Source organism: Prunus avium, chromosome 7, assembly GCF_965620075.1.
Source record: "Prunus avium chromosome 7, drPruAviu1.hap1.1, whole genome shotgun sequence".
Lineage (NCBI taxonomy): Eukaryota > Viridiplantae > Streptophyta > Magnoliopsida > Rosales > Rosaceae > Prunus > Prunus avium.
This window is the reverse complement of record NC_142290.1, coordinates 19,405,748-19,459,753: the sequence shown is the minus strand read 5'-3', so window position 1 is coordinate 19,459,753 and position 54,006 is coordinate 19,405,748. Positions and strand designations below refer to the sequence as shown.

General features: G+C 40.4%; 2 protein-coding genes, 1 long non-coding RNA gene and 2 pseudogenes across 3 annotated transcripts; 3 read left to right on the top strand and 2 right to left on the bottom strand.

The window, feature by feature from the left end:
• Nucleotides 1-28,138: 28,138 nt before the first annotated feature.
• On the bottom strand, nt 28,139-29,174 carry LOC110752191 (uncharacterized). Its single transcript, XR_002525962.2, has 2 exons — nt 28,748-29,174; nt 28,139-28,463 (listed from the first exon to the last, which is right to left on the bottom strand). It is a non-coding gene; the product is annotated as an uncharacterized LOC110752191 (long non-coding RNA).
• A 1,474-nt stretch (nt 29,175-30,648) lies between these two features.
• On the top strand, nt 30,649-34,004 carry LOC110752174 (uncharacterized). Its single transcript, XM_021952777.2, has 2 exons — nt 30,649-33,342; nt 33,434-34,004. The coding sequence occupies exons 1-2, from the start codon at nt 30,651-30,653 to the stop codon at nt 33,787-33,789; spliced, it is 3,048 nt and encodes a 1,015-aa protein (XP_021808469.1). The 5' UTR covers nt 30,649-30,650; the 3' UTR covers nt 33,790-34,004.
• A 1,138-nt stretch (nt 34,005-35,142) lies between these two features.
• Nucleotides 35,143-46,730, top strand: LOC110752180 (MDIS1-interacting receptor like kinase 2 pseudogene; annotated as a pseudogene).
• Nucleotides 42,073-44,979, bottom strand: LOC148293076 (uncharacterized; annotated as a pseudogene).
• Nucleotides 46,731-50,738: 4,008 nt separating the features above from the next.
• LOC110752179 (protein FAR1-RELATED SEQUENCE 5-like) lies at nt 50,739-52,834 on the top strand. The gene is made up of 3 exons (XM_088244569.1): nt 50,739-51,497; nt 52,097-52,354; nt 52,826-52,834. Exons 1-3 carry the CDS (start codon nt 50,739-50,741, stop codon nt 52,832-52,834), a joined length of 1,026 nt encoding a protein of 341 aa, XP_088100695.1.
• Nucleotides 52,835-54,006: the final 1,172 nt, after the last annotated feature.

Genomic DNA, 54,006 nt, shown 5'->3' with positions numbered 1-54,006 from the left:
GAGGCAGCATGAATAGTTCTAGCTGGTGAAAGGGAGAAGTGTTCCAACACCACTTTGCACCGATCCTTCCAAATCTGCCAGCAGAGGTATGCGATAACAGTTAGGCATCGTGATCGCTCCTGTAGGGTCTTCCCTTTCTCAATAACATTCCATAACCACTGGCGAAAAGATGTCACAGCCTGACGATTTATACGCAGGTTGAGGGAGCAACCGAACCAGACAGGCTCCACCCAAGGGCAAAGGAGAAGGATGTGTTCAGCCGTTTTCGGTTGATCATTACATAGAGGACACATAGGCGATCTGGCAATTTTCTTTTTGTGCAAGTTTGCCGATGTAGCAAGGCAGTTTCTGAGAGCACGCCACAAAAAGTTTCGAATTTTTGGTGGGACATCCGCTTTCCAAACCTGTTTCCAAAGCCTTGGATCAATCGCCATTGAAGAGGAAGGGCGCGGATTTCTTCGCCTCAAATCAGAATTGTGGAGCCAATGGTAACCGGAGCGCACAGAATAGGATCCATTCCTTTCCATTGGCCAAATCAGTCGGTCTGGCAGTCTGCTGCTACCAAACTTGATCCTCGTAATTGCATAGGCATCACTAGCAGAAATGGCATGCCTAATTGGGTCCAAATTCCATTCATTGAGCTCCCTGTTAATAATAGCTTGAACTCGTAAGTTTCGATCAAGAGTTTCAGTAGAAAGTAGGTGAGGACATGCGTTTGGAGAAGTCGGTAGCCATCGATCAACCCACAGTCTAATATGAGCCCCGTTCATAACTTGCCAATGAGCACCACGAAGCAAGATATCCCTGCCCTCGAGCAAGCTTGCCCACGCCCACGAAGCACGACCACTCTTCTTTGCTTCCAAGAAATTGACATTTGGGAAATATCTACCTTTTAGAACTTTAACCCACAGAGATTGAGGCTCCATCAAAATTCTCCAGCATTGCTTGAAGAGCTAAGTTGAACTCGTGGAGGTTGCGAAAACCCATTCCCCCCTCTTGCTTCGGTTGCCCAAGGGTGTCCCAGTTGATCCAATGGAGCTTCCGGTTGTCTCCTTTTTGGCCCCACCAGAAGCTAGCCAAAATAGAATCAATTTCTTTACAGAGGGTGGTAGGGAATTTGAAGATATTCATGGGATAAGCTGGTACGGCAAGTGCCACTGATTTAATTAAGATTTCACGGCCTACTTGTGAAAGGCAATGTTGATTCCAGCCATGCACCTTCCGAAGAATTCGATCTTTCACATACACAAGCGCTTCTTTCTTTGCTTTGCCCCAAGAAGTGGGAAGGCCCAGGTATTTCCCTACATCAGTAACATCAGGCATGCCTAGGATCTCACACATTGAAGCACGGACAGAGGAAGGGGTGTTGGAGCTGAAAACCACATTGGACTTGGTCAAGCTCACTTGTTGTCCAGACGCCGTGCAATATGCTTGAAGGAGGTGAGAGAGATTCTGACAATTTTGTGTGGTGGCCTTCCGGAATATGAGAGTATCATATGCAAATAAGAGGTGGGATAGGGTAAGACCTCCAGAATTCAACTTAATACCTTGTAACAAATTTGTCTCACATGCATTTTTTATTAGCAGTGACAAAACTTCACCAATAAAAAGAAATAAGTAAGAGGAGATTGGGTCACCCTGTCAGATACCACGGGATGGGGAGAAGGCGCCACCCGATTGGCCATTGATCACCACAGTGAAGTTTACTGTTGTAACACAACTCATGACTAACTGAATCCAACCTGCATTAAACCCCATTTTTTGCATAACCCTCTCAAGAAAATCCCATTCCACGTGGTCATAAGCCTTATTCATATCGAGTTTCACTCCCATTTCAAAACTCTTCTTTGATTTCTTGAGTTTCAGAGCATGGAAAACTTCATGGGCTACCAGGATGTTATCCTGGATCTGTCGCTCAGGTACAAATGCATTTTGAGTTGGGGAGATAATGCTGGGTAGGTGAGGTTTAAGACGATTGGCCAAAATTTTGGAAAGGATCTTGTAGGAGAAGTTGCATAGGCTAATTGGCCTAAATTGGGAGACGGTTTCAGGATTGGGAACCTTTGGGATAAGGACTATTTGTGTGGAGTTCAAAGGCTTTGGGATGGCTTGGCCGGTGAAAAAATCAGCAGTGAAGGCCTGAATATCATTGTGAATAATTCCCCAGTATTTGTGATAGAAAGTCCCATGGAAGCCATCAGGACCCGGAGCATTAGTTGCCCCCATCTGAAAAGCAGCATCTTTAATCTCCTCGAGTGTAATTGGCCTGGTCAGGTCTCTGTTTATTTCTTCAGTTACCACTGGTTCAACACAATTGAGGATGGAATTCCAGTCTTTGCTTCCACTTGAAGTAAACAGCTCTTTGAAATATGCCTCAAAAGCCCTGCGAAACCCCTTCTGCGATTGCTCCCAATAGCCGTTCTCCCCTTTTATTCTTGTGATCCTGTTTTGTCTCCTTCTTTGGATAGTCGCCTGGTGAAAGTAAGAGGTATTGGAGTCTCCATTCTGCAACCATTTGATTCTGGAACGCTGCTGCCAGTAACACTCCTCTTTTCTCCATAGATCAACCAACTTGGGTTTTATACGAGAGATATTCTCGCTATTTTCCTCCCAGCTGTGTTGCATGAAGTTTAGTTGGTCCATCAGACAATCAATTTCGATCTTGTTATTCTTGAATTTCCTTTTACTCCATTCCGTAAGAAGGTTTCGACATGTATGCAAATTCTTCCGCCATTGCGACATCCATGGACCGTTGAGGCTACTACTCCACGCCCTCTCAATGACATCTCTACATTCTGGATCATCCGCCCATGAGGGTTCGAACTTAAATTGTCTTTTACCAAACTTTCCATTTTGAGTCGTTGAGATAAAAATAGGGCAATGATTTGAACCAATTACTGGACAGTGTAAAATCGTGGTGTCTGGCCATCGAGTTTGCCAAGCTGCATTTACTAGTCCCCGGTCTATTCTTTCTTGCACAAAGTTTGTGCTCCTTGTGCCTCTCCAAGTGAAACTTGGACCACTAAACCCCAAGTCAACAAGCTCGGCCTTCGTAGCAAACTCAAGAAGATATCGAGGTCTTGAATGGGCAACAGTAGCCCCCCCCCCCCCCCCCCCAGCCTTTTCAAAATGCCATATGAACTCATTCATATCCCCCCCCCCCCCCAGAGCCAAGGATCACTTGTTGCACAGAGCTGCGATCCCATCCACCCCAAAAAGGCTGGTTTTTGCTCTCTGTATGGCGTGCCGTAAATCCAAGACGCACGGAAGCAAGAACCATCGCTTAGAGCATGCATCTTAGTGTCAATCAGGTTTTCAAAACTAAAGACAACATACACATTTACAGACTCATCCCACCAAAGGCTAAGCCCACCTACTAAACCATTTGGGGGGACATTATAACTATTTTGGAAGCCCATTCTGGGTCTAACGCGGTCAATTATGTTGTTCTGCATTTTCGTTTCCATTAAAAATACCGCGGAGGGTCTGTATTTTTTTATAAACCCATGAAGGGCTCGAACTTTCAGGTCAGACCCTAGGCCCTAACAGTTCCAGAGGAGGTAACTCATGGCTCTCGTGCGGCTGTTTCAGGCCAGCCACCGCCCTGGGAGTCTCCTCCCACTTCATCCGTTGTTTGTTCTCTCACCCTCCTCCAATCTTCAGTTTCTGTAACCTTGACCTCCTGAAGGCTTTCCTCCGAAAATAGAGTTCTTCTCAAGGCCTAACCTCTCCTACACTTTGTTTTTCCATAGGGCTTAACTGTCGTTCTTTTTGACGACCCCAAGCTTTCTTCATGCTAGGAACATTTTGCCTTCTTATCAGGAGATTTGAAATTGCCAACCTCTTCCATTTCAGCACTTCTTTTAAGCCCCATGCTAGTAAACATATTGTTTATCTGGCCCACTAGTATGGGGGAATTTTGCTTTAGCCGTGGTTCAAAAGGATTTGAGAACACAGGTTCTAGTTGCAACTCTCTTCCAAAAGGCCCATCATCAATCCTGTCTTCTCTGTGGCTTGGGCCTGGTCTAGTCCAGTCAGTTATAAAAGAGGCTCCCTTTGTGATTTGGGCCTTCAGTAATTCCATTCTCTCTTCTTCCGAAATGGGCCCCTTCCTGCCTGCAGGCCTAATAAATTCTGAGGGCAAGTTAATTTCTTCTAAAGTTATCGTGCTATTGTATCTTCTTTCTATTGCATTTCCCAACATCTGATTTGTTGCTCCTTGATTCTCACCTGCCATGAATGTGTGGCTCGAGGGATTTACAGAGTTGCTCAGGACGAGCTGATTTGTTGTGTCTCCATCGGCCTGAGTTACCTCGTGAGTCCCATATGTTAGCAACGGCTGGATTCTTGGGCCGTGTGTCCTGAGAGGACATGTCATCTCGTTGGTTTGGTCTCGGCTTTCAAAGGCTATTTCCTCCCTGATCTCACGCGCTTGGTGCACGCGCCGCCCCCTTCCATTGGTTCGTCTCTGATTTGGTGTTGTTGCCGCCCTTCGCTCACCTTGCGGCGCCGATATGGGTTTGGGTTGTTCATACAGCTCTCTGATAACTCTGGCTCTCGTCCAGGTACCATATCCCACAGCTCCCTCCTCCGCTTTCTCTTATGGGCATTCGGTGTTGCAGTGCCCAAGTCTGCCACAGTTATAGCATAAATCAGATAGACGCTCGTACTGCAGTTCTGCCCAGGTTTCGGAGCCATCGCTATGAGGGAGCCAGAAGCCTGCTGGAAGGGGCTGGGTGGTGTCTATTTCAACTCTGAGGTGGAGGAAACCTCTGGCTTGGCTGGGGTTCTCATATTCCCCTAGATCTCCAATTTTCCTCCCAATCTTCACAGCATTATCCTCGGTGCATAGATTCAAGGGAATTCCTCGAACCTGTACCCAAAAAGGGACCAGATGGGTATCAATTTCTTCCACCACCAAATCCAATGGCCATCTTCTAACCGAGAAGCAGTGACGCATGACAGACCATGGGCCACGCTCCAAGATCTTCCTTGCCATGTCCTCATCCTGGACAGAGATGGCAAACAGGTTCTCACATATCCAGGTGATCTTTGCTTCTCTGAACTCTTGCCATGCTGTTTTCAGGATGTTTTTGATAGCCCCACGATTGGGCATCTTGTTTGCTATTACCGCACCAATCAGCTTTGGACCATTTTCCAGTGAGGAGATGCCCAGGGATTCCTCAAGTTGGATTGTCAATTCCTCTGTGTTGTGTCGTGCCATGTTTGAGTGGGAAAAGTGCTCTAGTGGGTTCAAGATGAAAAGAAGTAGCTTGATTGCTCTTAGATGGGCATGTGATTTGAAAATATTGATTGTTATAGCGATGGAAATAGCTATGAGGTAAAGCGAGGGATTTAAGGAACTGATGGGATTGGCTAATAATGAGTTTGGTATGGTAGTTGGCAAGGAGTTAATGGTGTATCCTGGTATGCAGTTTAAAGAACCTAGGATCCGAGGTTGCTGCCTTGCATTCATGATTGTAGGCCTTCAATTGCCAAGGAAATAACTCTGACCAGGGCTCAAGAAGTGCAGAACCATTAAGTACTTTGACTGACACAATTTCATAGGTATTGAGTCCTGGTACAAGGTGGGGGAGCAGGACTAAATGTCAAGGGATGGATTAATTAGAACTGTGGGTGGGTGTAAAGAGTAAATGAAACAGACAAATGCAGATTTGTTTGAGATTTGAGGGACTAAATGCGATGGAGATGGGTCAGGATCTAGGGAACTTGAATGCAATGGAGGTGGGATGAGATTTGGTAAATTAATGGCGTTGGAGCTGGGTTAGGATTTGAGGAACTGATACGATGGAGATGGGTTGACAAGCAACAGCTAAGACCAAGCTTAGTGTGGATCACCAGGGACGGTGAGGGAGCTCTCACAGAGGAGAGAGGATTGAAAGCACAGCGATAACATTGGTTGGAGATTTGGTGGGAATTCTTTGGAAGGAGTGATTTCAGAAATCCATTTCTCGAAACTCTTCAAATTTAAGGAGTTGGATTTATCCTCTAACTCTCTAGTTTTAAACTTCCATTTTGATTGGGTTCCTCCCTTCCAATTGGAATCGATATTTCTGATAATGGAATTACTGATACCATTCCGAGTTGGCTTTGGGATTTGTCACATAAATTAATTTTTATGGATCTCTCTCAGAATCAAATTAGAGGAACAATTGGAAATTTGAGATCGGAGTTTCCACCTCAGCTAAATGTGAGTTGGAACCAATTGGAGGGTCCAATCCCTTCAACTCTATCAAAAGTGTTACTTCTAGATCTCTCCAATAATAATTTTCCAGTGGTAGTAGCTTCTTTTTTTAGCACAACCAAGGATAGTAATTTAACTTTTCTTGATATCTCAAGCAACCATATATTCAGAGAACTTCCGGATTGTTGGATCCATTTTAAAAAATTAGTCTTTCTTGATTTGAGCTATAACTCTTTATCTGGAAAAATTCCTACCACAATGGGGTACTTGTTTAGCATCGAGACACTAAGACTAAATAACAATAGATTTGTGGGTTGCCTTCGCAATTCAAGAATTGCAGAAACTTGACACTTTTTAATCTTGCGGAAAATAAATTATCGGGATCAATACCTGAATGGTTAGGGGCAAGTCTCCCGAATTTGACTATCCTTATCCTTCAATCTAATAACTTCTATGGAAGCATCGCACCACAATTATGCCATCTCACTCGTATTCAACTTTTGGATTTGTCAAGGAACAACATCTCTGGAACTATACCCAAATGTCTCAACAGTTTGACTACTTTGACTCAAAAAGGAAGTTCAAGTCAAACTATCCAACATTCCTTTCTAGGTGATTATCTAGGAGGATACATTTCAGGGCGTCATGATGATGACGCATCTTTAACATGGAAAGGATTCAGAGCTAAATTTAAAAGTAATCTAGGACTTCTAAAGAGTATTGATCTCTCAAGCAATAAGTTGATTTGGGAGATTCCTAGTGAAATCACTTATCTTGTTGGTTTGATTTCTTTAAACCTGTCGAGAAACCAATTAACAGGTCAAATACCTTCAAGGATTGGAAATTTGCAGGAGTTAGAGTCTCTTGATTTTATCAAGAAACCAGATAAATGGCAGAATTCCAACAAGTCTTTCTCGGATAGCTAGTCTTGGTAAGTTGGACTTGTCAGAAAACAACTTGTTTGGAAAATTTCAATAGGCACTCAGCTCCAAAGCTTTGACTATGCTTATGGTGGAAATCCTCTGCTTTGTGGAGCACCACTCCCAAGGACATGCCTTGAGGAGGAAAAAGGTCCAGGACAACCTGTGTTGGTGAACCAAGACGGCCAGGATGGGCTCATAACACAAGGATATTACATCATCATGGGGCTTGGGTTTGTTGTTGGATTTTGGGGAGTTTGTGGCACTCTTCTGCTCAACAGGTCATGCAAATATACATACTTCAATTTCTTGACCCTTTTGAATGATTGGCTGTACGCGAAGGCAGCAGTTACCAGGCAAAGGATACTTAATAGATAAATGGTAATTCCTACTATCTTTCTCACATACTATTTATGAAATTCAATGATATATGAGTTAGTTGTTCTTGACCCAGAATATGCATGCATATTTTACAAAATCAAAACAATACATGACTTCGTTGCCCTCCAAAACTAAGGATTCTCTCCTTTTGTAATATAAAAGGAACATGCGTTATTTTGTTCACTTGTTATCGTCATTAGACTCATATGGTTTATGTGATTTATCTTTCTCAATCTTATGGGCTGTTTACCTTCGTCTTTAGCGCAGGCAGACACCTTTGAGACGACATGCTTCCTTTCAATTGAAGATGCTCGGGACGAAGGACTGCTCCTATATTTGTACTAGCTTTCGAGTATTTGAGTGATGATAAAGGGTCTCTTTGAAATATAAACCATCTTCAGTACATAACTTGTACCATTATTTTTAATTGGAACTTCTACCATGAACTATTTGGTATGTTCTGATGCACCTCATGGTTTCTCTCTGATTCAAGCAAGTTTTTTTTCTTTTTCAATGTAGATGTTGAATTGCCTTTTACTGTATTGTTCTTATGAATAAACCAATGGAATTTGAGTTCAATCCCAGAAATGAAGGATTGCTAGTTTGGGAAATGTTTCATCATGACTTGTTTGCACCTGAGCGTGTGCTTTTATTTTTTTTTGGGGTCGTAATTAGAGAAATGCATTAAAAACCCCAAAACCTGAGGAACAGATTATAGGGAGAAGCAAACTAAATTAGAAAACAAATTCAGGAAAATTCTAGCTAATACAACCCAACATATGTTTAGCAAAAAGAATCTTCCCGACCAAATAGGTGCAATTAGAAAGGTGGGCACGGTAGCCCATCCGACTCCAGAACGTGAACTAAGGAGGGTGGTGGCTGACTAGCCCAACTTTGTAGCTCTGCCGCTCCCAAACCAATCTTTGCCGCTACATGAGCCGCACGATTCAAATTTCTAGGAATCCAGGCTCCGTTGCTAACTTTTCCACCGAGTCCATCCAATAAAACTTTACAGTCGGTCTCTATAATGGCCCTACCGTGGCCCCCGTGTATAGCCAAATTAAGCGTGGGTTGAGTGTCTCACCTTTACAAGGAACCTGGACCCCAATTTCGATGGGTCACTCAAGTATATATTTAGGAGGTTTTGAAAAATATGTGGTCTTCGATAATTATTTTATAGGTTAAGGGGACTTTAATGATGATTTCAAATACCTCTTTACACTAGCCAATTTTGAATCATGGTATATATACAAACAAAAAAGAAAGCACAAGAAAAACATTAAATAAAACCTTAAGACAGTCCAATGATTCAAGTGAGAATTGTAAAGTTGGGGGGCCGGAATAGAAAATACAAGTATACAAAACACTTAAGTATTCAATAGTTACATGCCTATAGCTAAATATATTTCTAATTTAGCCATGTCTAATTTGTTTTAGAGGGAATTTAACTTAAATTATAAGTTGTTTAGTGCTAGTTCTATATGTTATATATATAATATAATAGTTGAGAGATAAAAAATATGGGGGGAATGGGGGCCAGGGCCACTCCAAGCCTAGGAGTGGCTCCGCCACTGCTTGAATTGTTTGGGGTTAGCCTTTCAAATTTGGCTATCCTGCTGTCTAATCACTTCTATGGAAGCATACCATAACAATTATGCCATATAACGTTCAAATTTTAGATTTTTTCGATGAACAACATCTCTAGAACTATACCTAAATGCCTAAACAATTGAACTACTCTAGCTCAAAAAGGAAATTCAAGTTTAACCATCACTTATAACTATACAAGTGATTATGGAGATGAATACAACCCCTAAGTGACTAAATGGGTTCCCATTTGGATGAAATTTTGAGACATAATCTTTGCCTAACAATTTAATGTTTCTCACCGTTCAAGACTACTTGTCATGTGCTCATTGGGTCGACTAAAACCCATGTCAATAAGCCATTGAAACTTTTGAAATGGTGTCGTCGTGACCCTAATCAATGCATGATGAGGTGCGGATCCCATTCCCGCGTTGTGCAGGGGTGCTTTCATATGACTACTTTGAGTCTTGTCCACGTGTAATTATGTGATTGGCTGGAGTTGTTCTTACTCCAAATAACAGATATTGTACTAACTTGAATGCGTTGGTCAATTTGTGTTCCAGACTGATTTCTTGTGGCCCTAACAAAATTCTTGTATAGCAAATATGTCCTTGCATTTGACACAAAGTGACTAATTAGCTTTACAAGTGTTGAGGCCCAAAAAATCCATGGTTGGGCTCGAATAAATCCCTGGCCCAAAACGATATATTATTGGAAAAAAGACCCGATTTGGAGTACACAAAAGTCTGCCATGCGCAAGCCACACCCTGCACGCCATGCCAAATAAAAATCTGTCACGCTAGAAATTGAGATTAAAATTATGAAAATGCATTTTAGCTCTGCAAATTCATGCCAATTATCCTATCAAGCGTCATAATTAAGAGCATGCCAAGCGACATGCCATGCTAAGCGGGAAATTATTATTTCACACCCAATCGCACTACAAGCTTAAGTGGGCCCAAGCCACTCAAATGCCCGGGGCTTGCTTGAGTGGGTTGTGGTATGGATGGTAACGAGTTGTCATGGGGCCCATTGATGGGTCGAGAAATGGAAGTCTCGGGTCACTTGGGGGCCTCGGGACTCAAGCCCATTTTCTTAGGCCCAAACGTGGGTAAGCACAAGAGAGAAAATAGCTCATTGCTTCAACTAGAGTAGCCCAACCAAAATAGCCCATTGCTTCAACTAGAATAGCCCAACCAAAATCGCCCATTGCTCCAATTAGAATAAGCCAACCAAAAAGCCCAACATTTGATAAAGCCATCTCATCCATTGGATAGATCATGTGGTTGTCTTAAAAGGCCCATACAATTAGAGTAAAAGGCAGCACAAGCCTTGGCACTCAGCTGGAAGACAAAATCACGAAGGGGCTTGGGGAATCCACATGTGAGGGGCTGTTGGGAGGCTAAGGAACAAGTTCCATGTGCAAGCATTCAAGAGACCAAGGGGTATTGGCACGCAGGGAAGGATGCTATCCCTTAAACCAGCAGGCGCACCCATTTTCTTTCCTTCATCAGATTTGGCCATGGAAAGAGGAAGAAAGAAGAGAAAGAAGATGGGTGAAAATGGAAGCTCCCCTCTGAAGCAGCCGTGGGAAGAAGCATTGAGCTCCCAAAAGTCTCTGATTTTGTGGGATTGGGCAGAGCTGATTTTGCCACCATGAGGTAAGTCAAGAAGGAGGAGAAGAAAGGGAGAGGAAAGCTTAGCTAGATTGGGAAGAAACCATTAGGGTTTCTTGGAGAAGAACCATCCCCAGCAGCTATAAATAGGACCCATTCTACCCAACACAACACAACCCACAATCTTCAGAGAGCAAGCTTTGACAGAGTCACTGTCAAGCTGCCGGAAACTGCTAAGATCACCCATAATTCTTCACCACCCTTCTCCCTCTTCAGCAAATCTCCTTAGAACCCATTTCTCTTTCCATTAGAATCTCTGTCCCTCATAGGAACCCACAGCTCTCTCTCCTCAAGTGCTAAACCCATGATAATTTTGCTCCCATGCCATAATCTTCTCATGCAAAGCTAGAAAATTTATCTGCAATTTATTGTTATTTTCATTGGTGAAGGTAACCAAGGAGTTTCCTAAGGCGTCATCACCTTTTCGAGACATCTTTGGAGCTTAATCTTTGAACTCAGATACAAGGGGACACTTGTATCAGATTGCTCCTTACAGCAGCCCAGCCCACTTGCTGCCGGAAGAAAAAGGCCCCTACAACAAGCATATAAAATTGGTTAGGAACCAAGCTCTGAATTCAGAGAAATCACAATTCAAAGTACCAAGAAACATGTCATCACATAGTGCTATATTTTTTGTCATTAATAAAGTTGGGGCCAAGTTTTCCCACCAAATAAATTATATTTTCAACGATCATAGAGACTTTTTTTCAAGGGCCGTTCCTTTGTCGGAATAAATTCCAACCCTGTGACATATTTCCAACAGACAACATTTTTTCGTCAGAAAAAACACTTTTATCGAGGAAAGTTGGGGGCCCTCGGCAAAAGTTGGTCGGTAATGAATCTTTTTTTTTGTAGTGTTTCATTGAAGCAAACCTTAACAACAACAAAAAACTTTCACGCGACTTCATCTTTTTCCTTGCGCTGCGGCTTGCAGATCACACAACAACACCATTTTATGTCGACACGTGTCACCCCGTCTCGCCACACTAAACATGCAGCAAGTTAAACAAACGAACGCACGAGGCGATTTCCATTTGCCTCGCTCCAAGGCAAGCTTGGTCATGCCTTTGAAAACACTGATTTTCATAAGCAATATGATCTCAATAGTTAAATATATCAACAATAAGAATCATGATTAACATTTTTTTTTTGGTCAGAATCGAGTTTCATTAAATAGAAGGTCAAAGCCAGATTACATCAAAATGAACTCAAATAATTGGGTTCAGACAAAATGCAATACAAACAGATATAGAGCCCACTACAAATAAAACTAACAAATGCATAAAGCACACATAAAGACAATAAACCCACATAAAGGCAAAGAGCCCACATAATGGCAAAAAGCCCACAAAAGGCAAAAGCCCACAAAACACAACACAACATTAGGAAACCCTAACACCAATAACAGGTATGTGCCGCACAATCCAACAACCACAAGCTGCGACACCAAAGCAAGCCGACAACCACTAAAAAGAAACCAATAACGAACATAAAATGGTGGTGAGCAAGCCACCCAAGCTACACCTAGTAGGAGTAGCGCTACCATAATCCAAGCAATAAGTGCTATTTGCACTTTAAGGGCATCCCAAACTCCATAAGTTCCACTGAGGATAAACAACGGAAGAAACATCCGTGGAGTCAAAAAGCCGATGATAGTGGTTAAGACCAAACGATGTGACGCAACCTTCAACATTGAGGAGAGAAAATGCATTGCAGAAACCTGTAAAGAGCACAGAAAGCTCAAAGACTCCAGGAAATGCACAGATCCAACAAAACCACCCAGAACGACCAAAACCAATGGGCAATCCCTGGAGACGAAAAGAGCTCTCAGCATCAGCCACCACTACAAGACCACATAGCAACTAATAGATTGGGCAGACAACTGAATCCACTAAGACCAACCCCAGATCCCAGCGCAGGCTGGGAAGGGGAGGGAACTGGGTCAAAACAGGGGATTCAAATCCCAGATCTGCAAAAGAAACAAAACCAAATACAAAGGGACAAAACCCAATTAAACCACCAAAACCCAACCACAAAACGCCCATCCAAATCAAAAGAAAAGGAAAAGAGAAATAGGAACAGGACAAAAAAGCAGAGGGGGGAGGAGTGGACTGGAAACTAGGAAGGATAATAAAATTTTAAATAAAATTCTGCTAGATGATGTGCCACAACATCTTTTGATTTAGGGGCGCAAGTAGGAATGGAAATTCTAATTCTGACTGATTTTAATTAGAAAATTTCCGATTTTGGTGCGTCCAAATTAATTCCAACATCCAAAAGTTTCGAAATCCGAAAATTGCAAAAAAAAAAAGGATTAGAACTGGAATGTATTTCAAGATTCCGAAAATTCTGAATTTTGAAATGTATTGAGGATTCAAGCTTAGACTACACATAATGACTAGTTTCATGTTGAATTTGATATGACATAGACGAGCTATTTCATAAAGGATAACAACACATAAGTGATAGCACATAATAGTTTTTCGAGCTTCTTCGTATGATTTTTCAATTTTGAGCCAATTTTAACCTTTCAAATTGTTAGACATGTTTAAAATTGTCAATGATTTTCCTAAAATTCCCAAAAAAAATTTCGAAACATGTACCGAAATTTTCCTATAATTCAGAGTTTTTTTTATTTATTTTTATTTTTTATTTTTATAATTAGAATGGATGTTGAAATTTCAAATTTTTTTGGAATGGAATTGGAAAAGAATTGTCATTCCAAATTTTTTTGGAATGAATTTGGAATCCCCTAATTCCGATTCGATTAGCCCAAAAATCAGCCCTAATTGGATTAATAAGGATCCATATTTTAGAAAAACACAGGGTTTGGGTCACACTCTCGTTCACGCGAGGAGAGCCTTAACAGCTAAGGTTAGGGTTTCTCCAGTTTTCTTTACTCATTCTCTACGCCGTCTCTCTCAATCTTCTTTGATTGTCTCTTTGGGTTCTTCTTGATGAATTGGGTATAACGGTTTTTTTTTGCTCTTTTATTCTCCTTGGGGTGGCTATGTTGGCTTCCTTTTTGGGTTCCCAAGGAGCCAGTCGATGGTGAGGGTCTCCATCTTAATGCTATGGAGATGGCCACCACCTCTTCTACTTAAGGGGATAACAAGTATGTGGCACCAAGCGGGAATCAAAAGCGTGCGAAAAATGGTGTTGGGTAGTGGCATGGATTTTTCTGGTAAGTATAGTTTTTGTATCGAGGATTTTGTTGACAAGGCGGAGGAGACCAACCTCGAGGGGTTTCCAAGATCTCCCTAATAATTCTCCTATAGAACGTTCGTGGGCTTGGCAACCGATGAACGTTCCTACTATGAAGATATTTTTTCGGAATTTTCTTCAAGTTAAGAGGCCAATCTTGGTTTCCCTTGCTTGTCAGCTGGGGTTTTGGATCAAGAAAATTGGAGGTGGCGGCTGGTGTTTGGTTGGATCTGTTATGATGCTCACAATACGTTTTTTACTCTGTACGAAGAACTATGATGCTTTCTTTAGATCATAGGAGGCTTTCTTTGACAGTATCTGCGTAGTGATAGGATGTGTTTCAATGGTTTTGCGGTTGGGTGATTGGCTGGATCTATTTTGATACCCATAGTACGTTTTTTACTATGTACGAATAACTATGATGCTTTTTCTAGATCATAGGGGGACTTCTTTGACAGTACCTACGTAGTGATGAGATGTTGTTTTAAGGGTTTTGTGGTTGGGGTTTGTTTCGTATAAGTTATTTGACTCTTATGTTTAGTCAATAGCATGAGTGGTACTCTTTTCTACTCCGGGATTTTGTTTCTCTAGGAAACGAGGCCGCTGTTAACATGCTAGTTTTTACCATGTAATGTTTCTTTCGGTTTAATGAAATACCATCTTTTCTAAAAAAGGATCTAGATTTTAGAAATGTACCACCTCTTCTATATTAGTTAAATATAGCTAAAGAAAAATATTTAAAAAAATTTGGTGCCTAAAATTGTTGATGTTAAATTATAGATTGGGAATTTGGAGCAAACCACATTATACTAAAATGTAATTCACACACACACAATACATACATACATATATATATATATATATATATATATATAAGAGCAAAATTTTTCTCAATCAATTTTAAGCTTTCGAGCGGAAGGTAGTGTAGAGACGTAGAGAATAAACATAATTATTATGAGGAATTCAAACATACAAAGCCAAAACCAAGGATAATAATATAGAGAAATTAAATACGATATCAAACGTAGTATCATTAATATTCAACAAACTTACATAGAAGCAGGGAAGGCAGTAGTGCTTAACAGAAGCTTCGCAGAAGCAGCACTTGAAAACACTCAAAACACTCAAAACACTCCAAAACACTCAAAACACAAAGTTTATTTTCTGCTTGAGAGGCGATCTTTTTCGGTGCTTCGCAAAGGAGGAGAAGCCCTTCATTTAAAGCCTCCTGGCTGTTGACGTGTCAATTAGAGGCAGAAGATCACAAAGCAGCCTACAGTAGAGCGGCATCTTCACTTTAATGATTCTGTCCGAACGTTCACGCAAGCGGCCAAAAAAGGAAAAAGGCAGACTCTTACAAAAGGCAAATAAAAACAGAGTAAAAGCAGGAACGTTGCTTTTACCAGAAAAACGTAAAAGTAAAAAGCTTTATCACAAATTACAGTAAACACAAATTGTCTTCTTATCAGACATAATATTACTTGGGCCCACCATAAAGATCCGAATGGAGATCTGGATGAAAGTGGTCAAGCATGTCTTCATTAGCAAAAGGGTCCACCTCATCTTCAGGTTGAGTGGCGGAAGCTGATGCCATCGACTCGTCATCTAAATCCAGGATCTCGAGGACTTTCTTTTTCAAATCTTCTTTTGATGAAGAAGAGCCTGGCTGATCTATCAGCATCTGTAGCCTTTGCGAAACACTTAGACTGGCAGGAGAAGTGGCCAAAGGCTGAGCAGCAACAGGATCAAAGGAGGGAATAATTGCTGGGGTGATCTTGACAGGAACTAAGTGGTCTCTTGTGAATTTATCCCACCAACGAATTAAGATGCTGCGGACTAAGTTAGGAATATAGGTCCATTCTTCATCAATGTCTTCCGAGATGACATATTCCCACTTTAATATCCAAGGTAGCTCATACATTATCATGAACCACATGAACAAAGTCCTTTGATCAGGATGATTTTTATTCCATTTACAAAATTTCATTTGAAAAGACTCCTTAATTTCAGGAGGAAGGTATTCCATAGTAGGACCCCAGATAAGGAAAAAGCTCTTGAACCAATTTGGGAGTTCTTTCAGAGCCCGAAGCTTAAATTGGATGAACCAAGTATGAGAATAGTTTTGATTTTGAAAACATAAGACATATTCCCATGCTTTTTTATAATCCCAGAAATTATATGAATATGGCCTAATTTCAGGATGGATAAATCTTTTAGCCCTTTCAGGGCTAGGACCCCATTCTTCCAAGGAAATAACATTTAGAATTTGGATTTTGGAAAAGGCTATTGTGTTGGTATTTTCACCCCTATGACGATGAACTATATTAACAGATTTAGTTTCAATTAGGAGAGTTTCATAGAATAGACGGGGCTTATTTAAGGGAGGAAGGTTATCCCTTAAATATTTTTCAGCTAGAAAATTCGGATGTTTGTCCAGATCATTCATTTCAATAATTGCTACAGACATATTCATATATTCACGGAATGGATTTTCAGCAATCTGCTTCTCCTTACCCTTATTATATGGAGAAGAAGTCATCAAGGGCTTTGGATCAGTCGGGGAAGACCTAGCAAGAGCTCCTGAAGAGCTCCTACTTGGAGTCATTTGTCCGGAACTCCTGGTTCGCACCCTGCAAAAATTCTCGAGTTAAGAAATCAGGGAGCGCATTAGTTTCACCTTTAATAAATTCAATATCAAAATCGAAAGCAGATAGTATTCCTTGCCATCTTGCGAAAATTTGTTTTGATGCTAAATTTTTTACATCTTTAAACAGAATGTCTTTTGCAGCCTTGCAATCCACTCTTATCAGGAATTTTTTATTTAAAAGATCACTTTCGAATTTAGAAACAGCATGGACTATGGCTAGCATTTCTTTCTTAACAGTAGAATAATTCTTTTGAGCTGGTTTCCAAACTCCAGAAGTGAATCTAACCAGTTGTTCTGAATTATTGACCTTCTGTTTTAGGATTCCTCCATACCCGATTTCTGAAGCATCTGTTTCTACTATTTTAAAGGCTTCGGGGTTGGCTAAGGCTAAGCAAGGAAGTTCTTTGACTTTAATTTTCAACCTTCTTACCGCTTTAGTGTGTTCTTCTGACCAGGGAGTTGGGTTCTTTTTCAACCTTTGGTATAACAATTTTGAATCTTGAGCCAAATCTTTATAAAAATCTTTTATATAATTAAGACTTCCTAAGAACCTTTGTAACTGTTGCTTGTCCCTTATCTCATCAGGGAATTTTTCAGCAAAGGATATTGCTCGATCAATAGGAACTATCAGTCCCTTATTAATATTGTGTCCCAAAAAACGAATCTTTGAAGAAAATAATTTCATTTTCTTTGCCGAAACCACTAATCCTGCATGCTTCACAACTTTCAAAAAGATATTCAGATGTTTAAAGTGTTGTTCTAAAGAATTAGAATAAACCAAAACATCATCAATATAAACAATGGTGAAAGCTGTGTAAGGATTAAATATATCATTCATAATATTTTGAAACTCAGAGGGAGCATTTTTTAGACCAAACGGTAAAACATTCCATTCGTAATGTCCGAAGGGGACATTAAAGGCTGTTTTGTACCTGTCTTTTTCTGCAATTTGAATCTGCCAATATCCCGATTTCATATCAAATTTAGAAAAAATTACTGCCTTATTCAATCTATCCAAAAGGTCCTTTTTATTAGGAATTGGATATCTAACCCATTTTAAGGCTTTATTAAGAGGTTTGTAGTTTATCACCAATCTAGGTACCCCTCTTTCTAATTCTGCTGCGTTTTCTACATAGAAGGCAGAACAGCTCCAGGGAGATGAGCTTTTCCTAATTAACTTTTTCCCTAATAAATCTTGAATTTCAGATTTACAAATTTCCATTAGCCTAGCATTCATTTGAATTGGCCTAGCTTTGGTTGGGATTTTCTTTTCATCAAAATCAGGCTCATACGGCAATTCCACTATGTGTCTTTTCCTATTCCAAAAAGCATTGGGTATTTCGGCACAAACTTGATTTTCAAACATCTTTTGGACTTCTTCTACCTTTTCTTTTACCCTATTGTCTTGCAGTTGTTCCTCTATTCTTTTGTTCTGCAATTCTTCTTTCAGGTGATATAGATAACTTTCTTTCTTCTTTATCTTTTCTTGAATTTCATTAATATACTTATGCTTGGGTGGTTGAGAGAACCTAAAGACTATAGGTTGACCCTTTACCTCAGTTCTTATTCCCTCTTCAGAAACAGAGAAAGGATAAAGCATATTAATGAAAGGGGTTCCTAATATCAGGGACTGGTTTAATCCTTTCACCAAGACAAAAGGGGTTTCAAAGCAAATTCCTTGATTAAGTACAGCAGCGTCAGATAATTTAAACTGAATCCCCATCCTTTGACTATTGACTGCTGTGTGTAGGACTTGGGTAGTTTTCTGAAAATACCTCGTTGGTACAACACCTTCATTTATACAATTAAGATCGGCTCCAGTGTCTATCAGCCCTTCAACAGTAAACTTGTAGGTTTTATTAATAACAATAGTTATCATAGCATACCATTTTTGTGATATTACCTTATCTATGCTATTAATGAATCTCATAGTATTAACTTGTTCTTCCTGTAGGGTTTCTCTTGTTACAGGTTCTATTTTTTCTTGAAATTCTTCCATTAGGTTTTCGAATTCTAATTGCTCAGATTTTTCTTCTGTATCTTTTTCTGAAAAAGGACGATAGAGTTCTAAAACTCTAACCCTATTTTTTAACTCTCTAAGTTCTTCTTTCACCTCATGGACCTCGCACTGAAGGTCGTTGAGCGTAGGTTCCTTTTTATGAATTTTATCATTCATTCTGTTTAACTATAGTCTTAAAACTATAGTTTTCAACTGGTTGTCTTACATTAGCTATGGCCGGTTGGGGATTATTTGGTCCGGTTCTAGCTAACGAGATATAACTTTCCAAAGCTTCTCTCTTCTTTTCTGGATCTTCTATTTTATCAATTAAGTCTACTATTAGACTTTCTTCTTTTGTTAAGACACATATTCTCAGATCTTTAAATTGTCAGGCGCACTCTTCCTCGCTACCTGAGCTAGTCTCAGCATCTGATTCAAACAATTCTTCATTTTCTAGTTGGGCTAGTTCGTCATCACTATCTTGTTCAGAACTAGATGAATTAAGCATTATTTGGCAAAGCTGTTGTTTAAGGTCTTCACTTATGCTTAGGTTACTGATTTTATCCTTCATTTTGCACTCAGATTTATAATGTCCTACTTTTCCACACTTATAGCATGTAGGGACAGCTCCTTTCTTTCCTTTACTAGCCTTTTTGCTAGTATCTCCTGTGTATTTCCTTTTTCTGAAAGTTCTATATGGCTTCTTGGGTTCAGACTTATATTTCTCGTATTTTTTAGTCTTACGCCCCCCAAATTTCTTTCCCTTTTTGTATGTTTTATGTGAATATGATTTTATTGGTTCAAAACCAAATTGTTCACAAAAGTCACCTAATTCCTTTTTTCCTAGGGCCTTTTGCTTATCAAGCTGTTTTCTTAATTTCATATCTGTGCAAAGAGCTAATCCTTCTGCGCAGATTTCAGAGGACAATTCCCCATAGGTGTAAGACCCATAAGGAATGACACCACCATTTTTCTCTTTAATTCTATTCCTAACCTTTTCAGCGAATAGAAGTGGCAATCCTGAAAGAAATTTCTCTTTCCAAAAGTCAGCATTACAGTCTTGCCTAGTGAACACCTTGGAGTAAAACACGTCCTTATACCACCTAAAATGGGACAAGGTAGGACACTTAAGGTTCATTAAGAGTTCTCTAGACCTGTCGTGCTGTAATTCTGTAGTTCCTACAAAATGTAGAGTAATTGTGTAAATTAGTGAATTTACCGCATCTTCCTGGTAAATGTTTTCACTTTTGATTAATCCAGTTACTGGGTCTTGTACATTCTGCTGACCAATAGCCACCTGGGCGTTCCGGATTTGGGCTCTTGCTGAGTCGCTTAGGTGGAAATCCCACCATCCTTTTAATTGACCTACAAAGCCTGCGATGATAGCTTCAGCCACCCTCTTATCTCCATTTCCTTTTATCTTAGAGGCTGTAGCGTACATCATCATATGTTTCATTGCATTAATGATCTGATATTCCGTTAGACCATCAATATTCCATTCTACTATGGAGCTTCCATCATACTGAGCGGAATTCCACATTCCATCTTCCTCAAACTGTAAATCTACTGGAGTGGGTCTGGGGTAGTAATTTCTTGTTTTAGCAGTTTGAGTGAATTTCTTTTCATTTGTTAACTTATTAATTTCAGGTCGTTCTTCCTTAAACATCGTTTCAAGGTCCTCTATTTCTCCTTCAGTGAGAACCGACACTTGAGGTCCTTTTCCTTTATCTGACAATTTTACTTCTGATAATTTCTTTGCCAGGATATCAACAAAATTTTCATCTTCTGACAATGTTCTTCCCATCTTAAAGTTTTTATTATCTAAAGGGGGAGGTGGTTTGAAGAACACCTGACTACTCATTTCCTTGATCCTTTTAGTTTCTGAGGGACCGGGGTCGGATTTCTGCTCCTTTACAGAAACAGACGTTTCAATCCTAGTGACTTGCTTTCCTAGAGACTGCAGAAACAGGTTGGTGTAATTATTCTGCTGAATAACTGCGCCTATATCCTCTTTACTCGCTGTGCGAAAATTATTGGCGCTATCATCAAGGAAAGTGGTTTCTTTGTAGGGAGCCGCTATCATATCTTTCTGTTTAATTACCATCTCGGGTGGATGTACGGCTTTTACTGATTTCCCATCTTTGGAAGTGTAAGTCGAGAATGGGCTTCCTATCATCTCTATATGGCTCCTATATTCAGGAATGTCATATTTCTGAGCACACCAATCTAACCACGTAAAAAAGAAACAATTGAATTTCTTTTCTTTCATAAAGGCGGTATGGGCTTTCCAGAGATGATTTTGCCTATGCTCCTGAAAGGCTGTTTCAAACCAGATTCTTTTATTAATATTTTCAATACTCAAATAATTCCTTTTTATCTTTTCGTGTTCTATTTCGAAGGATTTTAACATATTTATTTCAAATTCTACATCCGAGAAGGAAGGCTCGGGTTGAGGTGGATTCATCCTAATTCCTGGGTTTGGAAGGGTTTGCTCAAACCTGTAGGCTGGCCTTTGTGTCTGTTCCTGGGTTCTCCTAAGACCTGCCAAGATCATTCTGTCATGGTCTAGATCGTAAGCTATATCAGAGGAGGTGCTCGACCTATGGGGTTCTAGGTTGGATCTAGAGGGTGCTAGATCAATCCTAGAGGTACTCGACCTATGTGGTTCTAGGTTAGATCCAAAGGGCGCTAGATCAATCCTAGTTTTTCTAGCGTTGGAGAATTGTATTTCTACCTCTCCATCAGCGAATTGGGAGATCCGAGTAGGTTCTTGATTTTCAAGGGGCTTCTTTGGGACTATTTCATCCAAAATCCACTTTTCTGGTAGGGTTATATCACTCCACTTTATCATTTTTGGGACTGCCACGTTTGATTTTTCAAGGTTGGTTTGGAACAAGGTAGTTTCACCTTTGCTGTCTAAATCTTTAGCTTTGGGACAGACAGTGTTCATAACCTTATATGAAACCCTATAAATGATCGCTAGATTTTGGGATCCTGGGTCCATATCATAACCCTGAGTTTGAATATTTAATGTTAAAGCTTTTAAGACATTTACGTCGGAAAGTGCAACAGAAAAGTTTGGGAAACAGTTAAAGTATATCGGACCTTCCCCTAAGGTTGACTCAACTATTCCTAACAAGGAATCCGTGAACTTTCTATGTCTTCCATCTCTTACACAAAGCAAGATTGAACTGGGCAATCCTGTTCTGGTAAGTGGTTTCACCGCTACCTGCACCAATCCTATGTGCAAATAGTTATAATTTCTCTCCAGATGCTGGTCGATTTGACTCTGGGTGAATAGCTGAAAACTATCTTTTTTATCAATGACAGATATCGTTTTTTCAACAGTTTTTATTGCGTAATCAGATCTGAACTTGAAAGATCCTTTATAGTATATATCAGTGATGGGTACTCTGGGTATATCCCAGTTGCACAACTCCTTTTCTACGTCCCGCATGATTATTTCTTGAGAGTTTTTAACTCGTAGGGTTCTATGGCTAGGACTGTTACTAGAGCTTGCTTCTCCAGAAGAACGGATAGACAACATTCTCCTAAGGCTTGCCATTTTAAAATTCTGGATTTTATGCTTTCCTTCTGTTCTCCTCCTAATTCAAGGTTGCTAGTCCCTGCCTAGGTCTCTCAACGCCTTAGCTTAACGGGCAACGGCTAATGAGCCTATCTGACAGCTAGACAACTCGATGACTAGTGAGTAAAGGAAACTTGACAGAAAAACCAGAAGATTAAACCAACAACTTAGTTTGAACCTTAAACTTAACCACTCTTCTAGGGACTTTTGGCTCTGATACCAGGTACTGGCCCAGACTCTTAAGAGCAAAATTTTTCTCAATCAATTTTAAGCTTTCGAGCGGAAGGTAGTGTAGAGACGTAGAGAATAAACATAATTATTATGAGGAATTCAAACATACAAAGCCAAAACCAAGGATAATAATATAGAGAAATTAAATACGATATCAAACGTAGTATCATTAATATTCAACAAACTTACATAGAAGCAGGGAAGGCAGTAGTGCTTAACAGAAGCTTCGCAGAAGCAGCACTTGAAAACACTCAAAACACTCAAAACACTCCAAAACACTCAAAACACAAAGTTTATTTTCTGCTTGAGAGGCGATCTTTTTCGGTGCTTCGCAAAGGAGGAGAAGCCCTTCATTTAAAGCCTCCTGGCTGTTGACGTGTCAATTAGAGGCAGAAGATCACAAAGCAGCCTACAGTAGAGCGGCATCTTTATATATATATATATATATATATATATTGTTAGTGAAGCAATCACAGCCAGCCAACTCTCCTTGAATGTCTTTGGAAAATCTCCATCTTCATTGCCTTAGCTGTGATTGGTTGTAATTCCTAATTAGTTGTAATTTGATTGTAATTCCTAATTAGTTATAATTGATTGTAATCTCCGATTCTCACCTTCTGTAACCCACACAGATTGTATATAATCTGCATCAATGATATTGAAATATTCACTGGGAAGATTTTCCTTATATATATTGTTGCTATTGCTTTAAGCAACAAACACAATTCAATACCCCTTCACTCTACTCAAAACTATAGATTTATATACATATATATATATATATATATAAAAAGAACAAACCAAGCTTAGACGGATAGAAATCTACCAAAAAGATAGAAAACAATCCCCGCATTGGATTGTGTTCCCCTGGTACATATCTATGGATGTGGTTACATTTATTTGTATAAAAAGGGATTTTTTGAGATCAAACAGGTTTTTAAATAAAGCACGGGTTAAAAGGTTTTACATACATGGTTTTCGAGCTAATGTTTTCGAAAAGGCAGGGTTAGTATGTTTGTTTTACTTATGTTTAGACTTACTTTTCGTCCACTCACATCTTTTATGGTTTTGCGCCCTCCCCAAGCCGTGACTTGAGGAGCTTAACAACCAAGATCAGAAACTCCTTCTCCGCACGACTGCCATTGTAGGATTTTCTTTTTGTGACTTTTCTACTGTTTTTGACTTGTAAACTAACAAAATTCTTAGTATGCTCTGAATACCCCCATGTAGGGTTGGATTTGCGGCCTAAGGCCATTTGTAAACTGTGTGTGTTTTAAATTGTGTGTGCTGGCGGTACTTTATTTGTGCTTTTACTGCATGTGTAAATTTTTGGGCATGTTTGTTTTATAGGGGAGACTCTACCTAAATTTCGGTAGAAGTCTTGACCCTTTTATGCTTCTATAATGGAAAAAAGGTTATTTTTAGTAATTGGGCGCGGCATCCTATGGGTATCGGAAGGAAGTAGGATTTGACACGAATTTCAAGGGGAATTTGGGTTTGGTCCTGTCAGTCTGAGTAGAGAAAATCCTACAACTTCGGAAGCTTTGTGGGATGAGTTCTTTGGTAGAATTGACACGAATAACACGCTTTATGGGATGAGTTCAAAAGTTGTTAATAATCCCAAGTTGACTCAGGATAAAGTTCATGCGTTGCTCATCCGCTTAAGTGTTAAAGCTGTTAATGGACCGTTGTAATCTAATGGCAAGATAAAAATATCACCAAATGGGAAAAATGTTTTTGGTGCCGTTGAATGTACTAAGGACCTTTTTGAAGTAAATTGTAAGGAGTGTCTTGATGTTGCAATAACCGAACTTCAAGATCGTAGTTATAGAATGAGACGTGGACATATTATTTATGGTAGTTGCTACGTAAGATTTGAATTTCATCAATTTTACTATTAATGCGTTTGTTTTGTAGGATGAACTCTTTAAGAATGTCATTCCTAGGGTATGAGATGAGAATTAATGCATACAATCCTAGAGTTTGGAAATACTTGTTCTGAAAGTAGTGTTGAGCTAGCTGTTGGTCATCATATAAACTCATATAGGGGTTGTTTTGAGCTCAGGCACCATTGAGACAACATGGTTCCTTTCGGTTTAAGATGGCCCACACGATGGTTAATTGCTACTATAGTATTGGAGTGGTTACTAAAGAGATCGCTGAATCCGGACCCTTGTTTAGTAGTGGCTATTTTTATAGGAACTTCTGCTATCAACTGTTTGGCATAACGTTCTTGTTTCATTTGCATTTGTGCAGATTTTAATTGAAATGATAATATCTACCGCATAAACCCTAGTTATGTAATATGAATTTATTGCATCGCATGGTTTCCCTATGATTCTTGCATGCTATCTCAATGTTGGTTGAATGGATAATCCTTTGCCTTTAGTTACTTGATTTTTAATTTGAGGGAAGCCAATAATGAGAAGATAAATTTTTGCATTTGATAATTGAGCATATATAACCACTGGCGGACTCAGGAATTTTTCGACAGATATGCAATTTTTAAAGGCACAAGACTTGATCGATGAATAAGTTTTTATAAAGATAATTCTCTCCCAAAAAAAAAAAGAAAAAAAAAAAGAGACCTGGGGTGGAGGGGACGTTAAAAAAAAGATATGAATTTGATGTTTTATAAAGACTTTTTTTTATTTAGCTAAGATGTTTTATAAGGACTTGAAACGACTCCAAGGAAGACATGCATTATGCGAAGACAAATGACTACTTAGACTTCCACCTGATGGAGAAATTTTAAAGTCCAGAGACATACATTTAACCAAACGACTTGCATCTAGATCAACATCATTTTCCCAGCAAAACGACTTGACATACTTTGGATTCAAGAGTCATGTTGTCTTGTCTTAGAACTTGGTATGCCAATTAATATCAGTAGCGTTAAACCATATTTCAATTTGCAAGCCTAATTGGCAATTCTTACAAGGAAACATCAATTACGTCCAACATCCGACATTGAAAAAATTACACACGTCAATTACATTTGTTCACCATGAAGAATCTCAGCTAGTGACACGGTAAGAATTTGTATTGTTTGCAAATAATCAACTCAGTTTTTCATTTATGTTTACATTACATGATAAGACAATTTTAGCTATCGTGTCACGTGATGAGTGATATAGGCACAAATGTGGATTACTAAGCAGATTCTTTCTTACAAGGGTTTCCATCGAATTCAATGGTTCCAAGATTTGAAAGACGACAATTATCAAGACAAGTTAACATTTTGGTATCCCCACTATGAAAATTCAAGTTGCGAATTAGTCAAGTTTGGTTAAGACAAAATGAAAAGCTTAGGTCCACGTTGTAAAGAAGTCGACAATGCAAGTCAAAATACTTGGCTACTTGTGAGATCATCATGGACAGGTTTTCTCCTTTGACGCTATAACGGGTGACGAAATGTAGTGGCATAAGTTTCCCACAATGAAAATTATTCTTTCTTTAATTTTTTGGGGTTCTTAGATCTAGGTCCAAAACGATTAGCTGTCATTGGGTCTAGTCCTCGTGTTTTTGGTTTTAGATGTAGGTCCTTTGACATTTATTACTTTTTTGTTGTGTCGATTTTACCCTTTAAGGTAAATAAGGAAAACACATTGAAAATCTAAATTTAATGCATTGTTTCCTTGAAATTGAATTCCAAATTTTGAATTTTGAATTTTTTTTCCTTGATAATATTCCTAATATATAGATAAAATACAATTTAATCAATAAAAAGTAAAGACTCACATATTATACCAATCGATTAGACAAGCACCCACATTAAATTATGTACCTGACATACAGGTAAATAATGTTAATACATATAGGTATATATGTACTCGCCTTATAGGTAAGTGTTTTTTTCTTGAGTTTTCTTAAGTAGTTTTTTCTGGAGGTTCTATTTATATACATACGTACATGTCTTCCATGTAATAGTTTTTTTTTTTTTTTCCAAAGAAATTTTGTATGGATTTTTATCTCAATTGAGTTTAAAGATCCATACCAAGATATTATATGAGTTCAATTAGCTGGGTTAGAGGGTATAACTACCTAGAGTAGAGATAATTTATGGATTTAATTACCTGGACCAGAGGTAATTTATGGGTTTAATTAACTGCATACTGCATACGAGGTGTATGCATAGGTACCTTACCTATTGTTAAGGTATGAAGTTTGTTTGTACCATATCTGACCATCCACTCATTCAGTGACACGTGGGTTGATGAAACTACCCAAGCACCCAAGGCTCCGAACAATCTGTATCGGCTACCGATGATATTGCTTCAAAGCAGCGAACGGTCGATACCACCTACCAGAGTCCACAATCGGTACCCCCTACCGATTCTGCAGAATCAACCTCGAAGGGCCCGCTCGAAATATCTAAAGACTCGTGTCAACCTCGTAGGGCCCTCCCACGAGTCCCACATCGAAATTAAGTACTAAGAGCACACCAAATGCCCTCTATAAAAAGGCCCCTTCACTACAATACAGGGGTAAGACTTTTCAGCTTGACTTTTATGCTAAATACATTGTCAGTAGCAAAAGCTCTTAGAAACAAACTTACTTTGGCATCGGAGGGTCTTAGGCTGGTTCCACACCGGTTCCATGGACCTTACGAATCTCGGCTTCTTTCCATTCAGGATCAGCATCCAAGGACAGGAAGAATCTGCGTCTAACACTCAATCGATCTCTAGATCATCCACATCACTTGTAAGTTGCACTCATCTCTATCTGTTCAGTTTTTAGTGCCAACAAAGTTTTTATGAACTCTTATTACAAATTTTGATGTCGGTATACCTTGGGAAAATTTCAATTAAAAAAATAGATTTGCAATTAAATTAAATTCAAATATGATAATTAATATCCTACAAATCAATAACTTACCAGTTTTAGGAATTCATAATTTACCTTATTTATGTTTTAGGTGCATAACTCGAACAAAAAATAAAAAATAAAAAAAAGTAAATATCAATAAATTGAAATAGGCATGTAATCTTATGTGGCGCAAAAGTCAAAGGACTTGGATCAACAACAATTTCTGCGTGGATTGCACCCAAAATCTCTCCTCATAATTGGACTTATGCCAAATTTTCTATAGTTTTTTTTGGGTGGTGGGAATGGCTTGTGGTGGGTTTAGGGGGATATGGATGATGGTGGGTGGTGGTTGGTTGCAAAGGAAGGAGGAAGGATGATGGGGGCATGGCTTGTGGTGGGTTTGGGTGCTTATGGATGATGTTGGGGTGGTGGTTAGTTGCAGAGGGAGGAAGAAGGATGATGGTGATGCACACGTTTCACGTCCATATTCTGTTTTTTTTTTTTTTTTTTTTTTCTATAGAAGCGATATTTATTAAATTAGACTAAATTAGTCTAATACATGGAGGAGATTCGAATTTGAATGCAAAGGGAGCGGCTCATTGCCACACTTTGTTTTTATTTGCAATGATCTTTACTCAAGTTTAATTTTTGCCATCTAATTTAATTTTTAATTTCTAATTTCCTCCAATTGGTTACGTGCTAGTGCTTTTAAGTTAATATTTGTTTTAAAAAAAATTAATATTTGTTAAGTTATTGATAAATAAAAAACAAAATAAAAATGTAAGTTGCATAACTTTAAAGCGAATCCGTGATACTATGTTTTTAACCCAAATTTTGACACAAGCTTTAGGCATGCTTTTTATTCATTTTTAAATAAAAGTTATTCCAAAAACTTGATCAACCACACCATATTTCCATATTATTTTGACTGGTAAATATAAAAACCAAATACAATATATTCCAAATATGAGAAGGGTCAGCTGACCACTCTAATTGTTCATTGACACCGCCCCTCGGCTGTAGTATTGTACCGCTAGCTGAGTCCGGGCCGGCCAGCAAATGTTTCCGATCCAGAAACGTACGGGTCCTCTTCTCCTATGCCTGGAGATGGTGCTGGGGCGTTTGAAGAATGCAAGACACCATGGCCTGAATTTCCGCTTATTTTCTTTGCCAGGTTAATATTATTCATCTCCAGAAGCTCGCTACCTTCGTTGTCTTCTGCAACGACAATAAAAAACTTGATTAATAATAAACAATTGATAAATGTATAAATACATAAACATGGCCCTTCAAGAGAGAGATTTCTATTGTTTGCCAGAAAAATGAGGATCCCTTTAATGTGAGGCCCCACTTGGCATTGTAATTCAATAATATCTGAACTCTATTAACATATTCTCCTTGCAAAAAGTTTTTCGGTAAAACACTGAAGTTTCGTTGAATATGAACATACATAGTATGTGTTTGTGTATATATATATATATATATTTGGGAAAGAGACTAACTGGTTCTGAAAAGTGGGAAACTCTGGCAAACGCTGCTTCGGATGAGAACAATAGCACTAGGATGAAGAGACTCATCACGTAGTGAGCCCTGGGAACCATTATTCTGATAGACAGTCTGGTACAAGTTTCGCTCCTCCTTTCCCAATCCCACACCACCTTCCTTCCATTATATATAATACGCCAGTAAACACCACACAAGTTGTAGGAGTACTAGTTTCCACTGATTAGCCTAAAAGATTTGTTTTGGGAGTAATTTTGAAAGGGCTAAAAGTACTTTTGACACGGTTGATAGAAAAATTTAAAAGAACGTTTGGATCGTAGAAGCACTTTTTGGAAAAACATTTTTAGTGAGCACAATCCTAAGTACTTTTTAATGAAGTACTTGGATTTCTTATGGAAAATTTTCAACTTTTTTATGATAAATGCGCTTTTGTTACAAACGCGTCCCAAAAGAGTCCTAAAGTTAAGGTATAAAAGACGCTTTTGTCAAAAGCGAGTCCCAAACGAACCCTAAAGTCAAGGTCTTTGCGTGTTTCACAACGACCTTCCTTTATGTCAACCACCTTCCTTTACGTCAACCATAAACTAAAACTAATTCATCAATGTTTTTGTCCGTACAGACAAGCTATAAAATCAATGTACTGTATCATAAATATACTATGACTATTATAAAATCAATATACTGCAGCCCACCTAAATGTGTGAGGCTTTTATTCTACACTTACGATGGGGTACATTCAAGTTGCTAGCTATCAATTTCTTCCAACAAAAAAAAAAAAGTATCAATTTCATCAAAATTCAACAAGAAAATTCATTTGAATTTAAATGCATGAATAAATGCAAGACATTCACTTCAACTGAGGTGTAGAAAATCGATCTTTCCCCAAATCGTTTAGTCGGGGTAGACCCAAAGGACTTTGGGAGATCGACATTTTTTGGTGAATTTGAAGTTGAATGGCAATCAACTTTGGCATCCTATACCCTATGAATTTGGATATCATTAACTGATATTGAATATCTTGATCTTTCCACCGACGAATTCGATGAGTCAATTCCAGACTTTTTTATCTTTTCAGTATCTAATTTTGACTGAAGAAAAATGTATGGAGAAATCATGAAATCAACCAATGGTTTCGATGTCCTCTATATTGCATCGCCAAGGGAGGACAGGGAAGTGTGTACAAGGTAAATCTACCATCCTTTCATACAAGAAAACTGAGTTCTGGTTTGTAACATATGCTTCAGTTACTGCATTGACCGTCTTCAGCATATCGTAGTGTGCCGTGAGTCCATAATTTTTTGCATAAAATACTGCAGCCCGTTGTTCATCTTACAAAACATATCCTTACAATCTCATATAAAAATCAAATACAATCACATACAATAAATAAAGGAGAGTTATTTTTGTCCGTGTAGTTTACTGATTTTACCACTTTGGTCCCCAATTTTATTAATTTTAACCCCGTAGTTGTAAATCCCTCACAATCCCTTACATGCTGAGAGTAATCATGTAAACAACGTTAGCCAGGTATAAGTTTCTCTCCTCCTTTGCAACATGAATTATGCCTAATCTATAATATGAGTAAGAAAACCTTCTATACTATTAGTTGTTGAACCATGCACTTAAACAATATTGTATTTTATTTCGTTAAGTTTTCGATCATATTTAACATTATTCAACAGCCAAAATGCAAAGAATGAACATCGCATTTATAAGACGATGACTAATTAACATACCACCTTACCTCTTAGAAAGAAAAGTGAAAGAGATGTCTCAAGCCATCTCAATCACAAAAACTTGTCGATCGCTGGATATATTGTGGAAAACGGAATCAGTGCATGTAGAATAATAGCTATAAATAAAGCCATCAAATACACGATTGTATACAGAGACAAAAATACAATGACATATTTATTATGCTGTCTAGCTTTCCTTATCTCGTATGTCCAGCTGTTCTCATCACCAAACATTGCTTTTGCTTCTTCTCTTGAAGCAGAGGCTCTTCTCAAATGGAAAGCTAGCTTTCAAAATCAAACCAGGAATAATCTGACCTCATGGGCTTACTATCCAAAAGTAAATACAATCCCATGCAACGTTTGGACTGGTATTTCATGCAACACTGCTGCAAGTGTCAACAGGATCAACCTCACCAATTCTGGGATGCAAGGTACGCTATATGAATTTCCATTCCTGTCCCTCCCTAATCTCGAATACATTGACCTCAGCTTGAACCAACTCTTTGGTGCCATCCCATCTCAGATAAGTTCCCTCTCCAAACTCATCTATTTTGACCTTTCTTATAATAAGTTGTCTGGGAAAATCCCACCAGAAATTGGTCTTCTCAATAATCTTCAAGTCCTGCACCTAATTGGGAACCAATTAAATGGCTCAATCCCTCAAGAAATCGGTCAGCTTAAGTTTCTTAATGAGCTTGCTCTGCAAACAAACAGTCTAGAAGGTCCAATTCCGGCTTCTCTTGGTAACCTTTCCAATTTAGCTGTACTGTACATGCAGGACAACTATTTAACAGGTCCCATTCCTTCAGATTTTGGAAATTTAAAACACCTAACCATGATGAACTTGTTCAACAATACACTTTCTGGTTCTATCCCTTCAGAATTAGGAAATTTGAAGTCTCTAGTGGAATTATGCATTCAAGACAACAATCTATCTGGTTCAATCCCGACATCTTTAGGTGATCTGAAAAACCTTACCATTCTCTATCTCTTTGAAAATAAGCTTTCCGGCGTAATTCCAAAAGAGATAGGGAACTTGAAATCTATTGTGGAACTAGTGTTGAACCAGAATCAACTCAATGGTTCCATCCCCACTTCACTTGGTGACTTGAGCAACCTAGAAAAGTTATACCTCAGTGATAACCAACTTTCTGGCACCATCCCCCAAGAGATGGAGAATCTCATGAAGTTGACTGTGCTGGAACTCGACAATAACAATTTTTCTGGTTATTTGCCCCAAAATATTGGCCGACCTGGATCACTACAAAACTTTACGGCACATAACAACCATTTCATAGGTCCAATCCCCAAAAGCTTGAAAACTTGCAAGAGCTTAGTGAGAGTTCGTCTTGAAGGGAACCAACTGACAGGCAATATATCTGAAGGCTTTGGTGCCTATCCAAACCTTCAATTTATTGACCTAAGCCACAATAACTTGCACGGAGAAATCTCACTTCTCTGGGGACAGTGTCCGCAGTTAGCAGCCCTTCGCGCTGCGGGGAACAATCTTACTGGTATCATACCACCTGAGATCAGCCATGCAACCCAAATTCAAGTACTCGATCTTTCTTCCAATAGTTTAGTCGGGGTGATCCCAAAGAACTTTGGGAGATTGACTTCTTTGGTGAATTTGATGTTGAATGGAAATCAACTTTGGGGTCCTATACCCTCAGAATTTGGATCATTGACTCATATTGAATATCTTGACTTGTCCACCAACAAATTCAATGAGTCAATTCCAGTCATTTTTGGCGACTTGCTCAAATTACACTACTTGAATTTGAGCAATAACAAGTTCAGCCAAGAAATTCCATTTCAGCTGGGGCAGTTAGTTCATATGTCCCAACTTGATCTAAGTCACAACTCACTCAAGGGTAGGATACCATCAGAAATGAGCAGTATGCAAAGCTTGGAGAAGTTGAATCTTTCCCACAATAATCTTACCGGTCTCATTCCAACAACGTTTGATGGAATGCATGGGCTGAATGACATCGACATATCCTACAATCAGCTGCAGGGTCAAATCCCCAACAACAAAGCATTTCAAAATGCTCGAATGGAAGGGAATAACGGATTGTGTGGCAATGTTGGAGGACTAAAACCCTGCAATCATTCTGTGGAACATAAGCGAACCTCAAAGAAGGCGTTCTTAATCATTTTCCCTATCTTGGGAGCACTTTTACTTGCTTTCCTGGCATTTGTTTTGATTGGAAGAAGAAGAAGTAGAAGAAAGCAAGAACAGGAAATCGAACAGAGCAATATGCACAAAAGCTTTTTCTCAATATCTAATTTTGACGGAAGAAAAATGTATGGAGAAATCATGGAAGCAACCAATGGTTTTGATGTCATCCATTGCATCGGGAAGGGAGGACAAGGAAGTGTCTACAAGGCAAAGCTCCCATCAGGCAGCATTGTTGCAGTGAAGAAATTCCATCAAACATTTGATGGTGAGGAGGCATCTCGGAAGGAGTTCTTTAATGAAATAAGGGCCTTAACTCATATACGACACCGAAACATTGTAAAGTTTCTTGGCTTTTGTTCAACTTCCCATCACTCGTTTTTGGTCTATGAGTATCTGGAAAAAGGTAACTTGGCTGCAATCTTGAGCAACGAGCATGAAGCTAAAAGGTTGGTCTGGAGTACAAGGGTGAGAATCGTAAAGGGTGTAGCTCATGCGTTGTGTTATATGCATCATGATTGCTCACCACCTATTGTGCATCGAGACATAACAAGCAGCAACATTTTGCTGCATTGTGACTATGAGCCTTGCGTTTCGGACTTTGGCACTGCTAAGCTTTTGAATCCAGACTCGTCGAATTGGACTGCTCTTGCAGGCACATATGGATATGTAGCACCAGGTAAATTACTAAAAGATAGAAGTTTTTTCTAAAAAATTTAATTCTGGATAGATCTATATTAATGGTGTGCTCTTCCTTAATTTGCACGCAGAGCTGGCTTATACAATGAAGGTAACAGAAAAATGTGATGTTTATAGCTTTGGAGTGCTGGCACTGGAAGTGATTATGGGAAAGCAACTAGGCAATGTCGTCTCCTCCTTTTCGTTTCCATCCACCACCTATGCAAACATATTGCTCAAGGATGTGTTGGACCAACGCCTTCCCCCTCCTACACCTCAACTTCAAGATGAACTCATAACCATTGCAAGGCTATCAATTGCATGCAGACATTCCCATCCAAAATCGAGGCCAACAATGCACATGGTTTCTCAGGAGTTATCGTTCCAAACTGCTTCTTCCGATAGAGGATCAGATGATATTACCCTTGAACAACTCATTACAATCTGAATTGCGTGTGACATATATAATTTAGTCATTTGAGTATTTCTTTTCATATCAACTTTAGCATGTGTATTGTTCTGTTTTGTATCAGAGTAAACTGGTTTGACCAGATTATATCCTATTTATTACCACCTTTTGTAGAAAATTCACATCACATTTTAATTTCTAGGACTAAAGCTTGTGCTGAATTTAATTTTCCTAACGGCTAACGCAGCCCATATAATGATGCAATTTATGGATTTGAATATGTTATGCTCTACCAATTAGAATTCATAAACTAGCAATCTTAAGCTTCAAAGACTTCAAATGATGAATTGAATCATTCACCAAATTTGTTGGTAATTTGAAAGTACTAGAACATTTCTTTTGCTTCTCCTCTTGAAGCAGAGGCTCTTCTCAAATGGAAAGCTAGCTTCCAAAATCAAACCAAGAATAATCTGACCTCTTGGGCTTACTATCCAAAAGCAAATACAATCCCATGCAGAGCCGGTCTTGGGTTTTCTAAGGCCCACGGCAAATTTCTAAAGTGTGCCCTTTTAGACAAATTAAAAACTAAAATTAAAAAAAAATTTATCAACAAATTAATTTTATTTGGTAACATTTTTTAATTTTTATAAAAACATAAACAATAACAATAAAACTAATGAACAAAGAATAGTAAAATTTGGATTTTGAGCATTTTTTCTTTAACTCGAAACTTCAAATTTCCAATTGTAAAGAACAAGAATCTCTGTTGAGTTTTTGCTAAAACAAATAAAAAAGAAAAATTAGTTAACAAAGATGTCTCTTACAAAAATCCTATTATACGTCTATTTATAAAAAAGAATAACACAAAGAAAAGACTTTCAAATTGCTAAAGCTTCCTATGTGTGTTGCTGCCACTACCAGGTCTTTTTTGTGTGGCTAAGATAAGAACGTTTGTTTGGTTTTTGTTGTTGTTAAGAACTCTTTGTTTTCATATGTTTAGTTTCATTAATTTTTGTTTTTTGAAATATTATATTATATCATTTATATTTAGTTTTCTAGAGAATCTCAAAGAGTTTTGTGCTGCCATAATTAATGATTACGATGACTTCCTTCTAGTACGGTTTGTGGGGTTTGTTTTTTGTTAATGTAAATACATAGGCTGAAAAATCATATTTTTGTGCCCCCTCGAGTTTTGGGCCCTGGGCTATGGCCCTGGTCGCCCTGGGCCGAGGCCGGCTTTGATCCCATGCAACGTTTGGACTGAAATTTCATGCAACACAGCTGGAAGTGTCAATAGGATAAACCTCACCAATTCTGGGATACAAGGTACGCTATATGAATTTCCATTCCCGTCCCTCCCTAATATCGAATACATTGACCTCAGCTTGACTGTTTGGTTCCATCCCATCTCAGATCAGTTCCCTCTCCAAACTCATCTATTTTGACCTTTCTTATAATCAGTTTTCTGGGAAAATCCCACCAGAAATTGGTCTTCTAAATAAACTTCAAATCCTGCACCTAATTGGGAACCAATTAAATGGCTCAATCCCTCGAGAAATTGGTCAGCTTAAGTTTCTTAATGAGCTTGCTCTGCAAATAAACAGTCTAGAAGGTCCAATTCCGGCTTCTCTTGGTAACCTTTCCAATTTAGCTGCACTGTACATGCAGGACAACTATTTAACAGGTTCCATTCCTTCAGATTTTGGAAATTTAAAACACCTAACCATGATGTACTTGTTCACTGTGGGAACCGAATTAAATCAAAACTCTAGGTTAAATAATTCTTTTCATTTGGGGATTATTTGATCTAATTGGGAGTTACTCAATTTAATTGGGAGTTACCCAATTAAATTGGGAGTTACCTAATTAAATTGGGATTGATTTGGTTCCTACCACAATTAGGGATTTGATTTAAATCAAATAAATCAAATCCCTAATTAATCAAATCTCGCCTAATCGGGGAGGAATAATTCCTTTTCATCTACGGAATTATTCCTCTGAAACCCTAGCCTCCAAGGCCCCTATAAATACTTAGCTACACACAAGGGTTCAGGTACATCTAAATTCCTACTGAAACTCTGCATAAATTATCCCTCACAAACCCTAGCCACCATATTCTTTCTCTCTCTCACACAAGGCTCCGGCCACCACACACGGCTCTGGCAACCACACACGGCTCCGGCCACCAGATTTTCCTTGAAATACCCAACCTAACTAAGGCATCGGAGGGCCTTTGGCTAGCACCCCCCGGGTGTGGTCCTTTTATTGCGATCTATTCTGCAGGGAGAAGGAGACGGCGACGAAGGAAGAGGAATCTCAATAGAATATTCTCATGAGACGAAATTTGCTCCCACAAATTGGTGCTTTCATTGAGAGCGCGAAATAATACTCAAAGCGTGCTCTAAATCCATTTTCCACACTTTTTTCCAATCAACCATGGTTGATACAAGACGTACAAAGACTAACACCACCACCACGGGCCCATCTCATGGTTTCGTGGTGGAAACCTCACTGCAACCGCACAGAACCATGGCTGCCAACACCTTGCGGCCGCCTCCTAGCGCTTTGCAGCCACCCCCAACTGCCGGAATTGCAGAACAGCCACCGCAGACAGCTGCTGGAATTGCATAACAGCCGCCACATGGTCCTGTGACCTGCATAGCCTTGCAGCCTCAAGCGCTGACAGCCAGAGCTGCTCTGCCACGCCATCCTGCCGTCGGAACACAGAAGCAACCACACCACTCAGCTGCCGGACTTGCTGCACAGCCCCACGGCTACTTCGACATTGTCCTAGTCTTGGAGCAAATCCATTCTCTCCCTCCTCTACCACCACACTTGACGTATGCACCAGTGTACGCTTCTAATGGAGCCCTAGCCCATATGCCATTGGGCCCGACGCACACCTCTGGTCAGGTGGATCTTAACTCACGGGTTGATCAGCTCACACAAAGGGTCGACGATCAAAACAACCTGATTGGCCGGCTACTCAAGCAGATCAACTTGAACCAAGGCCCTAACCTTGGACCCCGTGACTAGGAGAGGAGGACACACGAGCATGCCAGTGGGCAGTTCGAGAGATCCTAGGCTGGTCAAACAGGGATAAACAGGCAGGGGAGAGAACGAGATCTTTTTGGCTAGACACAGACGTCTGCAAGTCGTACTCTGAGTCGGTCGACGATCCGTTTGAGGTTAGGTCCAAGGACCAATGTACACGAGAGGCTGGGCCCACAGTCCAATGTCTACGCTCGCTTGGGCCCACAAGGAAGTATCCAATCTAGGCTGGGCACACAAGGAGCTCGAATTCGTGAACAATTGCGTGATGAGCGCAACGATCGACGCTCACCAGCCCACTCGAGAACCAATACACGGTGATAAGCCGCAAAGGGATCCTCACAAGCTCAATCTCCCAATCTACCCCATGGGCAGAGCAACCAAGGGGATTGACCCTTGGGAGATGAGGAGGAAGTTAACCAGCGGCGCTCAAGGCACCAAAGACATCGACCCGAGCGACCAGCCCTGCGGGCAAAGAATGTCGAGAAGTTAGTGAATGACTGACTCTAAGGTCTCCAACTTAAAGGAAGCACGGAGGGGGCCCTGCGCAAGGAAATTGATCGAGTCGACTGCTCGCCGTTTACCAACGAGGTGGAATGGGCTCCGCTGCCAAAGCGATTCACAACGCCATCCATCACTCCTTTCAAAGGAGACTCTGACCCTGAGAGCCAATTGAGGCACTTAAAGAGCGTCATGATCCTGTACAAGGCAGACGACGCCTTGATGTGCAAAGTGTTCGCGATGACTCTGCGAGGAGCAGCTCAAGACTGGTTCCACACTCTACCATTCGCGTCTATAGGCAACTTCAAGGAGTTTGCCCTCATCTTCACAAAGGAGTACACCTCCTACAAGACGGTCAGAAAGCATGCCGACCACTTGTTCAACTTGCACAAGAAACCAGACGAGTCTCTTCGAGACTACCTCAGACGGTTTAAGGCTGAGAAGGTGAACATCATAGGATGCAATGACCAAGTTGCATCCTCAGCTTTTAAGAAGGGCTTACCAACCGAACACGAGCTATACCGTGAGCTGGCCATAACTCCAAGCCAAACCTTGGCAGAGGTCTTCGCGACGGCAAAGCGCTACGCACTTTGGGATGATGACCGTATTGCGGCGAAGAGAGCTAGCAAGCAAGCTGATCACCCGACAAGGCAGGCGAGCCCAAAGCCAGAGACAAGGGCAGATCGCGACCCTAAGAGGGAGGCTTGGAAACAGGAACCTTCACTGAGTTCACTATCCCTATCCACCAGATCCTAGCACAAGTGAAGGACAAGACGTGGGTGAGAAGACCACCAGCCATGAGGGGAGACCCCTCTAGGAGAGACACCAGTAAATACTGCGCATTCCACGGGGAGCACGATCATTACACAAACAACTGCAATGCCTGGAAAAAAGGACCTTGAGGAGCTGGTCAGTGAAGGCCATCCAGCAAATCGAGGATCATGATGCGGCTGCCAAGGAACCTCCCCAAAAGGTCATACAGATCAACATCATTCTAGCTGACTCCCAGGCGTCCGGGCTGACCACCAAGGAGCGCAAGAGAAAGATCGCGCATGCGACTTATGTCTCCCAAGTCACAATGGGCGTATCAGTCATTGCAGATACACCCATCATCGGCTTTCAGAAGAAGGACTTGATCGGGCTTGATCTCCCGCATAATGACGCCCTAGTAATCTGCATCCAAATTGAACAAGCTATGATCGAGCGAGTTCACGTGGACGAAGGTAGCGCAGCCAATATCCCGCAACTATCTGTTATCCAGCAGATGGGATTAGAGCCCAAGATCAGCAAACTTGCCAAATCACTCACCAGCTTCAATGGGGCCACATCAATCACTATTGGAACAATTGACCTAGACGTCCACTCACCCCCAGTGGTCTACTCGCAAACCTTCATGGTCATCGACGAGGTCTCTCCCTACAACGGAATCTTGGGCCGACCATGGATCAGCAATATCGAAGCCATCACGTCTGCTCTACACCAGAAGATCCGCTACCCCATCCCTGGGGGCGGGATCAGGCAGATCAACAGTGACCGAGCCATGGCAAGGAGATGCATAGCCCAAGGGCTCAAGAAGTGCAAGCGGTTGCAGTTCACACCAGTAATGCAGGCTACTGACATGGCAGGACACACTCCCTGCAGAGAAGCAAGCCCGAACGGGAGGGAAGTTGCTACCTCACAATAGTAATTAAGGAGCCAGGATCAAGGCGAGGGAATCCGCCGGAAGACTCCCCTGAAAAGGATTGGAAGTCTGAGGATGACGTTGAGTTAGTACACCCTGATCCTCGCCTGCTAGACAAAGAAGCGCAGATCGGCTCGCGCCAGAATCCAGACGATAAGGAAAGTGACGAGGGAATCCGCCCGGAAGGCTCCCTTGAAGAAGGTTGGAAGCCTGAGGAAGACATTGAGTTAGTACCCCCGATCCTAACCAGCCAGACAAAAAAGCGCGGATCGACTCGCGCTTAAGCCTAGACGAGAAGGTGGAGTTGACCACCTTCCTCCAAAACAACAAAGACATGTTCGCATGGTCGCCATCTGACATGCCTGGAATCGACCCGAACATCATCTGCCATCGACTCCATGCCAACCCCGCTAGCAAACCCGTGGTGCAGAAGAGAAGCAACTTCACTCCCGAGTGAGTCGCGATAATTGAAGCCGAGATCGATAAGCTTCTAGCTGCCGGCTTCATTGAAGAGGTCTCCTACTCAGAATGGCTGTCCAACATTGTTTTGGTGGCGAAACAAGAAAAGGGCAAGTGGAGAGTTTGCGTCGATTACACCGACCTCAACAAAGCCTGCCCTAAAGACAACTTCCCACTGTCGAGAATCGACCAGCTCGTGGATTCAACTTCCTGCAATCAGCTGCTCAGCTTCATGGATGCCTACTTAGGCTATAACCAAATCCTGATGCACGAAGATGATAAGGCGAAGACCTCTTTCATCATCGAGAGAGGGACCTACTGCTACAAGGTCATGCCCTTTGGGTTGAAGAATGCCGGAGCAACATACCAAAGGCTCGTGAATAAAATTTTCAAGGAACAAATCAGCAAAACCATGGAAGTTTATGTGAACGACATGCTGGTCAAAGCCCCTAAGCGAGCAGACCACATCAAGAACCTCACTGAGGCATTCAGCCTGCTCCGCCAGTATCGCATGAAGTTGAATCCAAGTAAATGCACGTTCGGTGTATCGTCCGGCCGGTTCCTGGGATACCTAGTCACTCAACGAGGTATCGAGGCGCACCCACGCCAAATCAAGGCAATTCTCGATATGAAGTCACCATCAACAGTAAAGGAAATTCAAAGTCTGACGGGCAGAGCAGCGGCCCTCAACCGATTCCTCTCGAGATCTACCGACAAGTGCAGACCATTCTTCAAAGCTTTGAAGAAAGGACAAAAAGAAAAATGGGACGAGGAGTGCGAAGAAGCTTTCCAGAATCTAAAGACTTACCTCACTTGTGCGAAGAAGCTTTCGAGATCTACCGACAAGTGCAGACCCCTACTCTCAAAGCCAGTTCCTGGTGAAGACTTGTTCGTGTACCTGGCAGTGTCCAACTCGGCCATCAACTCAGCTCTCATCCGAGAAGAACTGGGGGCCCAACATCCGGTATTCTACACGTCAAAAGCCCTTCTCGATGCAGAGACTCGCTACCCAAAATTGGAGAAGCTCATTTTGTCCCTTGTAGTTTCCACGAGAAAGATGCAACCTTACTATCAAGCTCACCGAGTCATCGTCATGGCCGACTTTCCTTTGAGGTCAATCCTCCACAGCCCTGACGCGTCTCAACGACTCATGAAGTGGGCTATAGAGCTAAGCCAATACGACCTCCTCTACCGGCCGAAAACTGCAATAAAAGCCCAGGCTTTGGAAGACTTTGTCGCAGAATTCACGTCATCGGCCGAAGAAGAGAAGCTGGTCAGCAAAAAAAAGGAAAGTTCGAGAGCAGACAAGACCTCCGCTGAACCTGACCAACCCAAAGACATGTGGCAGTTCCGTGTAGACGGAGCATCGAACCAAAAAGGAGTTGGAGCAGGCGTCGTCATCATCACCCCGGATGGAACCTTGTTGGAGCAAGCTATCACGCTTGGCTTCCCAGCCTCAAATAACGAGGCAAAATATGAGGCATTGCTCGCTGGCTTGCGCTTGGCGAAGGAGCTGTCAATCAAGAAGCTGGCCATCTACTCAGATTCCCAGCTGATCACAAATCAAGCCTCAGGAGAATACATGGTGAAGCACCCAAGGATTATCATGTACCTTGACAAAGTTCAGGAGCTATTGAAGGCGTTTCCTACCTTCACCATCCAACAAGTGCCTCGAGCAGAGAACGCGCACGCAGATGCACTGGTAAACTTAGGATCAGTGCTTGATACCCAGTTCAGACACTCTATCCCGGTCGAGCACCTTGACCAGCCAAGCATAGAAGAGGCAGAGCAGCCAAACCTGATGCAGATCGACGAGGATCCTAGCTGGCAAGACTCTATCATTGACTACCTAGTTAACGAAAACTTACCCAAGGACAAGTCTGAGGCCAGAAAAATCAAACAGAAGGTTGCGAGATACTACATGAAAGGCGACATGCTTGTTTGCAGATCATACTCTGGCCCTCATCTTACTTGCATCAAGTACCCGCAGACACTCGAGGTTCTCTGTAAAATCACGTTGGGGGCAGATCGCTTGCCCAGAAGGCTCTCAGCATAAGCTATTTCTGGCATACCATGGGCCAAGACTCCAAAGAGTATGCTCAAAGATGTGATCGATGCCAACGATATAAGCCAATCCCTGGCTTGCCAGCTGAGGAATACCATCTGCATAACAGTCCATGGCCATTCATGCAGTGGGCCATTGACCTGGTGGGGCCTATGCTGACAACACCTGCCAACAAGGAGATGATGATCGTCACCACAGATTACTTCACCAAATGGATCGAGGCAGAGGCTTTATCCTCTACCAAGGAAGCTGATGTCGAATGGTTATCTGGAAGAACATCATCTACCGATTCAGATGCCCGTAGTCGATAGTCACCGACAATGGTACACAGTTCGTGGGCAGGTAGATCACCGCATTCCTTGCGAAGTATGGAATCAAACAACACCTGTCAACTCCCAGATACCCCCAAGGTAATGGCTAAGCAGAGTCATCCAACAAGATCGTGCTGAACTGCCTGAAGAAAAGACTGGAAGGCGCAAAAGGAAAATGGGTCAACGAGCTGCCAGGAGTCCTATGGGCTTATGGCACAACCAAAAGGAGATCCACCAGCGAGACACCATTTTCTCTAGCCTATGGGACAGAAGCAATCATCCCCCCACACATCACGGTCCCTTCCATGAGCATTGAGGTGGGCAGTCTTGACCAAAACTGCAAGTAGATGAAAGTCAATCTTCATCTGCTCGAAGAAGAACGAGAAAAGGCCATTGTTCGAGTTGCAGCCTACCAGCAGCAACTAACGTCCTACTACAATAAGAAGGCCAAGATCAGACAGTTTCAACCTGGGGACCTTGTGCTCAGAAAGAGTTTCATCACAGCACTAAGGCAAGGGTCAAAGAAGATGAAGCCCAACTAGGAAAGCCCCTACGTGATCAGCCGACCTGGGGGCAAAGGAAGTTACACCCTCGACACTCTAGAAGGAAAAAAAATTTCAAGACAATGGAATGCACACCACATTTGGAGATACTATCCATGAAGCCCTTCGCTCACCAGCTGTGCTCCTAGCAGGCGACGGGCCTCCCTTACTACCATTGAAGACAAACTGCTTTCGATGTTATCTATGTTGTTCATTACTTTTATTCAATAAAGCGATGTAGTCACACCGACATCAATACAAGAGCAAGCTTTTCAATGAAGTATTTTTTCGAGCATTATGTCCCACAAACATACACATGCAGGCGACCAGCCTTATCTCCATTGAAGGCAAGCTACTTCTCGAGTACAAACTTCATGGAGCCCTTTTTCGAGCACTATATCCCCGACATACGCCGGCAAGCAACAAGCCTTACCTCCACTAAAGGCAAGCTACTTCTCGAGTACAAACTTCATGGAGCCCTTTTTCAAGAGCTATCTTAGAAAACCATTGGGAACCAGCCAAATCATCCAACATATCCTCAAGTCGCGATATGGGGAAACGATACTTAACTGTAATTTTATTGACAGCTCGACTATCTACACACATTCGCCAGGAGCCATCCTTTTTGGGGGTAAGGAGAACTGGAACAGCACAAGGACTTAAACTATGACGAATGAAGCCCTTAGCCAGCAACCCCTGAATTTGTCGATTCAATTCCGCTCGCTCAGGTGGATTCATACGATAATGGGGAAGATTAGGAATTTGCGAACCAAGAACAAGGTCAATGGCATGCTGAATCTCTCTCGCTGGAGGTAGGTCATCTGGTAAGTCATCAGGTACGACATCAGAGAATTCAGTGAGGAGTTGTTGTATAGGTTCTTCAAGTGGAGTGGGGGTGCAGTCAGGTGCCGGTTTAAGCAAGAGAGCAAAGACCACACCAGTGTCTTGCAGTTCATGTGCAAAGTCTACAGGTGATAAAATACTCAATCGATGCTCTGAAGCCTTCTCTTTAATTGACAGTGTTGGTTGACCATCCTTAGTTGGTTTGATGGTTGGATTGGAAGGCTTTAGTGTTATGTTCTTTCCCTCATGTTGAAAAGTATAGGTGTTCTCTCTGCCTCAACTTTTCACATGGCGGTCATAAAGCCAAGGCCGGCCTAGTAGCACATGTGCGACACTCATGGGTAGGATATCACAATAAAGTTGCTCATGACAGGGACCTAATTGAAGAGGAACAAGACATCTTTCAGTAACAGGTAACCTGGTTTTATCTACCCAGCCAACATGAAAAAGATGGGGGTGTGGCTCGGCCTGAAGGTGAAGGCGATCGACAGCAGTTTTAGAGATAACATTCAGCGTACTTCCTCCATCAATAACTAGTTGGCATCTATTGGTATCGCAAGGAACATAGGTTTGAAAGATACTTGTGCGCTTCCATGAATCAGGAGGTGGAGATGTAGGTGCGGAATAAATACAACGCATAACACTGAGTTGGTGGAACGCCTCCTCCTCACAGCAATTATCAAGTTCTTGATCATAAACAGGTTCAAGGGGCTCCACATACTCGTCCACACAAGAGTCCTCATTGAGGGAGCCAAGGGTTAAAGTTCGATGGGGACAACGGGAGGCGATGTGGCCCTTAGCATGGCAACGATAGCATTCGAGGTGAGCAGTCGTGGATGGGGCTGGTCCTTTTTCTGTTGCGGGTATCGAAAGAGCAGGTGGACCGACAACGCCATATTTAGAGCTAGGAGTGCTACGGTTTGGATTAGGAGTGGAAGAGTGCCCAGAATGCCCTATATATCTACGTTGTGGACGCAAAAAAGTTTCAGCTTCCAATGCATGGCAATATGCATCTTCCAAAGTGTGCGGACGGAGCCGACGGACTTCACACTTGATATCGTCACGAAGACCATGGATAAAGCGAGACATAGTGATGTCGAGGTCTTCACGAATCCCCTCACGTATCTTGTGTTCGATAAAACGAGTGTGGAATTCCGTAACAGTCAAACTTCCTTGTGAAAGGGTCCATAATTGGTCATACAACTGATGGCGATAGAAGGTGGGAAGATATTGTTCGCGAAGCTTTAATTTCATCTCGTCCCATAGAGTCACAGGTGGCTGTCCAACTTGGTATAGTTGCTCCTCCACGAAGTTCCAATATTGTCTAGCGGCTCCCTGTAGCGTCATCTTACCAATGCGAAGTTTATGAGCATCCATCAAGTCGTACCAGGCGAAATAGTCTTCCATGGCCTGAACCCAATCAAGAAACATCGTAGGATCCCCACGGCCATCAAAAGTAGGAGCAGTAGGCTTGATGTGGCGGATGACATCGTTGTCAAAATGACGAGGGGGATGAGTGTACTGATCATGTGGAACGGGTGGCAAGGTAAGAGCTTGAGAAGTCCCTGGAGGAGGGCCCGTTGTGTGTTGGGTATTGATAAGCAACTGAACAGAGTCTTGGAGTTTGGCGATGGCGAGGTCCGTCATCGCACGATGTTCTTGGAGGTCAGTGCTGAGCTTGGAGAGCTGGGTTTCTTTGCCAGCGATGTCTTCAGAAACCTTGTCTTGGAACGCATGACATTGTTCTGCAAGGTTGGCCACGGTTTGGGGTGCCATGGCAAAGAACAAAGGCAAGCGAAAGGGAGGGTAGGCTCTGATTACCAATTGATGTAGAACAGCCCAAGTAGATTTAGAGTAAAAACTTGAGCAATAGAACAGAGAAGAAATAAGGGATCGAGGAGAAGAATTAGAGGTCGAAGAGACGAAGGGAAAGGGAAAGAATCAGAGAGCTTAAAGTCAGGAAATTTATCATTAATCAAGTCTGCCTTAAAAGATTACAAACAACTCTATTTATAGAGACAAAACCCTTTTTAGCCTAGGAGAAGGAAAAGTAAACTTTCAGAAATAGGAAAGCAAATTAACTAATAAGAGATACTTTACAAGAAGGAATCTTTAAGAACTAGGAAAACTAATAATAGGAAAGCTAATCCAAGTAGAATTAGGAAAACTAATAATATGCATTCTACATCACTCATTCCAACAACTTTTGATGGAATGCATGGGCTAAATGACATCGACATATCCTACAATCAGATGCAGGGTCCAATCCCCAACAACAAAGCATTTCAAAATGCTCGAATGGAAGGGAATAACGGATTATGTGGCAATGTTGGAGGACTAAAACCCTGCAATCATTCTGTGGAACATAAGCGAACCTCAAAGAAGGCGTTCTTAATCATTTTCCCTATCTTGGGAACACTTTTACTTGCTTTCCTAGCATTTGCTTTGATTGATAGAAGAATAAGAAGTAGAAAAAAGAAATCACAGGAAATAGAACAGGGCAATATGCACGAAAGCTTTTTCTCAATAACTAATTTTGACGGAAGAAAAATGTATGGAGAAATCATGAAAGCAACCAATGGTTGTGATGCCGTCCATTGCATCGGGATGGGAGGACAGGGAAGTGTCTACAAGGCAAAGATCCCATCAGGCAACGTTGTTGCAGTGAAGAAATTCCATCAAACACTTGATGGTGAGGAGGCATCTCGGAAGGAGTTCCTTAATGAAATAAGGGCTTTAACTCAGATACGACACCGAAACATTGTAAAATTTCTTGGATTTTGTTCAAGTTCCCATCACTCGTTTTTGGTCTATGAGTATCTGGAAAAAGGTAACTTGGCTGCAATCTTGAGCAACGAGCATGAAGCTAAAAAGTTGGACTATGCGTTGTGTTATATGCATCATGATTGCTCACCACCTATTGTGCACCGAGACATAACAAGCAGCAACATTTTGCTGCATTATGACTACGAGCCTTGTGTTTCGGACTTCGGAATTGCTAAGATTTTGAATCCAGACTCGTCGAATTGGACTGCTCTTGCTGGCACATATGGATATGTAGCACCAAGTAAAATACCTAAATATAGAACTTTTGTGCTTTCTAAATTTAGATAATATCAAGCCTTGACATATCTATATCGATGGTTTGCTCTTCTTGAATTTGTATGCAGAGCTGGCTTACACAATGAAGGTAACTAAGAAATGTGATGTTTATAGCTTTGGGGTGCTGGCACTGGAAGTGAGTATCGGAAAGAAGCTAGGCGATTTCGTCTCCTCCTTTTCGTTTCCATCCACCACCTGTACAAACATATTGCTCAAGGATGCGTTGGACCAACGCCTTCCTCCTCCTACCCCTCAACTTCAAGATGAACTCATAACCATTGCAAGGCTATCAGTTTGCATGCAGACATTCCCATCCACAATCGAGGCCAACAATGCTCATGGTTTCTCAGATGTTATCATTCCAAACTGCTTCTTCCTATAGAGGACTAGACGATATTACACTTGAACAACTCATTACAATCTGAATTGCATGTGACCTAGTTTTGAACGAATACAAGATCCTCTGGTTCGAACATAGAACATATTTTAGTTAGGCTTATTTGAGTATTTTGGCGACTTGTTTAAAATATTCTATTATTCTTTCATACAAGTACTACTGAGTTCTGGTTTGACCAGATTTATCCTATTTATTACCACCTCTTATGGAAAATTCACATCACAAATTTTCATTTCTTGGACTAAAGCTTAGGCTGAATTTATAATTTGCCTGACGGCTGCTGCATTTGAATATGTTCTTCTCTACCAATTAGAATTCATAAACATAGGTAAAGCAATCTTACCTTGAATGACTTCGATTGATGAATTGAGTTACGGAAAAGCACTAAAACATAGGAAAAGAACTATGCTCATATTCCTAAACAAATCCTTACAAACATATATAAAAATAAAATAAAATAATATACAATATATGCGAAATTTTGGAAGGGTCAGCTGACCACTCTAATTATTCATTGATTCAGTCGCTAGGCCCGAAAATGTCTCCAATTTCGAGAAAGACTGGCCCGTCATGAAACTTACAGGTCAATGCCCAATACCATCACTAGGTGGCTTTGAACCTGCACCTATTTTTTTGGCCAGATTAATATTCTTCATCTTCCGAAATTCTTTACCAATCTTCCTTCTGCAATGATAATACAAAACTTTATTAATACTAATTACGCTAAACAATTGAATGATGTATACATACAAATGATATACATGGCCTTTCTAGAGAGAGATTTCTATATTGTTTTTAGAAAATGAGGATCCCTTCCCTTGTGACGCCCAACCTGGATTAAAGTTCAATTATCTAAACTTTTTTCAGCCTCTATTTAAATATCATCTTGACAAAAAGTTAGTTGAATTGGAAATCAATTTATACATTTAATTGTGTTTTAAAGAAATAAGTGAATACAGTTTTCGATAAGAACATTGGACACATTACACATACATATATATTTGGGAAAGAGACTAAGTGCTCATTTGGTTCACGGATTGAATTTCTTGAGAATGAACTTCCCATGTCTAATCCCATGAGATGAGAATGAAGGATGAGAATGGAGGATGTTCATTCCCATTTTAGGAACCGTTGGGAAATGATGATTACAACATTGTCGTTAATTTTTTTTTAATTACAAAGAAAGAAATACGAATATTTTTTCTTAGGGTAAACATGGTATTTTAGCAGACATAGACTTAGTCAAGTTGGTTAGAACGAATGTGCTCCGCATTCTGCACTCCAGATCTCTCACAACCCCCACCTAAGAACATCAGACACATGTATATAATCTAAACCCCAAGGTTCGTAAAATAAGATCATTAGACACAAACGTATATATTTGGGAAAGAGACTAACTGGTTTTTGAAGAATGAGAAACTCTGGCAAACACAACTTTGGATGAGAGCAAGTCCAGCAGCTAGTTTTGGACTCGGGTTGGGGGGTTTTGGGAGAAAAAAGGGCTCCAGCAGTTAAGGGTTAGCCCGAGTTGCTTGTGGGGGCCACGAAGTTAGGCTGGCCCGAGGGCAGGTCCAGCCCCAGATCCAAAACTCGAGGGGCTGACATCAGCGATGACGTCAGCAACAATAAATAAATAAAACAAAAAACAAAAAAATTCAGATTTTTAAAAAAATAAATACTTAGTCATATTTTTCACTTCCCACACCAAAAATCTTTTAAAAAATATTGTCCAAATTAATTGTTTAGGTAAACAACTATGTGAAAACAAAAAACAAACAAAAAATGAATAGTGTTTGCCCTAAACTAGGGCAACTACTGGAAACCAACATTACTTTTTGCAAGGGCAGCCACTATTCCCCCCCCCCGCCATGGCAAGAGCCAACTGTTGGAAATGCTCTGAGAACAACAACAATATGATGAAGAGACTCATGTAAACAGAATTGGCCTTGGGAGCCATTTTAATGATAGCCAGCCAAGTCCCAGGTATCAGTTTCGCTCCTCCTTTCCCAACCCAACCCAACCTTCCTTGTATTATATATATAGTGCCGGCAAACACCTTTACCATTCTGACACCCACCTCCCTCGCTTATATATAATATTCAGTCAACGCCTGTCCCAATCCCACACCCACTGACCGAAAAATTCTACAATAGGCGTGGTGTATCCATGCGCCCAAAATATCAGCCATTGGATGAGTAAGTGGAGATGAGGGTTAAATCCACACCATTGAATGCTGGTAACCTATTAAAAGGGTTGGTGTAGGTAAAAGTGAATAAAATAAAAATTAAACATAAAAAGAAAAAGAAAACAAGAAAAGAAAAACAGAAATAGAAAGGGAGAAGGGAAGATCGTGAACTGCTGCTGAGGCTTCTCCAAGAATGGCACTCTCTCTTTCATCTCTCCCTCTCTTCCCCTACATGTGAATCGCTTGATTCTGGAGATGAATTGAGAAGATCTTAAATCTCGGTGGATGGGCATTTTGCGTGGTTCACAAAAAACCAGTGGAAACGAGTTGCTGTTGCTGAAACGTATTTAAGTGGCCATTGCAAAGGTAAAATTAATAGCTTTATTATCCTTGTCCACACTTGAGTTCCCAAAGACCAGCAATATAACATTTTGCTATATTGATCTGCTCAAAGAAAACCAGCTATTTCTATGGGTAATTTTCCCTCTATGAAATCAAGTAATTATGTTATGAAAAGAAAACCAAAAAAACTAAGCAAAAATTAATGCAACCCAGGAAGCAACTAAGCAGAAGTAAATGGGTTTTTGATTTGCTGAAAAGAAAACCATTGTAATTTGAGTTATTTCACAGACAAGAAACACAATATGATCAATGTCAATAGCTTTCTCTTCTTTAATGTTGGGCATATTGTTGATGTTGAAAAGTTTGTGACTCATTCGAAAAACATTAGATAGAATTTATTAATTGTAATGCAAATGGCATGATATTTGTAGCCTTGCATTTTGGTAATGGAAATGTAAGAGGTACTTCAATATGTCATTTTGAATCCAATTACCAATTGGTTAGTCCTATTTTGCAATGACTGTATCCATATTGCCATGTTATTGGTAGCCTCTTACATTTTGAGAACATATGTGATTTGTGAATGCAATTGACAAACAGTTACGTCTAATTGCATTATAGTCTTGCAATTTACAAACAGTTACGTCTAATTTCATTATAGTCTTGCAACTGACAAACAGAATAGTCTCTTTGCATTCTTGTCGCACAATTGCCATTATATGTGCACAAGTATGAAATGTAAAATCTCTCAGTAAGGACTAATCCTTCATAATTTAATTGTATATGTTTATATTTCTACTAAATGCAATTGATGTGTATCCATTTATGTTCATATTAATTATTCCATGGAAGACATGTTGCCTATTTTCAGGAAATGGATGCAGAAGCAAGTAAAACGAATGGAATTCAGGGCCAAAACTCTGTACCTAACAGTGACGGTTATTTTGCAGAGGCTGAGTCACTTGAAGAAACTGAAAATGCCCCATCTTTACAGATTTTGGACAGTAGAACAGAAGAAATTACTAAGAAAAGCGGACAGTTTGAGTATGATGGGTTAAACTTCCAAAATATGAGCATTGCTGATTTAGCAGAGAGAGAGTTTGCAAAATTTGAGGAAGCAGAAAGATTTTACTGCAACTATGCTCTTGCAATTGGTTTTAGCATAAGAAGAAGTCGTTTGAGACGTAGCGAGGGTGGGTTGTGATGGGAAGACAATGGGTGTGCTCAAAAGAAGGGAGTAGATCAAAGAAATTGAAGAATAGAGATAATATGGTTCGTACACCAAGGAAAGAGACTAGAGAGAATTGTCACGCTACATTTGCTGTGAAGTATTGTCCTAAACGGGATGCTTATATTGTGACTAAATTTGTAACGGAGCATAGCCACCAACTTGCTAACTCACGTGAGGTGCCTTTTCTTCGTTCGCACCGGTGTGTTACGGAATCTAACATAGCACAATCTATGTCTATGAGAAAAGCCTCTATTAAAACCAATCAGACATACGACTATATGGTTAACCAAGCAGGTGGATACATGAAAGTGGGGTTCACCAGTAAGGATCTATATAACAGGATGGATTTCGAGCGTCGACAAGTGGTATTGGATGGTGATGCAGAAGCAGCAATAAGCTACATGAATGCCAAGGCAATAGCGGATCCGGAATTTTTTTGCATTTTTAGTGTAGATGAGGAGAATAGATTGGCAAATTTCTTTTGGAGAGACTCTCAATCTCTACACGATTATTGTTGCTTTGGGGATGTGGTGATATTTGATAGCACGTACAAAACCAACGTATATGACAAGCCTTTAGTGGTGTTTGTTGGTGTAAACAACCATAACGCGACTGCAGTTTTTGGTTGTGCATTTCTTGTTGATGAGACTGCTGATACATATCGTTGGGTACTCAGAACTTTTTTGATTTCTATGAAGGACAAGAAGCCTGTATCTATTGTCACGGACGGGGATGAGGCAATGCGTGTAGCGATTGATGAAGTTTTTCCCGATGCACATCATCGTTTATGTACATGGCACATCATGATGAATGTGAACACCAATGTGAATAACCCAGAAATTGTAAGGGACTTTAGCTATTGTGTGCATGGTGGTTTGACACCAGTGGCGTTCGAACAACATTGGCAACAAATGATAGATACATATGATCTAAAAGGCGATTGGATCGAGATGATGTACCGTAAACGGAAACGATGGGCTGAAGCGTACTGCTCGGGCATTTTTTTGGTGGGAATACCACCACACAACGTGTCGAGGGTATGCATAAGAACTTGAAGGATGGAATTGGTAGAGGCATGAAGTTAGTGGAGTGTATTCCACGGATTGAAAGATCGTTATTGAGGTTGAGAAATGAGAATGTGAAGGATGACTTTGATTCCAACAATTCACACCCACTCCTTCGTACGCACCTCCGATCACTAGAGGAACATGCAGCTTCTATTTTCACTCACGACATTTACAAGTTGATAAGAAATGAGATAAACAAGGAGGCTAAATTAATTCTCGTGCAACCCGTAAGAAACAATGAAGATCCTCGTGTTTACACATTTTCCAAATTTGGAAGACCCGATGAGAAATGGATTGTAGTGTACTACAAGAAAGAGCAACATCTACAGTGTTCGTGCAAATTATTTGAATCCAGTGGAATTCCGTGTTGTCATATGTTTGGAGTCATGAAATGTGATCATATGGATCAAATACATCCGTCCGTAATAATGAAGAGATGGACAAAGGATGCAAGACGTGGGAGTGAATTTGTAGTCAAGTCGGATGATGTTCCCAACGAAACTATTCAAATGGCTAGGTTTGGGTCATTAAGCGTTGATTTTAACAAGCTTTGTTTTTATGGGTCGTAGACAGAAGTCACTTACAAGAGGCTAAAGGCTGAATTTGGGAGATTAAATACTTTGGTTGAGAGATGGAAGGAGCAACATGAGCAAACTAGTCTTAATCTAGGATGCCATAATAATGTTGTAAGAGACCCCATAGTTGCTAAGACAAAAGGAACGCAAACAACGGGAAGCAAAGGCAAAAAGGCCCCACAATGCGGAGAGTGCAAGGTTACTGGTCACAACAAAAGAAAATGTCCAAAAAGCGTTTTGTTGGTGAGAGAGGTAAGCGGAAAAGGGGTTATACAAGTGACAGGAGCGATATTCTTTCTAGTTTTGGACCACAAGATGATACAACTGTTGGAAACAAAACATTTTATTCCTCCTCGAGTGCTGTTCATGGGACTAAGACGTTGTCCTCTTCTTATACAACCCCTAACTCGGGCTTCTCATATGGCGAAGTGTCTAGTGGCTCCACTCATTACACCTCAGATGGTTTCACCTTTGAGACACCCGAGTATAGTGTATTGGAATCACAATTTGGCACACAAGCCTCACCACCTAGAGATCGTAATAGATTTTGGGTTCCGTTCACCCCAATAAAATGACATGGATTGTAGTACTTCCACTATATATATGGTTTAGCTTTTATGTACGAAATATTCATTAGAACCATATTGTTCATGTATTTCCCCAACTTTTGGCATGACATATATTATTAGTGTTATTTTGTGTCTATGTTAATGTTACATGTAGGAGTTTTGATACATTAATATTGATATATATTTGTGTTGATATTTTATTATGATTTTGCATGATTAAAATGGTTAGATGCAATAAATTCCATTGTTTTTCATATTTAGGTTAGGTGCTTAATTATGAACCTACATGGAAAATGGGAAAAATGATATGGCAGAGTTCTTTGGAAATTGCCAGATAGTCAATATGATTTTGCAACTTGAAATGGCAATTACACATTGTCTGTTTGTCAGTTTCATTGTCCAATTCAGAATGTTTCACCATCAAACTTTCATAATTGAGTTAGTCAGATATAGTCATTCTTAGTGTTTCTTAAACTACAAATTTGACATAGTTAACAACCAATCTTTGTGGGCAAGATCCTTTACTTGCACCCTTTACTATTTTTCAATATGTGCGCTATAGTTCACAATGTGCACTTGCACGTTTAACTTTGAATAATTTGAATCTATTAATTAGGTTGAAACAAATAATTTCGCACAAAATTCTTTAAATATCAATTTGTATTGTTTATATAGATTTACTACGGTAGTCGATTTATGGTAGGTCATAAAGTTATTACAATGTGGCTTTAAATTTGATTAAAAAAAAATATAAATATAAATAAAGCTCATGACTACCTTACATTATGTCCGACTCACCAGATTAATTTGGAACGTGAGAGGAGTAAGTGTCGTTTGTTACACACGGTTGGCTTGGCTTGGCCTAGACTAAATTTAGTACCATGTTTGTTTCATGTAATTCTAGTCTTAGATGAGATTGCTAATATCTGGCCCACCAAAGCATCTCTTTAGGAAGGGACTACTAAACCCATGTGAAAGGGACGATTAACTTATCCCATGCTCACCAATGTATAAGATGCATATATTATATTATTATTATTATTATTATTATTATTATTATTATTATTATTATTATTATTATATACCTATATTTATTTATTACATTATATTATACTTACATACACATGTACTATAATGTACATGTATACACGTATATACACATATATGTAATATATGTATATATATATACCTACAGTGGCGGATCCAATAATTCTTCAATGAAGGGGCAATTTTTAAAAGAGTAAAAGGAAAATATATATATATATATATATATATATATATATATATATATATATATATATATTACATAACCAATTACCCTGAGAATTTAAATAA

Excerpts from the sequence above, each read along its gene's own strand:
- LOC110752174 (XM_021952777.2), top strand. The coding sequence starts at position 30,651 with ATGACATATTTATTATGCTGTCTAGCTTTCCTTATCTCGTATGTCCAG. Across the intron at positions 33,343-33,433 it reads ATATGGATATGTAGCACCAG|AGCTGGCTTATACAATGAAG; the intron begins GTAAATTACTAA and ends ATTTGCACGCAG.
- LOC110752179 (XM_088244569.1), top strand. The coding sequence starts at position 50,739 with ATGGTTAACCAAGCAGGTGGATACATGAAAGTGGGGTTCACCAGTAAG. Across the intron at positions 51,498-52,096 it reads CACCACACAACGTGTCGAGG|ACAGAAGTCACTTACAAGAG; the intron begins GTATGCATAAGA and ends TATGGGTCGTAG.